Source organism: Mytilus trossulus, chromosome 1 (assembly GCF_036588685.1).
Source record: "Mytilus trossulus isolate FHL-02 chromosome 1, PNRI_Mtr1.1.1.hap1, whole genome shotgun sequence".
Classification (NCBI taxonomy): Eukaryota; Metazoa; Mollusca; class Bivalvia; order Mytilida; family Mytilidae; genus Mytilus; species Mytilus trossulus.
In genome coordinates, this window is record NC_086373.1 from 53,798,799 (window position 1) to 53,870,887 (window position 72,089).

The following is a 72,089-nucleotide window of genomic DNA, read 5'->3' on the forward strand; positions in this document are numbered from 1 at the left end:
TTCCAGGTTATCGTCATTCGTTGTATTTTGTCATATCGCCATGGTATTTTTGCCATTTTGTTAATTGGGTTCTGACCTTTGAAAGTCCTTGTTAGATTACTTTCAATCTTTTCACTCTCGTTGTCTTCAAGAAGTTTTCATATCACAAAGACAATTGTTTACTTATGAAAATGCATGTACCAAGTCAGGAATATGACAGTTTTGTTGTCTTTTCGTTCGACATGTTTGAGCTTTTGATTTTGCCATTTGATGAAGGACTTCCAATTTTAAATCGTCCTCAGACTTGAGCATTTTTTTGTGATTTTACTTTTTTAATTGTGAAAGACCTCTGAGACCTGTATATGTCATTGAGTTAAATATGACTTGTGGTGTATGCCTCTTTGAAGTATTGTGCTATCCCTTTTTAATCATATTATTGGTATATGTAAAAACATAAAATCGACACTTTATAATTAACATACGTCCAAATCACTCTTTGGAATTTAGCTTTGTAAGAAACGCTCATAAGTTGAAATATAAAATTGAGCGACACTGATGTATAGAGCCAAACAGTCAACTTTATTTGAGGAAGATGAAACCTTTTTTTTTAACTTCGCAATATTTCATAGAATAAATTTAGAAAAGTCTGTTATAAATACCACTGCTGTTGGAGTTTCAATTCTCTAAGGGCATCACCAGCCAAGTAGTCAGCTTTTGTGCTGACACGAATTATCATTGATATGGTCATATTTATAAATTAACTGTTTTCAAAACTTTTGAGTTTTGACATACTAAAGCTTTTCTACCTAAGGAATAGAATACTTAAGCTGAATTTGCAAAATTTTATGAATGTTGGTCCTCAATGGTCTTTTTACCTTTTTTGAATTCAAGCGTCACTGATGAGTCTTTTGTAAAAGCGAAACGCGCGTCTGGCGTAAATACAAAATGTTATTCTTGTATCTATAATGAGTTTATATATGTTAATTCGACTTAGAGGCTGATTGTCCACAATCATTGTATCTTTCGTGTAAATAAGAGTAACAAAACTCTATAAATTTGATACGTATAAAGCGCTAAAATTATGTAGTCTTCTTGTATATCCATTTAATTTTGCTACTGGGTGTCGTTAATCAGTAAATTTTAATAAAGTATAAATATTTGCAAAACCTTTATATAACCATCTGAAATTTCAATAATGTTTCATTTCCTATAAAACATGTATCATATCATAAAGAAGGAAATGAAACAATTATGCATCCGAAACTTTAAGTGTAGCGGTAATATAGTTTACTACAATATGTAGAATATAATGATAACGGAAACGTTTTTATGTTACACAATTGTCAAAGGGAATTCCCGTAATTGTGTAATGAAATTTATGAAGGAAGAAAACAAATTAAATACAACGAACATGATTCCCCGCAAATCCTTAGTTTTAAGTAATGACAACGAAGCATTTTTTCTTCAAAGAAATGTCTGATATATTTTGAACGCTTTCAAACTCACTTTACAGATTTCCATGAAAAAGGTCTAAAAAAATAATTAGGGATAATCACCATTTTTTAAATCGACTAATCTATATCTAGAGCCACTGAAATTAAAAGATAAAAAGGCAAACAACAGGTTAAAACTCACTACACATAACATTGCATGTTCATTAATAAGAACTGTTTCAAAAACAATTAGATGACATTAAGTCAATTTTGTTTATGAAAAGAAAAACAAGGTGATGAACGAATTTTGTAATTTGAACAACTGGGCTATGAAAAGTGGTTGCCACTAAGTAAATGTAATATGTGATTTCAACATATCCCTCTTTCTCTCTCTCTCTCTCGCGCGGTGTTCATGATAAGAATTTTGATACGAAGGTTCGTGGTTACCCTGTAACCACGAATTTAAAAGACACACAGACATATAATAGTACACAAAACACAACATAGAATGTCAAAGAGTGAGCAATACGAACCCCACCAAAAACTAGGTGTAATCTCAGGTGCTTCGAGAGGGTAAGCCGATCCTGTCCGACATGTGTGCACTCGGTGTTGCTCATGTCAATACAAACCTGGTAAATAGTCTATTTCGGTAGGTAATGTCTTCAATGTTAATATTACAAATAGAACATCTAGATGGGAAAGACAACCGGACCTATTTGCTAATGGTTTGAATGTCAAATAAGAAAATAGTGGCATCGCCCCAGTGGTTATTAAATGGTATTTCTAGCATAAGGGCATAGATAAAAAAAAAAGAAAAAGAAGAAGATATGGTATGATTGCCAATGAGACAACTCTCCACAAGAGACCAAAATGAAACAGAAATTAACAACTAAAGGCCACCGTACGGTCTTCAACAATAACCAAAGCCCTTACTACATAGTCAGCTGTAAAATGCACTGAAATGACAATGTAAACCAATTCAAACGAGAAAACTAATGGCCCTTATTATGTACACAAAATGAACAAAAAACAAATACGTAACACGCAAACAAATGACAACCACTGCATAATAGGCTTCTGAATTGGAACAGGCACATCCGTAAATAATTTAGAGGGGTTGAACATGTTAGCAGGATCCCAACCCTCCACCTAAACTGGGACAGTGGTATAACAGTACAACATAAGAACGAAAATCAGTTGAAAAAGGCTGTAATCATTAGATGGACATAAAAGAATTGGACGTGTGCGGGTACTTGTGAATCCCAACAACAAAAAGACACAAGGTTCAGATCGAACAGTATTCGCTGTTAACTGACAGTTAGTTCTAAGCCAATAAAAACTAATAACAAAAATTATGCATCAAAGACTAAATAATCAATTCGTACAATCCAACATCCAATGGATTTAGTGTAAAGACGTCATAAAGAGTCAGAGAAAAACATGACATTGAACAATGCCAAGATACAGGTATCGACAGATTAAAGGTCCATGAATGTGTATATGTATATAACATACTAAGAATAATATTTAGTTTGCTTTTAATTTACTGATACCAAAATCAATATTTATAGCAATAAAAACAATATTCAATGATACTTTGACAGTGTTTCATTGGACACCTTTTCGAATAAATATATTGAAAAGGAGCAATAAGTTTGCCAGGATCATTTCTAAATTTCCTGGCACGGTTAACAACAAGCTTCAAAACCAAATCTTTATATCTATGGAAATATTAAGTATAGTTCGTAAGTAGTTTATTGTAACGAAATCCCTGGTTTAATAAATTACCAGTAATACAAAGAAAGTTGATAAAAGATATTTCCTTCGGTATGATTTCTCTTTTATTATGAGGCTGACTTCATACAGGACCTTATTAGGAAGAAGGATAAGAAGTTAGCAATATCCTTTAACTTTACTTTCCGCTATATCGCTATATAGATGATGTTCTCTCACAAAATAATTCAAAATGTGGTGACTATGTTGAACGTATCTATCCCAGCGAACTTGAGATACAGGATACTGCATATACAGTTAAGTCGGCCACATATCTTGACTTACATCTAGAAATTGATCATGAGGGTCGGTTGAAAACAAAACTGAACGACAGAAGAGATGATTTCAGCTTTCCAATTCTGAACTTTCCATTTGTAAGTAGCAATTTTCCAGCATCACCTGCATACGGAATATATATCTCCTAATCGATACTATATTATCGTGCTTGTATTTCCTATTATGATTTTCTTGATAGAGGGTTGCTGCTCACAAGTAAGCTATTAAACCAAGAGTTCCAAATGGTGAAGTTGAAATCATCACTTCGTAAATTTTACGGACGCCATCACGAGGTGGTTCCACGTTATGGAATAACCGTTTCACAGATTATATCGGATATGTGACTTACGTCGTAATTACAATCCCTTCCCTTCTTTGAATGTGACCTACCGAATTAGACTATTTACCGGATTTGTTATAACATGGGCACCACGACGGGTGTCACGTGTGGAGCATTATCTGTTTACCCTACCGGAGCACATGAGATCACCCCGTGTTTATGGTGGGGTTTGTGTTGCTTTTTCTTTCGTTTTCTATGTTGTGTCATGTGAACTATTGTTTGTCTGTTTGTCTTTTTATTTTTAAGCCATGGCGTTGTCAGTTTATTTTCGATTTATGAGTTTGACTGTCTCTCTGGTATCTTTCGTCCCTCTTTTATACTGTGAACAGTAATATGGTCAACAACATACCTTTACAATTAAGATGTTGTAGGACTGTTCAAGAAGATTACTACAACGATTTCATTTAAAGGTATTAAGTATACAATCCGACACCTAAAGACAAATCCCTCAAACGCCTTATCTTAAAATTTTGATTTACACATTGATTTACAAATTGAGAACCATAATAAACTAACTAAAAAAGCGAGAAAATCGTATGCACTTCCGAAACAAACACAATCAGGAGCGCCGATAAAGTTTTTCGCAGTATAATGCATCATCCGCCATACGAATCTATACTCAGACAAATGGTAAATGTATGGTTATTAAAGGTACCAGGTTTATAATTTAATACGGTAGACGCTCGTTTAATCTACATAAGGCTCATTAGTGACACTCAGATCAGAATAGTTATAAAGCTAAAAAGTACAACGTGAAGGAGCATTGATAACAGTCAATTATTCTTGTATCTAAAGATTGAAGTCCACAAAAACATGTTAATGAGTTACGATAATTTTGGTCAACTTTTTTTTATAAAAGCAATTGACATTGTACCATGATATCCTATGCTAGAATTACCTACTGACATTCAAAATGTAATCTTGTCGATGACAAACGCATTAACCACTGTTCAAAAACCGGTGAAAACTTTAGTCTCAAGTATATGGTGTAGGTGTGGAAATTATTTATCTGTCAAAACCATATTTATAGAGCTCGAGGGATAATTATCCCGAATTAAGTAGAATATAAGTTAATTGGAATATGCAAGCACTGAAACATGTAGAATTTAAATTTAATTTTAAATCACCTGCCTATAGCTAGCTACTAAAACCTCAGTACTTGCATGGCAGTACGATATTGTTTAATTGTATTTTGTTGAAATAAAGTAAGGAAAAGAGTATGTCCGGTAAGGGCCGATTTTGGCCTAATATTTTATGTTCATCTAACGAAAGATTTTGGAGACTTTTTAAACACTCAAGTGTCTATTTCAATTGATTCAGTTAATTAATGTGAAAGATTTGAACTGAGTAAGTCATTAAAAACGCTCCAATTCAAGCATACATATGACAAATCTATCAAAAGTGCAAAAAAAGTCACTTTTCAGATGGTTTTTTGTCAAAAATGAAAGTGGCCGCATCTGCGTTCATCCTCAACCTTTATATATGTTATGTATTATCATCAAATACAACTTACATTTTAATATTATGAATGATTACGAATGCTGCCACTTTTATTTAAGACGGAAACTGTCTAAAATTTAACTAAAATGCTTAAATTGTGACGATTGCAGTAATTTAGCATGACTTAATGATGTTAGTAGCAGATATATGTGCATTGTATTGTAAAAAACAGCCCATATTTGTGTAGTTAAAGCATCCTTCTTTACAATAAATAGCCAAAAGATTACATTTTCACAATTTTTTAAAAACTACTATATCTTGGACCAAAACGGGTTTTTACTGAACCTACTCCTTTTCAGAATAAGATTTGAATCATTTGTTTTTTCCCGCTCTCCAACGTGCATTATATGTTTTGCATTTAAAAATAAGTTAGCCGAATGCATCATTGACGAGACACGACACGTCAAAATAGTTAAAACATGTATCTGATGCAGTATTATTGGAAACGACATATTCATGATATAAAAAGAGTGGACAGTATTTCATTAATGTCCATATAAACATATATTGCACAAAACATGATAAAAGCCTGAGGTTCTTGTGTGTCGACACGGTTCTGGTATACATGTAACTCTAGTCTTCCTGATACGCATTTGGTATGGGATATAACACCACTGGTATTGGAACTTGACTGATCACACTTGTTTCATGATATATAGATATAAAAAGTTGTGGTATGAGTGCCAATGACACAACTCTCAATCCAAGTAACAATATGTCAAAGTAAACCATTATAGTTCAATATACGGTTTTCAACACGGAGTCTTGGCTCTTACGGAACAACAGACAATAAAGGACCGCACAAAATGACTAGTGTAAAACCATTTAAACGGGGAAGCCAACGGTTTTATTTATATAAAAAAGAAGGAACGAGAGACACTTATGAAAAAAAGGGAATTATATACACACATACATTATATGTAAACTTTGATTCTAGAATGGTAGATGTATTTTGTACTTTTCTAATTGATTATTATTTTGTCTTGGTATTTGCAACACGAAGCACGCAAAATAATATATCAACAGATAACATAAGCAGATGAAAATTGATATGATATCCTTACAGTTAAGTAAAAGTGAACCGCAATTGAGTTAGCATGAGATGTCCCAGTTTTAATAATGATTCCGATTTTCGGAAATTATATACCTAAGAAAATAATTGTTAACGGATAGTTGTTGTATTTGTTTATACATTGTAGATAGGAAATATATTTTTCTGTGAAATTTAAGGATTGTAAGAAGAAATCTTAATTGTATTTTTTTCCTTTAATTAGCTTCCAATATCATCTTAATAAAAATAAACGAACTTCCTTAAATTTTCCCACATTATTCTTTAATTGGCCAATAAATCAATTGACCTAAGTCATTAATTAGAATAAATTGATTTCAATGAATGTTATTTATGAAATACGTATAAGGGTGTGAAAGGATGGTCATTTGATTATTAAATCTTTAATGAGTATGATAACAATAATGCCTTATCGATGTTTCATCCTGTCGTTAAAATTCTCTTAACAATAATTATTTTCTTCTTCTAGGAATGGTTTAGAATATAAAACATGCAACAATACGTGACCATATGTATATGCGTATAGATTATGTAGATGAAAAAGACATCTTCTCGTTAAAATTATTTTTGATTGAGTTGCACAATGCCTTACAACAAAAATTAAAAGCCAAACGATTTTTGAAATCCTGTAATGTATGAACTACCATGTGTTATTGAATGTAAACCGTATGACGTTGTGGTACTACACCTACGGTTAAAGGCCATGTGGAAAAGAGAAACAATTTGTAAACTTTCAAAACGGTAGACTCAATAGGACCAAAAGGAAAAGAAACACGTTCTGAGGTAAGACCATTATTTGTTATGTAAAATGATGTTTCCATTTTTTGCTGGTTAATCCAATGCAATAAAAAAAATAGTTGTGAACTTTAAATGAAGAGTTAAAAAAAGGTTTGTACGTGCATGGCAAACTAATGAATATACATCTCACCTAAATATTTTGTCCATGACGCAAACAGGGTAAATGAAATAAAGTTATTACATCAGAATATGTCCATTTCTAAGAATTTATGCAAATCAAACCTTGTTTTCGTTAATCAGTAGGAGATGATATTCGTCTTTGTTTTTCTAGCAACCTTATAACAATTTAATTTATATTTGAGTTATAATGATTACTTACTTTTATGAAATGAACAAATTAATAAAATGCGTTCCGAAGTTTTGGTAATTATGAAAGTATTTAAAAATTACTAAATTTAAAATTCATTTAAAAAAAAAATCTGCATGCAAATAATTATCGTTTACTTTATTGATTTTTTTAGATACTAAGGTTTTTTTTACCTCAGGAATAGCTTACCTTAGCTGTATTTGTAAACACGTTTAGGAGTTTTTGGTCCTAATGCTCTTCAACTTCGTACTTTATTTGGCCTTTTTACATTTTTTTATTCGAGCGTCACTGATGGGTCTTTTGTAGACGAAACGCGTTTCTGGCGTAAATATAAAACTTCAATCCTGGTATCTATGATGATTTTATTTAATGTATAAACGAATAGTAGATAAAATATAAATAAACGCTCACCCTCACCCTCAACTCCAATTGAAATAAAGAATTCTGCCCATTAAAATCGTGTAAAAAAACACTTGTCGATCAAACCATGGGTTACAATTTGAGTATATATACCAAAGAATTGGGATATTTATAAAAGGAAAAGCTTTACTGAAATCGTTCAGTTATTAGAATTAAGATTGGTTACTATTTATTGAAAGTAATTTTATGTGGGTAAATTTTTGCAGTAATTTAAGAATTCTTGCCAATCTTTCGAATACATATCATTAAAGGAACGGTTAGTATTTAGGTTGTCCCTTTATGAGATTGGTAATAAACTGTCATTAAAAAAAAAAAAAAAAAAAAAAAAAAAAAAAAAAAACAACTGACATTCATAACAAAACAGCAACGATATAAAGAGACTCTTTGTCTGCCCATAAGGTTACCTTCAACCAGTCAATAAACATGCATAGTGTCAAACACACGACTACAGTTTTTATAATCTTATCAAACTTTTAGTATATCTAGCATATTTTCCTCTTTTTTTTTTACATTTTAGAAGACTTTATATTATCTCTAACAATATTTTTGAAATGACCAATTAATTAAATAGGAAATTAATTGGTCATTTCAAAAATGTCTTTACCGATTAGATAAAGTCTTCTAAAATGTAAAAAAAGAAAATATGCTAGATAAGATTGTGTGTTATATCATTCGGATCAGAATTAAACAAAAACGTGAAAAAGAATTGCATTATATTGAAACTAATTACTTTGAACGGAAAGTTGCTTTTGTATATATCGTTTTCACTCATTGTAAAAAAATATCTATGCTTTGAATGAGGTGTGTGTGAATTTAACCAGATACGTTGAATACCAAATACATAAAAGCAATAACATTTTCGAGTTAAATTTCTACACTTACAACACACCTAAAGCATATATCGTTCGGAAAAGGATGCGTTGTACCCTACTTAAATTAAAAGCAGGTCAGATTTATCAAGCAGTGAGACCAATTGTTATTCACGAGTAGTATGAAAAATGAATTTCTGTTTTTGGACTGACATTGGAAATTTTAAATTCAAATATAACGCCTATTTATGCATGTTAAGTGTTAAAGTGCAATTACTGCAACGGCACGCAATGAAAAAGCTAATTCCGCCAAAGCAAGGTCTCTTGAATCTGGTTGGTGGTCTCATATTAGTTTATCAAGATATTGACGTCAAAAGGACGTTATTAGTTTAAAAATATGTACAATTTGTTTTTAAACAGTTATTTAGTTTCGCATGTCTAATTGAGAAGTTTCAACCACTAAGTAATCTTTAAGTGACATTTATTAAAATACTAGGTTTTCGGCAATACATATCTTTTTTTAAGTATGTTTTAACTGAACAACTAAAAATAACTTGTTGGTTCTTTTGACATTTAAATATCGCATGGATCACACAAGGATGACTATATCTTGCTTAATATGCTCTAAACACTAAGAAATCATTAATTTTCTTTAAAATGATACACACTTTTCAAACTTGTGCTCACTATAAAGCTCTGCCTGGAGACGGGACTTTTAATAGCGTGTATGTAATTCGTTTTGTAACATTTCAAATAAGTTTTGCAAATACCGGAAAAACCAAAGAAAGAAATAGTTGTCGAACATATAATCAAAACTTATGTCATAGAATACTAGACAAAGACCAAAGAATCTTCACATCCCATCCGGTTATTGTCTGATCTGCATGCGTCAAATCTTCAAGCGTCAAGTCTTTTTTTAAGAAAAAATCCCAACTCTCAGTCTTACTTGAATACACAAATTTTGAAACCTTTGATACTGGTGTCATTACAACCATGTTACACGTGTGTTTTAGTTATCTATATGAATGTAAAATTTAAAATGTTGGAGGTTGTCACGACTTAGCTCTGATTATGATATAAATTAACTACTGGAATTACATCAAGACATACAGAATTGATTTAAATCTATATGTGCTATATTGAACAATTATTACATGGCAACTCCCATGGCAGAAATATTTTCCGAATGTCTTTGTATGGGTAATGTTTTCAAATAATCTTAACAATGATGAAGGGTTTGGTCGTTTACTAAAAATGATTTTTCAGTACGGAATACATGTCATAACACTTTTTGTTTTGTATTCTCTTAAAATGTGAAAATGTTTGAAAAAAATCCTATTTGACTAAACGCTCTAGACTAATAGAAAGTGATAATCCTTATTCATTCCATTCAAGTGCTCAAATGTGAAGACACCAGGTGTTAATACTGTTTACCTAGGGATTAAGCAGTGCAATTAATGGACTTTTACACTTACTGCAACTAATGCAAGGATTAAGCGTCTGAAAATAATATTACGTTACGTGTTTTACGCATAGCAAAACAACGACTTTATGAAAATTGATTATCAATTGAAGATTTTGTAACACATAACAGAAAGTGATACACTACTTATAACATTGCAATAAAACAATTGCAACACAATATTCCCTTAGTTGCAAGATGTTACACCTACAATGAAATATAATTGAGAGATGGTAAATAGACAAGTACATTGCAATGATTTAGATGTAAAGCAACAAAAGAAAACAAAAATACTTTAAACAAAAGAGATTCTCAGACGTCATCGTTTGTAAATGTTGACTTACAAATGTAAGCGTACTATTAATTTAATTGTCCTCACTACAAAAACTGGTAAAGATATACACAGACTAAGAATTAACTCCTCGTTTAAAGAAATGAAAGTAGGTGTATGATTCCATTTCACTCATGAGTGTTTGTAGAAGAAACACAAATCTTTAATACTGGTAGATTGGGTGAGTTTATATACGCAATGAGACAGCAGTTGTAAATTGCAAAAGCCAAATAACAACAATGTTCAGTTGCTGCATTGTTTATAGGTATAGACTAACTCATTACAAGGGTTATATATCACTATTGGTCACATTGAAGCTAATTGGTCATGTTTATAAACAAATATAACACGGCGATTATTTGATAAAAGTATTTTACAAATGGTGTGATTAATTTGTTATTTAGACTGACAACGAGTCCGCAGTAAACAGTCATCAAAGGTACCAGGATTATAATTTAATACGCCAGACGCGCGTTTCGTCTACATAAGACTCATCAGTGACGCTCAGATCAAAACAGTTAAAAAGCCAAACAAATACAAAGTTGAAGAGCATTGAGGACCCAAAATTCCAAAACGTTGTGCCAAATACGGCTAAAGTAATCTACTCCTGGGCGTAAAAGAGGGTCTTCAGATATAACTTCAAACTGTTTATTCGCGTAGTCGTATTAAATAAAGGTACCATGTTTAACCTTGGTTGTTTCTAAGAACTAAGAAAGAAGTGCCGTTTAAAGTTAAATCTCGATCTTTCTAAGTAATGAATTCTATCAAAAGTTTAGCAATTTCAATACTGTATACCACCATTCCCAATGTAAAATTGAAATATATAGTCCAATATAATTATAAAACTTCGAGTACCGTTTTGGGTTTTGTCCGCGTATGGAGGGAGCCGAACACATTTTGAAATGTCCTAATCAAACATCAAATTAGGTCGATATAACTTATTTGGTGTCATAAATTATGTCGTGTATGTTGTTAAGAACCCTGTAAAAGCTTAAGTTCACCTTGAGCTGTATTTTGCAAAAAAAAAAACATTTTCGTTTTGAGAGTTTCCGAGGCTATAATGTAACGTTGTTTTGGTGTTTTGCACTGACTGAAAGGTTAGCCGTTATGCGAATATGTGATACAAAGTTAAAAATGTAAGTACTGATGACTAAAAGATTTTCTTAAATCATACACTATTGTAATGAAAATACCTAGCAAATAAAAGCATTTTATATACAAATACTACAACATCTTATTACACGACAATTACGAAAATTATTATATAAAATGAATAAATCAATGTGGTTACAAATAAAACAAAACCAAGCTTAAAACTTTTCTAATTATAATTTTCTGTAATTCGTATTTGTAATTCTTTAAATTAGTGTCGGCCGATAAATTAAATGCAAATAAATAGCACGCAAGTCAATACATTGATGTTCTCTTGTTTGCTGTTAGTCACATAATGATGTTTATTTCATTTATTTATTTTATTGTTTATCTTCGGGAAATTATTAAAAAAAACCAAATGATGACAATAAGAGCTGTAAATTAATCAACTGTATTGATTGTGAAAATCGATTGCTTATGTTATATAGTACTCTATCTAACTAGTGTATTTTTTGCACTAAATGAACTGAAACTTGAATCATTTCATCATAATCTGATTTTGTTAAAATAGTTATGGGTTCAACATCATTAATTGATAAGCAACGTCACAATTCCAAAATGGCCACTCCTAAAGGTTGATTTGTCTTCTTCGAAGTTTGTACTATAATAAGTGTATAAGTGTATAATTAATAACAACATGAACAAATAGAAACTACTTACAGGCAATTACAATAAAAAAAAATCCGATCAAAGCGTATACATTTTCTTTTGTTATTAAAATATATGTTAAGATTTGGTATGAGTGCCACTGAGACAGCTCAAGTTTTGCTTGTGGTGTTTGTTTGTGTTCTTGCTGTGGGTTATCTAATAGTTATCAATTTTGCTGGCTGAGATTAACTATTTATCAAAAGGCAAGCATCCCATTACCTGGGTTGGGTATAGAAAATATAAATAAAATTCAAGGATCTAATATTTTTGACACAACAAAGTCAGGCTTTGGAATTTGTTTTTCTAAAGTCTGTAGGGAAAACTATGTTTGGAAACGTATTATTTTTGCTCGTGGGTACACAAATTTCAGCAAAAATTTAAACCTTTATTTTTTCATTACATTTTTTTATTTTTTTACACTATTAGCAATGATTAGTTATAACCTTATGTTATGGTACAAAAACCAACCCAATAAATCGATTCGGTTTGACCCCAAATGACTTTTAAAATGTTTATATCATTGAAAAAGCTCCAAATTATCTCCCTTTGGTGCAAAAATGGCATTTTTTGGCATTAAATTTGAAATAATTTTTTTTAACTCATCGGTGACCTTTATTTTTTATTACAATTTTTGTTTATTTCGATCTTTCCTCTATTTCTCCAATTAGTTCAACAGAAAAAAGGACATTAACAAAAATGCATGCTTCTTCCGGAGGCAGATTGTGAGCTTAAATGAACGGTGACTCAATTTTTTTATTTCATTTTTCTTTTAAGTATATGATAAAGTTCATTTATAAATAAGTATTGCGAAATCTTATATTAGAAAACAAAATTGATTTATACCCATGAGCCACCTTAAAGGTACACTATACACTTGTTTTAACATTTGCAATTGATTACTTGTACTTTATTTTACCGGTTTTTCTCCGAATCGAAAATATTTAAAACCGCAGTCTTTAACAGTTAGTTAGCTCCTGTAGATCTCTAATTTAAAGCTGCCTAAAACAATATAAACATATGATATTTAAAACTAACTGGTTAAAATATTCGGTACTTGCGAATACTTGTTTTCACTGAAAAAAACGGTTTAATTAATCATAACTAGTTTTTATAACTTTAACAGATAGAGATCGTATTGCATAATGGACGATTGATTTGAGTAATTGTATGTGTAGTCGGTGATGATGATTTATAGCATACTTACAAAAAGTTCCCTGTTACGAAATTATTAAGAAATATAGGTTTCAACCTGCTCATGCAAAGCTGACCTCAGACGAATCTGTCCATTGGTTTTGAGTCATATTTTGTAATTTGTCCATTGTTTTTAAGTCATGTTTTGTAATTTGTCCATTGGTTTTAAGTCATGTTTTGTAATTTGTCCATTGGTTTTAAGTCATGTTTTGTAATTTGTCCATTGGTTTTGAGTCTTGTTTTGTAATTTGTCCATTGGTTTTTAGTCATGTTTTGTAATTTGTCCATTGGTTTTGAGTCTTGTTTTGTAATTTGTCCATTGGTTTTGAGTCATGTTTTGTAATTTGTCCATTGGTTTTGAGTCTTGTTTTGTAATTTGTCCATTGGTTTTGAGTCATGTTTTGTAATTTGTCGATCCTATTGTTATTATTTCTTTCCTTTATAACTGAGGAAGACGATACCAAAGGAACATAGCAATCTAACCGTTTTAATAATTATACGTCCCTGGTTTAAAAAAAAAAAGATTTGAGCGTTCCTGGTGAAGGACGATACATGAAAGTGTTTACACGTATTAGAAACCGTCTATGCACAGATAAGCATAGAAAGTTAAGATACTGTTGTCAGGTCATGAAGGATTGTATATTTTGGCATTAATAATGATTCACTTATAGAGTCTTTGCACCGGAAATAAACTCATTTATTCTAGAACCAGTTGTTGGCATGATACGGTTTATGTTTTTCTCATATATTTTATGGTGGTATAATACAAAACCTCTAACTATTGGGTACTTAACGTACATACGATAAAGACCCAATCTTTCAATTAGTCCAATTGGGGTCTGGAGCTTGCATGTCAGTAATTGCTAGTATATATTTAGTCTTTTGTTGATATATTTATCATTGTCACTTTGTTAAGTTTCTTTTGTTGCATATTCTGACATCGGACTCGGACTTCTTTTCAAATGAGTTTTACAGTGCATATTGTTGTGTGTTATTTTTTCCTTCATTTGCTAGAAGTATAGGGGAGGGTTGAGAATTCAAAAAACATGTTTAACCGCGACGCATTTTTGTGCCTGTTCCAAGTCCGGAGACTCTGACCTTTCTTAGTCTTTCTGATTTTTAATTCTAGTTATTGTGTATATTTTGGAGATTAGTGCGGCGTCCGTTATCACTGAACTAGTATACATTTTTGTTTAGGAACAGCTGAAGCATGTCTTCTGGTGCGGGTGTTTTGCGCTGCATTGAAGACCCGTTGGTGGCCTTCATCTGTTGTCGGCAATTTGGTCGGGTTGTTGTTGGTTAACCATTCGTTGAAAGAATTCCTCAAAATATTGATAATCCTCATGAAAAGAAATATTCCACATATCAGGGTTTTATGCTAATTTCAATATCTACGAATCAATTTTATTTGCAAACTATCTCGAGACACTTTTTCTGAAAATAGACAGCAGACGTCTGGATTAAAAGAAGATTATTATCAAAAGGAGATAACTGGCAACAAGGGTGTAAAATTCTCTCTTGATTACTCATTTTACTGCTGTTATTAAAAAACGTTATTGTATGTCAGGCAAAAAACCCGACTTTTACACACTAATGTTATACAAATATTTCATTTCACTTCTAATTTATGACTTTATTGTTGTTGAGTTTATCTTTTTATCGGTCTGAATTGAGTATACTGACGTGATCTATAATAAAAATTTCTAAAAAAAAGTCTGTTTATAGATTTTGAAATGATAAAAAACCAAGTTTCCAACTCCTTTAGGCATGGTTGACCTCATATGTATTTGGCAAACTAAATTTAAAGTCCTTTTGTAGAAATAGCTTTTAAACTGTTTAGGTTCTTATACATTAAGGCACTGTTATGATAGTGCTGTTGACATCCTTGGTTTTTGAATATTTGTTTGTAGATTAGTGCTTCGAATGCACGAAATTTATGATATAAAATTGAGAATGGAAATGGGGAATATGTCAAAGAGACAACAACCCGACCAAAGAAAAAACAACAGCAGAAGGTCACCAACAGGTCTTCAATGTTGCGAGAAATTCCCGCAGCCGGAGGCGTCCTTCAGCTGGCCCCTAAACAAATATATACTAGTTTAGTGATAATGGACGCCATATTAATTTCAAAATTGTCCACAAGAAACCAAAATTAAAATAAGACAAGACTAACAAAGGCCAGAGGCTCCTGACTTGGGACAGGCGCAAAAATGCGGCGGGGTTAAACATGTATCTGAGATCTCAACCCTCCCACTATACCTCTAGCCAATGTAGAAAAGTAAACGCATAACAATACGCACATTAAAATTCAGTTTAAGAGAAGTCTGAGTCTGATGTCAGAAGATGTAACCAAAGAAAATAAACAAAATGACAATAATACATAAATAACAACAGACTTCTAGCAGTTAACTGACATGCCAGCTCCAAACTTCAATAAAAATGACTGAAAGATTATGATTTCATCATATGAACATCAGGCACAATCCTTCCCGTTAGGGGTTTAGTATGTTGTTTTTGTTTTTAAAACACATGATTGATAGGATAGTAAAACAAGATTGAAATTCAGAAATGTCCTTTTATGGTCGAGAGATCCCAGAGCAACTTAATTAAACTAAGACAAACTCACATGCATCTGTTATAACCAAAATCATACCGTAAAAGAATTAACAGTAAGCAAGGACATTTTTTGATATCTCACAATAAAACTGACAGACTGCTTGAAGCAAGCAATTTATAACGAAAGCTATTAAAAAAGATGTAAACCAACGTTACACCACAAGCCTACAGACTCCTCAGTCATTAGAACAGGCACCCCAAAACCATGTTATGCCTGCCCATGAGACAAGGACCTGTTTTAAAATTACTCTGCGGGTCAAGTGAAATTTGTTAAATGAAAACAAAAATACAATCGTATAAAAAATGATGCAGTCCATAAACATTGCACAAAAAGATAATTGCACTGTTTTAAATACTCGCTCGTGAACTTGATTCGGAAAACTATTTGTGTTAACGAGAAAATAATTTAAATACTTCCCATATTATTTCCCCAGATTTGTGATAATACGTTGTCTGTCGTCACTTTAATGACGACACATTTTCATGTAGTACAAAGTCAAGGTTACATTCTCATTTGTTTTCAAGGAAAAAACTTATACTTCGATATTTTTAATAATGGTATCTTTGCATTCCTTATTTTATCAAATCATTTATACCAGCTCAGTACCAAAATATGATTTTTTTTATTTTGATCAGATCATGGATTATAACTGGATTTTTACTTCTTTTCATTTTAACATGCATATTTTGATTTATAAACATTGATATTCAAATAAATTCTGTGAAAATAATACACTTATCTAGTGTGTTTGTGGCATTAAACTAAGAGCATAAATCTGAGACTTGCTTTGAGAAAATGGCTATTCCCGTCCATTTCTCAATTTTGATATTTATGTTAACCTTTCTTGTTACTTTCAATCATCATTAATCATTCGAGTTCAAAATGCGATTTCTTTGTTTTATCTGGATACAAGAGTCCTCTGATGAAATATGAACACTGGTGACCTTGTTTCTAGTAAATTGACAGACAGTGTGATTTTGACAAGTATAACCAAATGAACAATAAAATATTGAAATGAAAAAAGCTATCATATTCCCGAGATGCTAAGACAGATTCATTTAATAAAGAAAAATAAAACACTTTATATTTTCCAAATGAAGAAACATTGTCCTAGTTAAATTTACTGAACGCACTTTTCATATAAATATTGCTGTGAGGCAGTTTTTATGCATAGTAGACAATTTATAGAAATACAATACATTTTGCAGTCGTGAACGTAATTTACTTATAATTGGTAGATTGTTTTTTTAAGATTTATGTATCCTAAATTACATAACATTTCCCACTTTTTGATTAAAGATACCGGTATTTTGGTAATATGGCTGAGTGAAACTAAAAATTGTTATTAAATCTGAATATCAAATATTGATATTTATGGGAATGATTAAAAACTTATGATTAATTGAAAGTAGCAAACATTATATTTTAATCAATAAATACACAACTAAAAATGTAATGTGATACTCACATACACTCATTATGATCACATATCCAGTCGATCCTTTAAATTCATTCACTGATGAGTCTTATGTAGACGAAACACGCGTCTAGCGTACTAAATAATAATTCTGCTACCTTTGAATTAACTATTATACTGCAAAAGTGTTTTTTTCTTAGAATTTTTATGACGTCTTTACACTAAATGCGTTGGATGTGTACTCTCAATCTGAGAGAAGATGATTTATTACTTGTACTTAGCTTTAACAATTACACAATTAAAGGAGAGCTGAACGCTTAAGACATTTTTGAATAAGCTTGTTCCATAAGTTGATAATTGCTAGTTGCTGTCCCTTTTGTGTTTTCCAACTGGTGTGTTGGAATTACTGTGAATATCTAATCTTGTCTAATTTGTTTTCCATATTTTAAATTTGGCCATTTACTGCTGTCTATACCGTTTGCTCATAGTAAAAGGCCTCATGATGGGTGATTTGTACATGCTATAGTTGCTTATAATCATATTAAATGGACATCTACTCATTTTTATGTGAACGTTTTTGTATATGAGGGGAAAGATATCAGATATTAAGAAGAAATCTTATGTCGAAAACAAACTGACAACACCATTGACAAAAATGGAAAAGACAAACAGACAAACGAACGTACACACACCTCAACCCACAAAACTTAAGTCTAAGCGATACCAACCCACTAAAAACTAAGAGTGATATCAGATGCTCTGGAATTGTTAGCAGATCCTGCTCCACATCTGTCATTCAAGATAAAAACTATAACAGCGTTAGTTGTAATTGTATGTTTTTAAATATTTTTTTATCCATAGCTGATGAACTAAAGAAAATTTATAGTTTGAAAGTCTATACATAGTTATTCAAATCTGCCAAATTATACAGCCGAAATTCTTGAAAGCTTTATATCGAATTATTTATTATTTAGTGTGACAATGTTTTAATCCGTTTTTGTTTCTATTTAAAAAACACTGATTATGAGTGATTTGAAATATACAAATAGATATTTATTTCTACTTAGTCGTATTTTTTGGAAAGATATTATGGAAGATAGAACTGTAAATTTATCATAATATATAACATTAATCATAATTTCAGGGTTCTATATTTCATATAAATCACTTATTTAAACAATCAAACTCATGCTTCAAAATAACGATTGCTTTACAAAGGTCACACATCATTGTAGACCTTTCTAATTCAATGGATTAGTTTCTTTTCGGAATGACATTCCTTTCTAATGATTTATAAGACTAGCTTGTTGAGACCGAAACCACAATTTGCCATTTCAGGGAAAACACCCATGGGTAATCTTTTAAAAGGCGTGTAAGAAAATTCTCTGATTGGCTCAGTAGGTTAAAACAAAGAAAATTTAATCAATGACATTGCATCATTCATTTTGGTGAAGAAAAATGAATCAGAAACAACCGATAGATTCGTATATTTAGTAGTGAACAGTAATCAGCAGCCAGTCGTTTCACATATTTTTCTAATGTAAAGGATATACAAGCATTATGAAATGTTGTTGTAGTTTACTAGTATACATTTAAGGTAAGATCATCTTAGGCAAATAGTCTTTTACGAAAAGTAATGATTTTCGTTTGGCATACAAAAAAAGAAACATAACTAAATGCATATAAAAAAGGGGCGAATGAAACCAGAGAGACATCAAAACTCATAGATCGAAGATAAACAGAGAACACCATGACTTGAAAAATAAAAGACAAGCAGACACATAGTACGTAAGACACAACAAAGAAAACTAAAAACAACTCAATACGAGCCCCACCAAAACAGGGGGTGATATCAGATATAATGGTGGTAGTATGCTACTTACTAATGTGTGTTTTTTTCGATTGTTGATTGGCTATTTTTTATATTCTTTCAAAGTTTAATTCTAAACTTTTCATGATCTTTTTTTTTGCAATTTACATCTATAGTTCAGTACCTATAATGGTATTTGACATCAACTGTATTGTTATAACAGTCATTTTTTCATATGAAATACTGGCATATTTTTTAATGATACTGACTCTACCAGCGAACATGTACTGTGAACATGTGAGGACCTATGCTGGTTTTGATACGAAATATGTTTATTACATTTTTATGTAATCTATATTCACTTTTTAAATTTTACAACCTTAGAACAGTTAGTACTTAATATTTTGATGATAGTAATAAAGACATTGTAACCAGAAATTATAAGACAGGATATGCTAGTATAACTGAAAAAACATTTTTTTAAAACGTTTTTAATCATTTCGTTTCTTTAAATGAATTATTGTTTTGTTATAGATGTTGTCGGTAAACCTTCCCGATGTATTTTCCTTGGATATACAGGTTCCTTAGAAATCATATTAAATACGAAAATCAAGCTCCAAAAATCGCATAAAGTGATTGATTTATATTTACTCAATGTAAAAGTGCTGTTTTATTGGAATTACATAGAACCATTGCATGATAATCTTCAATGTTAAATTGATACATGTTTTAATCCGAAAGATTTGTTCTTAATCGACCGCATATTGTATTTGTCGTTTTGCGCAATGGTCTGATTAAATCTTAACATATCTATACGTATCTTAGTTTTAAATTAGCTGTTATGATAACCATATAGGTACAAACTTACTTCACGAGATAGTTATTCGTTGGATAACAAATTTCGCGGATTACGTTGGTATAGTAGATACATTAAATTAAATTGGCAACAAATGACAAACTTCTATATGCTTATATCCAGACTTTTACAAAACTGCGAATTAAATATCAAAAAACCGGTTTTCCCTAATCCACGAAAACTGGTACCCACGAACAAAAAGTAAATCCACAGTAGTAAAACAATTTGAAATCGCCTTTCTAAACTTTCTAAACCTGATAAAACCACACGAAACAAAAACGATACAGTCGAAATTTAATAGAAAATCTGAACTATGTATAATTGGAATACCTTACATTATTTAAAATGCTATACAAAATTTTACATATTCAGTAAATTACAACAAAGATATTTTGCCTTGCTAGAACTGATGTACTTGTTATAGAGCGGTGATACCCTTTGGTAACAACCCATTATTTAGTTATCGACCAAGTAGTACTAACATCGGCTGCATAGCGGAATATTAAGTTGAAGGATGGGATAAAACATTTCAATTCTTATTGAGAAGCCCCATTATTTGATACATGGTTGCTGCTCACAAGGAAGCTATGATACGAAGGGTTAAGTTCTTCCTTTTGGTGCAGGGTTTTGGTATATGAGTTCAACTATTCATTTCTATAATGTTCATCGGAAAATACAAAAACCTTACTTATGAATAAGCTGTATCAATTTACCAAACAATACATGACGGTTTTGAAGTATAGATTCTAAGTACTGACATTGTTTCTTTTCTAAATGACGTATTAAAATGTTACTTTATTTGGCTTTGTCACGTATTAACAAATAATGTTTTTGTTACCCCGATTTTGTTTTTTCTTGAAGGATTTATGAGTTTTGAACAGCGGTATACTACTGTTGCTGTACTATTTGTCCAATTTGTTAATTTTGTTTTGGCGTAGCTCGATACTTTTACATCCCAACAATATGTTCTAGTGCTATGACCACCTTTGTTCATATTGTTGTATTTATTTAAGGTTACGTCGCTTTGTCGTCATGCCATTTTTTTTTATTTTTCTTTATTGACTTATTTGTTTGTTTTACAGGGATTAAGATTATAACACCATGTGGACTGCTGTACCCTTTTTTTGATACGTTAATCTATGCTATATTTTTGTTTTGTTCGCACATTGTTGTCCATACAATGAAATTATATTCAACTGTCATACAAGTGAGGGGTTAGCTAACTATATAACCAGGTTAAATCTATCATTCGCTACAATGAAGAATTGCCTGTACCAAGTTCGGAACATTACAGTTGTTTTCGATTGATGTGTTTGCGCTATTTTTATATAGTATACAACTATTTTTCTTAAAATGTGAATATTATTTCAAGAACCAGTTAAAATGATGCTACAATTTTTGTGTTAACGATATTACAGCAAACCACATTGACGTAATCGTATTGTACGTTTACCTTTTTAACCAGTCATTGTATAAAATATTTTTTATGCACTATGGCCATGTTCATGTATCCTGCATATACACTTTTGAAATCCAAGAACTTGTCTTCAAATAAACATAGGATACCGTTAAGTATTCGAAAGATATGTGATCTGAACTATCGGTTTCAAATGACGCAAATGAAGGGTTTTGTTTGTAAACGGTAATTTTGACTTGAACAAATTGGCACAAATCCAATAAAAGAAATTCTTAACTCAAAGGAAAATCCAAAACGGAAACTCAAACGTAAGCAAGAATCAAACGCTCAAACACATCAAACTGAAGGATAACTGTTATATTTTGATTACACAAAATGCGTTCTCCTAGTAAAAACGAAATGATATATTCAATTACATCACGCTATAGTTATTATCACCCCGTATAACCCCGATACAAATGAATCCGGACGTTGACGCGTTCGAAGCGATAAGCAGGACAACATTTGGGATGACAATAACTTTGAATGCCTCTCTAGAACTTATTTGAGTATATATAAATATGTCAATGAACATGTTAGTATCTTTATTCAATTATACAGTTGTTGTAAGTTTTAGATATTGTATAAAACGTTTGATTAAACTGCTAGATGCAAAACGCACAGACATGGTGCAATTTCATACGGTTTACGATGTAAACAATGCTGAATATCTTTTCGTGCATACACCTTTGAGTATTAATACCTTAAGCAATACTAAATAACTATACATTGAATTACTACGTGCCTTCAAATGTGCCCTAGAACTTAGAATAAACACAATATCATACAAAATAAATTTTCTCTGACTGTATTGTTCGTTCCACCAAATGTGTCGCGTTCGTTGTGCGTTTTGAAATAATCACTGTACAGTTCGTTGACAAAAACCGTAACAAACACTTTCTTGTCAAGGTTTTCGAGATGGTGTCGGCGACCCTTTTTCTGTATTTTATTGTAAATGTTTATCTGTTAACTTAGTCAAAGTAGTTGAACTTAAAATATCTGTCATACAAAGCCAAAATTGAAATATGTAACTTGCGTACATCTGCATGGAATGTTTCTATTGAAAATTGAGACTTTCAATGTTTTTCCAGATGAAATGAAAAGTTAATAAATATATTCCAGAGGAAAGAAAGTTTCAAAAAGTATAGTACAGTCATTAAAACTTTAATGACTTTCTTTTCACAATTTGAGGCTCTTCCAAATGCCGATGTTGGTCCAAATTCGCCTAGGCGAAAGCAGACATACATGAAGGAGCTCGTTGAACTTAATTTGCCGAATGCCATAGATGGCATTCCAACTGCTTTAATTTTTTTATTACTTTTTTTTACATGCGGAGCTTTGTAGATGTGGTGTGATGGCCAGTGAGACAACTGTCCATCAAAGTTTAAATGAAGTTGGCGTATAAACTATTATAGTCCAATGTACAACATTTAACAATGAGGAAAATCTATACCATACAGTCGCCTAAAAAAGGCCCCGATATGAAAAAAATATATGAAAAAAACGATTAAACTAACGGTTAATAATTTATAATTTATGAAATGAGAGATCTATATAACCAATGCACTGCAAGATTCTGACGTTGGACCGACAAAACAAAGTGCGGCAGGTTTAAACATGTGAGCCCCCAACCCTCTCCTTAACATGGAACACTGGTGTAACAGCACAACATGATAAAAAACTTCAGTTGCAATTGGCTAAACTCAAAATGTCGGTACAAGGCACAAAAACCATATACATAAAATATCGACAAAAGAGTAATTGTAGTAACTGATAGTTATTTCAAAGCGAATTACAACAAAGAAGTAAATCGTGTATCCAAATTGTTTTAATCAGTATATCCTACGCTTTTAGGTAAAGACGTAATAAAACGCACGAACTTGTGCAATGCCAAATATGAGCAGTATCGAAAGGATGTACGGTATTATGAGTTCTCATAAGTGTGCGTAAATTATAATAATGTTAAGTGATGTTTTGATTTAACAGGTAGAGCAAAACTTTCTATATTGTGGCCAATTGTTTTTTTTATTTATGAAAGAATTTGGTGAAGGGTGACTGGGAGATATACTATAAATTATGATCACTTTGGTCTTTTTCCGATCGGCAGTAAAAACTGACTGAAGTTGGCCACCCATTTAGTTGTGTGGGATGTAACAGTATACAGTCACGTCCTGTCCGAATGGGAATATAAAATCCAATGTCTCGTGTAAAGAGAGTACCACGCTAACTACACAGTACGAACCCCTGCAAAAACTTCAAGAGAGGTCTATAAATAGCCTGTTGAAAGGCACCACTTGTGTCTTTATGAAATATACATCATTTTGTCCAGTGGCAATCCAAACGTCCCTGACGTAATTCCGGAGGGTCTCCTCACAGGACTTACATGTATGTGTTGCTTCTTTGTGCTTATCCTGAACATGCATGGCATATTTGCAAGTGATCGTTAAGCAACCAACAATCAGCCATTACGTACGCGTGTCATAAACAAATAAAAGGGTCTATTGTTAAGTACCAACAGTAAAGAAGAAACACAGCAAATGTCTAAGGTTAGGTTGGTGATTGATGCTTTGCTAACCCATAATTTACCAATGACGCCAAGGGTAACTGGGGGATATAAATATGGTCCCTGTGGTCTTCTTTGAAATTAATCAAAATTTGAATGAAATGCATATGGGTGAGTATAGACTTTAAAGGTGTTTATAATAACCAGAATGACCTGACCAATCATTTAGATTTTTGCACCACAGTAGAAAGACTGTAATGTTCGAGGAATTTAAGCATTATCTTTATACCATAAAAATTAAACAAACACAAAAACATAATTAAAGAAAGCAAACCAGTTAATATTGAGTGTTGTCTCTTCATCTTTATATCTTCACATTGAAGTAACTGTATTTTTATTGATGGCTATCAGTTACATGTTCCTTGTATACACCTATTCTTGAGCCTTAATGTAACTCTATGGTAATCTATGACCCCCTTGGACCCGCCTCTGAGATTCAGGCCAAAAGGCTTAACCTATAATCCATTGATTATATTTGATTACTTTCTATATCAAATAGAAGATGCGATATTGAAACAGCTCTTCGCAAGAGACCAAACGAAACAAAAATGAACAACTATAGGTCACCGTACGCCTTTTAAGGTTCATGTGGACCCTATGGCTAAAATGGCCGTATTTTTATCTCAAAATTTTCTCTGAGTACAGGCACCCCTGTGTATCTGGAAAAGTTTTAAGGCATAGCATGCCCTAGATAAATAGAATTCAAATGCATTGTATGATTTAGAAAATTCATAACTTAAATGGATTTTGCAGTACACTTTTTTTCGTATCTGCAGAAGATGATAAAATTAACAAACAGTTGAGTTTACCTTGATATTGTCCACTCAGGTACACAGTTTAAATAACCAATTATTGTCAGGTATCTATTGTCCATCTAATGTCCATGTCAATTAAAAATGTTCACTTTAATTTTTACCTATGGGGAAGTTCTCAAACCTGTTTCCCAACTTAGTTTATTTTGGCACCTTCTGGAGGAATGAAAAAAAGTGAACGGCAAAATCCTGGTAAGTTTTTATTTTTCTAAAACATACTTAGAGTTCATTTATCTAGGGCATGCTATGCCTGAATTTTTTTTTACAGATGTGCAGGTTTGTCTGTACTCAGAGAAAATTTTGAGGTGAAAACACGGCCATTTTAGCCATAGGGTCCACATGAACATTAACAATGAAAAAGCCCACACCGCTATTAAGCACACCGAAATAACAAATGTAGTCAGTGCATACGAGAAAACTAATGGCTCAATTTTTGTACAAAAGTCACACCGTGGAACAAAAAAATATATACAACCACTGAATTACAGGCTCCTGGCTTTGGACAGGCACATACAGAATATGGCGGGATTAAACATGTTAGCGGGCACCCAACCCACCACCTAACCGTTCATTGACTGTTGTATGGTAAACACTTCCAAATATGCTATGAAATTAGAAATCGGACGTGTGTATCTGTATGCTTTGTCATAGTTGCATCTGTTGAGTTATTGTATTTTCCTACCAATTCACACTTTTGTATACATGAGGATTTTTTTAAATATAAAAATTTCCTCCAAGTGTTTTTCGACAATACAACTGACATTATGGGATGCTGTCTGCATGTTATGATGGTAAATTATTATTTTCAAACAAGCATATTGGTTATAATCATCTAATACATGCAAAATTCATTGACATTCGCAATATTTTGTCAACGAAGCGTACAGTATAAAAAGGTGTAATGACAACGAAGCGTACACAACATGAAAATAGAGACATTTTAAAACGTGTATTTTTTTGTTTCTAGATACAACATAAACAAACGATCTTTATAAGTTTGTTAATTTATACTATGAAGTTTTCAAAAATGTAAGTTTTAAAAACTATGAGGTACGAGAAACATTAAGTTTTGAATGTTTAAAAATACCAAGCACGTTTTATCATTGATATCGTCGTGCGTTTTTTTATGTTTGTATAAAAAAAAATGTCACATTTTTGAAAAACCTTTTAGTAACTCATAAGTATTATGGCAAATAATATATTGGCGCAAAATATACGAAGAATAGATATTGGATTGTCTTTAAAAGTATGAATTCCTTACTGTCTGAACTCAGTGCTATACGGTGTGCTCGACTCGAACGCGTCAACGTCCGGTTTCATCTGTATCGGGGTTATACAGGGTGATTATTATGATTCTAAATTAAGAAATTGTTCAAACCTCCGAAGGCTATATGGGTTTCAAAAATTCTGTCCTGTAATATTTTCTGAAGAGAGACACTTACTAACATTATGAATAATGACAATCTAGACCCATTATTTTGACTTTTTACTGAAAGAAAAATGATATTCATTATGGTCATGTGTTTTGCATTCGGAATGACATACGGCGACCACCATTTTGACATACACTTGAATTTATAATCGTCATAATGGTATTACCGTACAAAGAAAACGCGAAGCTCTGGCATAGTACTCTTCATTTAGTTTGATTTCTACCTTTTGTCTACTTGTTTATATTGGATTAATATGAAAAATATAATAGGGTTCCATGACAGAACGATCATAAAACAAAAACGAGTTCAACATTGCCAATAATAACAGTGATACCTTATTCCATCGCTTCCTAAATTTTGCTTTACATTCACTAAATCAGTTTGAAAGTATAAATCAAAGAGATTTTCAGGATAATATTGAAAAAAGCGGAACGAGGAAAAGACTCACATTTTTTCCAAACCATTGACTAAATGTCCTCCCTTACTGCTATCAAAAAACTCGTTATTGACTATTTTATTAAGCTTATGTAAATAATGATATTGATTATTTTTGGAGTGTTAAAATTATTTCGAGGGTTTAGATAAAATACGTGTTTTTGATGGTCCTTTTAATTTCACAAAAGAACCTTCTCTGAGTACCATTATGACACACTAGTCAAAATAACAATTTCATTGCAGTACTAGTAACTCTTATGCTTTGAGTCATGCACTCATATATATAGATTTATTTGAACATTTCAGATATTGTTTAAACATCAGGCTAATTCATTATTACCGCCTACAATTGATAATATTTCACATCTGGCGTAAAAACATCTATCTTACTTTTATTACGCTGAACTCGGTTTTATAGTTGTTTGTTTGAGAATTCGGTCGCTTTATTTTCCATTTGTACTTCTTTTTAGCTAAACAAACAAACATTACTACTTAATAAAAGAAAGATAAAAATGATGTTATTGTAATTTTGTTTGGTAGTTAAAAGGATATTAATTAACCGAAAATAAAAATGAAAACTCTAAATTTGGCGGTTTAAACTGAGAATGCTTTTAACGGTTCTAGTACTAAGTACGTGGGATAGTCTACGTCATACGTGTGTTCATTTGTATAATAGTCTTGATACAAAAAAAAAATATAATCAGTCGTTTTTCGATCGTCAATTTTTCCTTTGCAACACCTTTGAAACTAATTATTTACTAAAAACCTTTTTTTGGGAATATATTATTCCGATACAATTAAAGTCGCAATTTAACTGCGGCAATTCTTCACCCTGAGTTTATACTATATAAATACTTTCTATCACATTGCATTTCTGGTAATGGAAGTTTCTATAAAAAACTGAATCGGTTTAGGTGTTATACCCCAACTTATATACTGCTCGTAGTCCAATCATTAAAACTAAGACAGATTTGCAGAATTAGTAACGTTAACTAAAGCGTACAGTATAAAAAGGTGTAATGACAACGAAGCGTACACAACATGAAAATAGAGACATTTTAAAACGTGTATTTTTTTGTTTCTAGATACAACATAAACAAACGATCTTTATAAGTTTGTTAATTTATACTATGAAGTTTTCAAAAATGTAAGTTTTAAAAACTATGAGGTACGAGAAACATTAAGTTTTGAATGTTTAAAAATACCAAGCACGTTTTATCATTGATATCGTCGTGCGTTTTTTTATGTTTGTATAAAAAAAAATGTCACATTTTTGAAAAACCTTTTAGTAACTCATAAGTATTATGGCAAATAATATATTGGTTCTAGTACTAAGTACGTGGGATAGTCTACGTCATACGTGTGTTCATTTGTATAATAGTCTTGATACAAAAAAAAAAATATAATCAGTCGTTTTTCCATCGTCAATTTTTCCTTTGCAACACCTTTGAAACTAATTATTTACTAAAAACCTTTTTTTGGGAATATATTATTCCGATACAATTAAAGTCGCAATTTAACTGCGACAATTCTTCACCCTGAGTTTATACTATATAAATACTTTCTATCACATTGCATTTCTGGTAATGGAAGTTTCTATAAAAAACTGAATCGGTTTAGGTGTTATACCCCAACTTATATACTGCTCGTAGTCCAATCATTAAAACTAAGACAGATTTGCAGAATTAGTAACGTTAACTAATTTAAACGTTTACTTATGATATAACCTAAAGTAAATATAATATTCATATATCTGAAGTTTACAAATGATTGCACTTTTGAAATCAGCTTTCAAGATTAACATGACTGTGTTATTTTTTTTTTCAACCTCGTTCTTTCTATCGTCCACTTTCCTTTGCACCACCTTGAAAACTAATTATTCACTTAACACAATCTTTATGAATATATTATTTATTTACTAAACATTACACATTTAAACTGCGATAATTCCTTTCCTTGAGTTTATACTTTTCAAATACTTTTTTCACTTTGAATTTCTACCAATTGGAGTTTGAATCGTTTGAGGTGTAATACTACCAACTCAAATTATATCACATCCAGTTGTCCATGAAAAAGGGATAGAAAAATATTCCCTTTAAATCAACAGTGGTGGGAAATTAGTCCCACATTTCTTTGAAGTTATAATTTATCTTAGGTTTTTCAAAGCACCATTATTTTATTTGTTTTGTGTTTTTATACAATACTTTGAAAATCTGATGTTTTATGGTTACTAAAGCTTGTACACAGGAAATAAAAAAGGGTGACCATTTGATTGGTTTAGCTGCAGTGATGGTTATTGTCTTATATATAATCAAATAGTTCAGAAAATGTTGTCTGTAATACTAGACAGGTTCAACTTTACTCACACGTCAAGAATTTCTTTGTTTCAAATCAAAATACATTCTACACAATTTATTTAAAAGTGCAAATATAACAAAGACTAATAAAGGTAAAATCATGGTGGTATTATACCTTAAACAATAATCGATATGTTGGTTTGCACATTGAATGTAGGGAAATACTCTACTAAAATCCAAAACAAATCATTTTTTCTATTGATGGTAACACATTGCTTTTCCGTACTAATTACACCTTATGTAAGAATTCTGGATTTTGATTGGTTGATAGCCCGCGTACTTTCATCAATTTGATGTTATCAAATGAATATCGTTAATTTGTTAACGCCGCCGGGGTATTTGCCGAAAGGATATGCCTTTTGCACCCTCTCTGCCGTGGTGTTTTCCAAAAAATACTCTATTCGACTGGACGCTTGTAACGTCACGATCATCAATGCGTTTTTGAACATTAACATTCTGTGTAATTAAACAGATATATCATGTTCTTGAGGGGTATTTGCAAAAAATACCCCTGTTTAACATGATATACATATTTAGAAACTTAATCAAACATGTCAACAATAATAACTAACGATGTTGTTAATAAGCAGAGATTGGACTATTTACGAGAAGCAACGTATTCAATCACGAATAAAGAATGGTATATAAACCTCGGAAATTATGCAAACTGGTATTGTTTTTTGTTAATTAAGATTTGATTTAGGTACTTAATTTCATCTACATTTCTCCGTTACTAATGCTTTTATGGATAATAAAACGAAATTGATTTTTTTACCACTATAAGCAACATTTTTTGCTGGTTTTATATTTTGTTGTAGTTTAATCTAAATAAAAATAGTTCTTTTTTCTACTAATCTGTCCATTAAATCTTGTGCTGATTAAAGAGTTGTGGGAGAAGTAATAATTGACACTGTTAATCGCCAGAGGAATTGGTATAGACAGACATGTACAAGATTACAATTATTAATTTACAATTTCTCAAGGCAGTCTAACGTTTTTCATCCCTAGTGCCTTGTTTCAAATACCAGGTAGGCTTAATTTGGAGAAGCACAGGCAGTTTCTGTAAAAAGTTCAAACGCAGATATGAAATTAAAGATAGTTACTTGGGTAAAAAAGGTCCGAAGTCTAGTAATCAATAAAATTTCAAAATAAATAAAGGAGTAGGTTCAGTAAAACTCCTTTTTGGCCCCAAAATATGGCAGTTTTTGAAAATTGTTAAACTGTAATCTTTAAGCTATATTTTTAAAAGTAAAATGCTTCTGCTGCATAACTATGAGCTGTTTTTGACAATATAATGCACACATATCGCGTTCTAGCTTCAATCAGTCATGCTAAATTACTAAAATCTTCAAATTGTTTGCATTTTGGTTAATTTTTGGACCGTTTCCGTCTAAAATGAAAGTGGCCGCTTTCGTGTTCATTGATAATATTGAAACGTAAGTTGTATTTGATGAAAATACAAAACATATATAAAGATTGAGAATGTACACGGATGTGGCCACTTTGATTTTTTGAGAAAAACCATCTGAAAAGTGACGTTTTTGGCGTATTTGATAGATTTTTCATATTTAAGCTTGAATCAGAGCATTTTTATTGACGTAATAAGTTAAAATATTTCACATAAACTAATTGAATCAATTGAAATAGACACTTAAGGGTTTAAAAAGTGTCCAAAATCTTTTGTTAGATGAACTTGAAATTTCAGGCCAATATCGGACCTTTTCAGATAAAGAAAGGCAACAGTAGGGAAACGCATTAAATATAAGAGGAGAACAACGACATAACACCGAAACGTAACACACACAGAAACGGACCAAGCATCAGACAAAACACAACGAGAATAACAAATATGACATGAAAACCAAATACATGAATTTGGGATAGACAAGTACCGTGCCACGTCTTATCTCAATATCTCAAAAATTAGAGAAAACACAAACGACTCAACGTTAAAATGCAACACACACATAAACGAACAATAATATAACAATGGGCATCTTCCTGACTTAGTACAGGACACTTTTAAAGGGGAATAAAAGTGGTTGGTTGAACCTGGTTTTGTGGCATGCCAAGCCTCGCACTTTAATGGCAAAGTTAAATATAACATTGAGATGACAACATAATATTACAGGACTACAATACTACAATACAAATAAATAGGAGAACATATAAGACAAAGAAAAACATGATTAATAGATAACAAAAAGCATCAGGTTTAAAATTCAATACGCCAAAAACGCGCCTTGTACACACAAAAATCAACAGTGACGCCCAGATATAAAAGATTGAATGTGAAAAAAGTACAAAGTTGTACAGCACTGAAGATCAAAAGTTGAAAAGGTTTCGCCAAATACGGCATTGTTTTATGCCCGGGATAAGAACATTCTTATTTTATAGAACAATTCATGATATTGCAAACAGTAAATTTTATCAAATGTATATGAAAGAGTTAACATAAAGAAACTGAAGTATTAACTAATTACAGAAAACTAAACCCGAATACATAACGCCAAGATATAAAAGACCTACTCCTTTGAAAATATTATCGGAATTAACGCTCTTTTTTTATTTTTATTTTCTACGTATTAGACATACTTTTTTTCATACTACAAGGCTCGGTTTCCTAATTGTAGTAAATTCTTCATCGTCTCGTATTTGTTTTTAATTTCTGCTTACTATTGCCTTATATTGCCCTAATTTCATGTGTTAAATAACTGTTGTTATTATATTTTAGGCCTTAGGACCAGATATTATATACCGTCTTGATGAATCTGTCTCCGGTAATTATATCAGCGCTGGTTCAATTCTGCCTGGGATTAGGGTGGTATGATGGATCTGGTTACCATATATTCACCACTAAATACCTGAAGAAACACATACCAAGGACATATCACTCATCAACTTTTCCATTATGGAAAAAACATTTTTTCTGGAGAAAAAGGCGGATGGCTGAGACGGGAAGTAATTATAAACAAAATGATGTTTTTCTTTTCAACAGAATACCAGCCAGGAAAAGATTTTTTCAATTTTCACCTTATTTTCCAAGTCATTCTGAAAAATTAAGAAGCAAATCAAATTCTGAAGTTCGCAAAGATAAATCTAGAGTGAGATTTAATGACTTAACATTCTATAGCAATGACTATGCTAGTAATGCATTTGTTCGTCGTAACTTTATTCGTCCACCGTATTACATGTTTCATTTAAAGTCTCCCCTTATGTATTTAACACATCTAAATGACGTAGGTCATATGCATTCAGGCACGTCCGAAAATCAACCAACAAATGTTAACAAAGCAAGAGAGTTATCCAGAAAGCCTCTTTTAGAAGATAGCTTACGTTTACTTAGAAGTAGAGGTAGTACTAGCTTAGATAAAAACTATGAGTATACTGATCCTATGTTAGTTCTTGAAAACAGTAATACAAATATTTTAAATACGGTAGCTAATTTTAGAGGGAAACAACATTCACAAATTATTAATCCTGTATCGAAACTATCGACAAATGAAGAGAACTTTGAAGATAGACCGAACAATGTTCCACAGCAACAATTTCAAGCTTCACGATCCGTATTTGAGAATTTACATGAAACTATAAATGACAGGATATTGAGACCGTATCTGAAAAGCACAGATGTCCAACAATTAAAAGAACATGGCTTTGGATATTTCGACCAACAAAAACCAGACAACTCTAATAAAAATGCTGAAACTTCACATCATTCCAACACTGATTTGATAAAAGCACTTAATAATGGTAACGATATTGAAAGTTCTGTTTCCAATAATAATGGTTTTCTAAGTAAAAATGATAACCAACTTGACACCTTTATTTTAAAAAATCAAGATTTGTACTTTGAAAATGAACATAGTAAACATTCTGGTGTTTTGAAAATGGATATACATGATGGTAAGGATAAAGATTATCCACAAGAGCCGACTATTGAAACATTTCTTCCGTCGAGTAATTCAGGCTTTTTTAAAATGGATGCAGAATCTGAAACTTTTCCCGAAAAACATCCAGGTTTTTCGGATAAGGATATCTTATTAAAACCAACTTTAAAAGAAAATGCAGGAACGCTAACAGAATCAAGTTTTGGTAAATTAAAGGATTATCCATATTTTCCAATAACTTTTCACTCGTCTAACCTGGCAAAACCGACAGCGCAGTATGAAAACCAACACTCTAAACACATGTTGAACAGTTTTGGAGATTTTGACACAGAACAAGAATTACCTAGTATAAATGAAAAATCCTTCTTGAAACCATTATATAATAATAATCATCCCAAATCCAGATCAAACCAATTAGGTTTTCAATCTTCTATACCAACAGAAAGAACGTTATTTAATCCAAGCAACATACATTTCCACAATAAGCCTTTAGAATTTCCAAATCAAGGATCAAGATCATCTCATCTGATGGACGGATCTGATACTGGTAGCGGATTTCAAGATAGTACAGGTGGAATGTTCGTAAACATGGCAGAAGAAGGGTCCTTTAATAATGAAGATGTAAGTATAATTCGTGTAACCTCATTGACTGTTTTGAACTTAACGACAAGCAACAAAATGGCTTCAGTGCCAACGTTGGCTAAATAGGCCAATCATTGCATCAGTAGCCAGTCAACGGTAAAGTATTGAGTTCGAAAACCAAACACCTCAGGTGCACTCCATTCCAATAGGATTAACAAAGAATTGTCTGATTATTTGCCAAAGTTCGCTGGTATCTCCGGTCAATTCGACCCCAAACAATAAAGATTAACCACCACGAAATAGCACAAAAGTGCTAAAAGTATGGTAAAGCATTCTGTCAATTAAGAAACAAGACTGCTTATATCAACCTTCTACCCTATTTTGCCTTTGAATATTTTATATCACAACTCAAAGATTGTATTTGTTGATTTAATATTTTCCATTTATAATTACGGATATACCAAAATATGTATTCAAATCTGAACTTAATCTAGTTTTTTTCACAGACAATGTGATTTTAAAAGATAGAATTATTCCTGTTATTAAAGCGGGAGGTTTGGCATGCCACACAACCAGGTTCAACCAACCAATTTTATCCTAAAATTCCCTGTACCAAGTCGGTGAAATGGTCATTGTTATATTATCGTTCGTGTCCGTGTGTGTTACATTTTGGCGTTGTGTTTCTGTTGTGTTGTGGTTCTCTTGTATTTTTTGCGTTTCCCTCGGTTTCAGTTTGTAACTCGGATTTGTTTTTTATCCATCGATTTATGAATTTTGAACAGCAGTATACTACTGTTGCCTTTATTTATTTACCTTGTGAAATGCTATTATACTTTATCAATATCAATTAATATGGTTACTATAAAATAACCCATTATAACGGCTACTGATGAACAATTATACTAGTATAATAACAAAGCTGAATACATTGACAAATAATATTTCAAAACACGGAAAATAATATGAACTTTTTCATAGGTTATTTCATGATGAATAATATGTTAAATATGAATCTTATACACAATGAAATCAGGAGCAAGAAAATCAAACCGGACTTCATCTAGTATTTCATTTTCATTAATTGTTTTTAAAGTAATTTAAAATTTGATAACAACTGTAGTATGAAATGTAAAATTATTTAATAAATTATGTGAGAACCAATGTTTTTTTTTATGGTATAACGAAAATTAAATGATATTTGATTATAAATCTCAGCAACTATTAAACATATAAACCGTTTCCCCGAGGCAGCCGATTTCTTCAATAAAAATCCACAATTTATGTTACCTTTAAAACGATTGTAGGATTGAATGTCATCAATTTTGTATTAGTTCGCTAAATCCGTATAATACTATTAAGTAAACGAATGAGGATGGCACAAGGCGGCCATATAGTTATCTTTAAACTGTTGGTTTGTTGTATTTTTACATTGATTCTTTTTCTCCGAAATGAAAAGATAAAAATAATTTGTTACGAAAAATGTTACCTAATATTAGACTTTCTAACTTACTCAAATTATTTCATGGTGTCAGCTCTGCAAGAGCAATCTCTACAATGTTTTGTCATCTTTTTCTGACTTTATTAATTCTTATTTAGGACAGGAAATTAACGACGTACACAACTTTTTTTCAGAGTGGATGTAAAGGTATAACCACACAGACATGCAATGATGACAAGGAGTGTAACTGTTATGGAAGCTTCTTTTGCATTGAAGGAAAATGCTCAATGATGACAGCATCAAATAGCGGTATAAATTTAGCACATAAGTAATTTTAGGTTTGAACTATTAGAAAATACTAGAAAACATCCGCGAAATTGCGGGCATATACAGCTTGTAAACTGTTGTAGGATGAATTTTGGTAAAAGATATTATGACTGGAGAATTCTATATAAGGTATCAAAAACCCTCTTTTTTTTCCAAAGTCCGTTATGCGTTTCCTTTCTGTTAAATTAAATTATTTTTCATGTGTCTAGCCTTATACCACAATTATTCTTCCCCTTTGCTACAATGCATTTTTTTGTAAAAGTCAAATTAAATTAAAAATTTGCACTGCTTCAAACATGAAATAAATAAAAACTGCTTACAGCATGTATAGACTATCATTATTATAATAACATGTGCTTCCAGGATAACCCATCAGTGCTTTCTTTTTGAGAGTCCTATTAACATGCCAAATGGTAGGATTTGAATCTCGTATACATGACTAATGCTCATTTGAGGGGTGGTATTAGGTCCTAGTTTAAAAAATATTTAAAAATAAATAAAAATATAGAAATATATTGACTAGTTAATCAAAAACTTTCAATTTATGTTTACTGTCTTTCGCATTTGGTTTTAAATTTATAGTTACCTTTACTAGCATAAAAGTGTATAAGATTTCGGCATCTTATTTAATCATGAAGAAACAAAACATTCCTTTCAATTGTGTTAACATTGAAAATGGAAATGATGGCATTTTTTTTAATCTGTACAATAAGAGATCTAGACGTACTCTCTGTACGTTTCCCTTGTTCAAGTTACAGAAATTATTATCTGTAAATTAGATTGTGGTTTACAATTTGTCAAAACAGGTTAATTATTGTCCTGATTTCAATTATGAGTAGGATGTCCATATATATTTAAAAAAAAGGGAATCACATCAGAAATGCACAATATTTGATTATATTTAAAAGATAATGGTATATAAAAAATATCATTTTGCGATAGTTTTGATTTTTTGTGCAAAATGAAAGATGCGTTTTTAAAAACACATTTTTTATTTCAACATCGTCTTTTTTAAATTATACACCTACCAAGTGTTAAATGTCTTTTCTATCTTGTATAAACAAAATTACGTCACAGAAATTAGAGAAAAATGAATACAACTCTCAATCCAAGTCACAATTTTAAAAAGTTAACAAAAGAGGGGCGAACGATATCAGATGGACAGTCAAACTCATAGATCGAACACAAACCGACAACGCAATGTACTACAATTGTAGGTCAAAATACGTCCTGCAACATGGAACATTAGATCACCCAAAACAGCAATGTATTACAGACCCAAAAATGATAAGGGTAAAACAATACTGACAGAAAAACAAACGGTCCCATCTATGTAAATAAAAGAAGAAAGGAGGATCAGTTATGCACCCCACAAACAAATGACAACTCCTGAAGATTCGTTATTTTCTTAATACCGGTGAATAAACTACAGGGTGTAAACGTTGTAAACTTTTTTAAACAAACGTAACCTCAAAGTGGAATAATAACTTGTCTTTATGGTTGGTCCCGATTAAAAAAAATAGGTGGCATAATTATCTAATGGCTGAAGTTTATGACATGGGTATCAGAATACACCATTTACACTCAATGTTTTACTTGCAGATGATACAGCAAAAAGTGGACAGTTCTGGGAGTGACAACGTACAGCACAGAAAACATTTGTTATTAAATTGTTTAAAATTGTTTACTGTTTGAAATTTAAAAAAAATATCTGTTAACTTGTAACGAGAATGTCAAAAGTATACAAACACGTGTTTATGAATTTTAATAAATCTTTTCCGACGGTATTTGTATATTATTGCAATTACATGTAGCTACAAAGGGGTCGATGCAACGAGGATGTAACATTCACAAGGCTAATTATATAAGATTCAAGTACAAGTTCATAACACTACAATATAAAGTAAAATTAGATAACGATGCTAAAATGTGTCAATCAATTATTAATCTACATGTTCAGATACAAATTATACACAGCTGTAAATTTCTGTGACTTTGAGCATATAGTCAAGCAGCAAGATGGACATTGTAAACATATAGTTTACATTATGTATAGGATATACCTAAAAGACCTATATACTGTGTTATTTTCATACTTTGAACGACAACATTATTGTATATCTCTACATGTGTGACTTTTACATTCTGACGTCAAATGTGTGATTGTTCGACAGTGTTTTTTTTTTATCTAATCATTCGATCCCAGTACTTTAATCTTTCAATCCTTTATGGGCGTATTTAACATACATACATAAAATGCAAATATAAAAAAAGCAATGAATGAGGTTGTTAAATTTGATTTGTGCCTATTTGTGTTCCTTTGTTATATTTTGGGTTGTTATTATGGTTAACACAATGTTGACTGCTGTACCACTAATTTTGATATTTTTACCCATTATGTCTGTTTTGTTTTGTTCACGCATCGTTGTCAATATTATAAAACTTGATACGACTGTCGTACAAGTAAGAGGTTTAGCGCTATAAAATAAGTTCAATCCACCATTTTCTACATAAGAAAATGCCTGTACCAAGACAGGATTTCAACATGACGTGCTTAGTCTCTTGTGAAGAGTTGTCTCATTGACAATAATACCGCATCTCCTATTTAATACTAACGGAATAACATGAAAACTTTACTGAACGCGCCCTAGTGCGTTGAAAGTATAATGCCTTCTTCTACATGTGCATCAAAAGCATTGTGATTAACCTATCAGTCAACAAATTTATAAAATCAACCGTTGTCAATCAACAAGTCGAGTGAAAAACAACTGCCATATTCCTGACTTGGTACAGGTATTTGTTGAAAGTTGTTGGTTCAATTGGTTATCTAGGAGAAAAAACACCAACTAGTATGACAGAATGTAGTAATAGTTCATCAGAAGAATTAAGACTGCTTGTCATGCCACTTGTAAAGTAAAATTAAGACATATCATCCGGACAACCAATCTATACTGTGACTGACCATTAAACTTATTTAGTGTCGATTTCTGTTAATATATAAATATAGACCCAGCGGTGCATGTATTTTTGTCAGGACGCCACTGTGGTTTAAAAATTCCATAATATTTGAACATGCAGCTACGCGACTAATCAATTAAGATAACCATATAAATGGATAGAAAATATCCATTTTACTTACAAGATTGAGAATGGAAAAAGAGGTGAAGAACGTAAAAAATATTTTAATATCATCTGCTTGTTACCGCTGAATGAGCATACCTCATCACAATACTTTACTCATACAAGTGAAAGGTTTATGTATCTTTAAAAAAAAATTCAATCGACGATTTTCTTCATAAGAAAATGCCTGTACCAAGTATGAAATATGAAAGCTGTTCCCCATTCGTTTGCTGTGTTTGAGCTTTGATTTTTTGCCAGTTGATTAGGGACTTTCCTTTTTGAATTTTCCTCAAAGTGCAGTTTTTCTATAATTTTACTTTTTAAATGCTAAAGTTAAATCTAGCTTTAAAAAAAATTACAACTTACTTATATATACTATCTATACATACGACCATTTAGTAAGTGATTTATAGAATTCAGTGTACATAAATGATATTTTAGAATGTTTTACGTTAGTACCTGGGACTATTTATTTATATGTATGTTAGTATAATAGTCCCAGTTAGTACCAAAGAATCTATTATTTTCTATAATCTCTGATGATAGTCAATCTCTTTGAACTACTGAAAGTATAAAAATCAATATAAAATGAAATTCATAACAGTGTGGTCGACGGTAAAACGTTTATAAGTAATTGTACTGAAAAATATACCTATAACTTATTTGTCGTTGGCGATGATTTTATGCTCACTCAGTCTATCGGAAGCCTTCAAGTGGGGATTTAAATAATCACTTGTTACAAATTTTGATACATAACATGAAACTTTCTTTTCACAAATCATTTAAGGAATTTGTTTTAAATAATTTTTATTCAATCACTTACAACAGTTTCACTTTTAAGAATATTAATGTCCACAGCTGATATCAATAAATAATAATAAAAAAAAAAGTTTATTCATGGTAAAAAAAAAAAAAAAAAAATTTAAGTTAATGGGGACCCGCTTTATTTCAGAAAATATCTTACTGATTTAGAGAACAAAAACTTCTACGTTGTGATCATTTAAGAGGGCCTACTATTTATTCAATGCTAACCATGTGGGATTTTTTTTAATACCATAAATCGATTCGTTCATTCATATATTTGTTTATTTGCCTTGGCTCTTTAAGTCCAACACACAACTTCTCACGAAATTGGTATTTTTTTTACATACATTACATCCATGTGATGTATTCTTTTCATGGAGAATGAATGTTGCACCTTATTTAATTTGTTGTCGTTTTTTTTTTTTTGTGTGTATCATTGACGTATAAGACAAGCTGACACTTCTTTATTCAAATTTAAAAACATACGAGATGGCAATTATGACACAAATAACTTTATTAAGCTTACAGCAGAAGAAAGATAATGGACATTGCTTTTATAGTCTACTAAATATCGAAGTCACAAAGTGGTCTTTTTAAAAATGATGTAAATTTATAAAGGAAACAACAAACAAAATAGTTCGAATATTTATATTGGAAAAAGTAACGGTGTGTAAATCATAACAATTATTTTATTTCAATGAAAATGAAACTGTTGATTTTTTTCCGCTGCGAGCAAATTTTTAATTTTGGTCGCATTTTTAAAATCAATAAATCTTGTATTCTTGTTGGAAGTTGAACTGTGTAGTTTATACTCTTTTTTTTAATGCCACACAAATCCAACACAGACAAAACAAATGGTAGGTTCAGGAAATATTTGATGCAAACTATACTTTATTGTAGTTTTAACATGGGTAGGCATTATATTCGTGATTATTTTTGCCCGAGCGATATCGAAAAACTATTATAAAAAGTGTACTAGTTCAGTGAAAATGTACGTCGTACTTAACTCCTAAACAAATAAATAAACAAAAATTAATAAACATACAAGACTTCCAAAGGCCATAGACTCCTTACTTGTATGATTTTGTAAAAAAATGCATCTTTTTAAAAATAGTCGAAAACAAAATTGTCTGTCCAATGGAAAAGTCGAAGGCCAACAAAGATGAACGGTGCGTTATAGAAACATAGAAGCGCTAGCTGGTTGCAACGCTTGACGACAAGATATATTTTATAACTTGAGTACGGCCTAATACTATTAACCTGAAACAAATATATTTATAGCAATTCCCTTGACACGAAAGATCTACATGTTGCCTTGGTTATTTTGGTTTTTTTTGCTCTTTGGTTGGGTTTTTGTATCAATGACAATTCAATTATTATTGTTATCATAGATATAACTGCATGTTAAAATAAGAATATGTAGTGTGATAGACAATCAGACAAATCCTTTCCAGGGACCAACAAGCGTGAGCAAACTATAGCTCCCCGTATGGCCTTCGACCATTAGCAAAATACACACTATATAGAATGAAAGCTCCAAGAGGTCTTGACATTAAAAAAAACCCACAAAAGTTGAGCGAGAGAAAAAAATAGGGATACCGCATGAAAATTGGAAAATGGTCCGCAACATTACTTTAGTCAACTCACTTAGTTGAAATTAAAGACCTGGCGAATTTTACGCGTATTCTCATATGGTCCGACCGTCCAAATACTCATAAGGTCCGGAACATATTTTATTTGCGTTCATAAAATGCACGAAGATGTCCATTTCTATGTAAATTGGGTCAATTTAAAAAAAAAATATGAATGCGTTTCTGTTGCCAGGTGTTTTTCACAAGTGTAGTAGCAGTATAGCAGAACAGTTTTAAGTTTCCTATATACACCAAATGATACATTTTGCCAATAAAATAACGTAAATGCATGCAAATTTCACAAGGTTTAATCCAAATAGCTTTCTTACTATCAAATAACTTTCAAGTACGAAAAATACAGGGCAGAAGTATATTTTGTCTATATGTTTCGTATTTGCACAACTTGTGAAAGTGGATAATGCATTCATTCTAAAATAAAATTAGAGCAGATAAAAGTTAAAAGATGAAATAATTCGAATTGTTAAATCGCTTTGACATCCGAAAAAGATAATCAATCAATACATGCATTGCAACTTTAAAAGCCAGTAAGTCATTCTTCTTTTCTGAAAGAACATGGCTTTGTGATATCATATTATGAAAATTGATTGTCGAAACATAACAAAAACACAAGTAACGGACGTTGAATTATTCAATATAAATCAAAACACAAATTCCTGATTAGTATTTCGAATTATTTTATATAGGCGTTGAGAACCTTTGGTGACCCCACGGTTTAAATGTCTATATTAAGGACGTCGTGAGCAATGGGCGTTATAGACGAACGTTTACCTAATCCGTCCCAGTCAATAAGATATTAAAGTACGCCAATCAATGTCCACAGCCACACTGTTATGAATTCGATTCTAAACAAAATCATAAACTTAGAATGAGACTATTCATTTGCAAAAAACTGATTTTAATGAAAAATAGGAGAATGTTCAGTAAGTAATTTCAAGACAGTATGTACAAAATGAACGCATTGTGACGTTTAACTCAAAATACACCCGTTCTACGGCGGTGAATAAAAAGTAAAATCACAAAAGTATTGAGCTCAATTCAAAAATGAAAGTCACTCATCTAATGCGAAAATCAAAAGTTCAAACACATCGAACGAATGGATAACAACTGTCATATTCCTGACTTGGTACATCGTACATGTGGGTGTACGACAATAAGACAGTAATTTGTCAACAGACACAAAGCTAATTATATGGACACGAAAAGGTCAACAGATGATCTTAAAAAAAAAACAGATGCGGAGACAAATTGTGATTAATTAATTGACCTAATGATCGTTCTGCCAAGAACATTAAAGAAAGTCGGAGGACACTTAGGGATAATAATGCGTCCCCAATGATATCATCAACCCAGTCGTCAGCACCTTGATGTTGACACGAAAATCTGAACGTCACTGGTGAGTCCTATTTAGACGAAAGGCGCGTTTTGCGTATAAAATTATAAGCCTGCTGCTACCTGTGATAAATTTTAGACACAAAATTAAAGTTTTGATAACTTCTACAAATATTCTTTAAAGAAAGGGGGAGAAATATAAAATACCAGATTCACAGTGATGTACAGTCGATAACGCAAATATAGAGTACAAGATGATTAAATGTAGAACTCATTCCATGTGTTCCCTGTTGAAATATAACCTTCAACACAAAAACCATGTAGGTTCACTTAAGTTTGCTAGTAAATCTATAAATATAGAGATTGGTCAATCCAAAACTCGATTTAAAATCGTTGTAGTTTTGTTTTTAATTATAGATCTTGTTGTGTTTCGTTGGGACTCCAGTAATGAACTGTGATTCATACCAGAACATGCGTAAAGGAGATTGATCTTTAATTAAATTGGTAAAGTTTTTGCACCATCGTAAAACCAATCAGTTGATACATTCAGCCCTAAATGACACCAATATTGCATGTTGCAAGCACACAATTAATTAATTGCTAAAGAGTTTATTACCCCTTCTGCAAGGCAGTTTTTTTGCGAAATTATTCAATTGCAATGATATCAAAACCGAAAAGATACTGAACAAAATATGTGCATTTTTGCAGATTAGACAAAAGGAATGTTTCATTTGATGAAATTGAAAATTTTGATGTTGTGTCAAATTAAACTTACATTTTGAACAATTCCACGGATTGTGTTACACATATCTCGTTATGAGTTTTAAGACATACTACTATACAACTCCCGTGTTTTCCAAGTCATGCTGTAGTATATTGTTAATCAAACCTGGTTAATAAATTTAGCATTCCTAAGCATCTCGTAAACGATTCCGAGCGCATTCTCTAAGATGTTCTTTATTAACCCGATAGAATTTGTACATATATATAGCCAACAGTAGTATACCGCTCTTCAAAGGTTGTAAATCGAATGAGATAAAACAAATCTGGGTTACACATTAAAACCAAGTGAGATACTTCTTCTATAAAAGGAAAACAAAGGAACATCAAGAACACTGAAGTGCAACAAAAAAACGAACACCAACATACATAGAAACCATCCGTTTTATAACAAATGTCATATTCCTGATTTGGAACAAGTCAATATATATAATTGTGTAAATAATACCTACCTTTATTCACTTCTTTCATTCATTTTTTTGAATGAATGAAATGAATGTACGTTTGCGGTTTTATTTAATAAAAGTACATTATAACAAATACCGAACTGCAAGGTAGGGCCGTAACTACATTGAGGCAAATGAGGCAAATGTCTCATGTTGAAAATTTCAAAAAATTAAAAAAAACTGAAAAAAAGATTGTCTTCATATCAACTTGTTTTCACGGAATGTGTCTTGCAAGAAGCAACTTCTCTTCACTCTCTGATGTCGCCACTGCATGTTTTTCGTGATCCATGTTTCTATTTTACTTTTAGTATTCAGAGGTGATGGTCTATTATTTGTACTTTTGTGTCCCGGGTTTGTCTTTTGTTAATTTATTATCCTACTTTATGACTTTAGTCGTCGTGTTGATTTTCATTTGTAAACATGTGGTTTTGCAATGTTGCATGTCTATCGATGTCCAGACATTGTACGAGAAAATTTTAAGAAACGCGCGTCTGGCGAACAAAATTATAATCCTGGTACCTTTGATAACTATTAAGAAAATACGATGCTACTGGACACAGACAAAAATGGTAATTTCTGCATGGAGTATTTAACTTGATATCAAGGAATATAAAACTGGTTCTTTTTTATTGTAGGCAAAACTAGATTGCTGGCATGGTTGAAATTAAAGTAAGACCACCAATTTCAAGATAGCAAATCATGTCTAAAAAAACATGGAATAAACTTGCACGGGACCTAATCTCACACAAAGTCAATGCAAAGAAAAAATACAAATGATCAATGGTCAAAGTTTTTATTTCTGTTCTTCATCTTGATAGTTGCTGGAGGGTCTTCAACAATAAAAGAATCATTAATATCACCAAAGTCTAAGCACAATATAAGTAAAGAACAGGCAGCAGATCTGGTTTCAATATTTATAACAATAACGAATTTTGCTTTATCCTACATATCGGCCTAATTTTAGTGTTGTCAACGTAAAACCAAAAAGACTTAAACAACAATTAATCTACGTTATTTCTTTGAGACCAGAATATTGTCGAAAAAAATAGCTAAAAATTAATTGTAAATCAATGTAAAAAAAAAGCCCTGGAAACTCTCCGATTGCACAATTTTGCGTAATTTTTCCGAGGCCCCTCGACAATTATTTTTTTGTTTTGACTCACTTTTAATAGAGGTTAGTTAAGGGCCATGCAATGTAAATTTTTCTATGCGGCCTATTACTGGAAATTGTTTTATTGCAGTATTAATTATACATTTGCAGTCACAACCTATGTATCTTATTATCTTCAATTTCGCAGACTTTTATACAAAATCGTAAATAATACAACATGTGCATATCGAATTCTTTTTCTGGGCGGCTAACCATCTTGTTTCTATATTTGTTAAAAAGTGAATCTGTTGGCTCTGTGTACATTTTAAGTTTGAAGAAACCGCATTAGGCTGTTGATTTTTCAGATTTTATTTAATTTGTAGTTATAGCTATTCGTTCTTTTATAAATGGAACGACACCTTTCATTACTACTTTTATTAAATTCAGCAAACTTTCAAATGGCGCTTTAACTGCACCTTCGATCGGTGATGAATTAAATTGCACGTTCATTGAAAATTCGCTACAAATTTCATTCTAATTAACCGGTTTTTTTTCAAATTCTTACTACCAAGTTACGAGCTTTACTACAAATTAACCTTATATAAAAAAAGAAATTGTGAATGAAATCCGATAATTAGTACGACATTGCTGTCATTTGATATAACATTATTTCCATTCCAGTTTAACAGCTGTTAATTTGAAATTATTAGTTCACAATACAATTAAATACCTATAATATCAGCAGATGCAAGTATCCGGTAAACGTCACTGTACACATTCACAGCTATAAATTACAATATAAAACATTAATTAGAAATCGTTTTAACGTCAAAGATATTTTGCACTTTGCAATTTGTTGATAGTATTCAGATACTTGTTCTGCTCTTTCATCGGTTTGAAACTCATTTAGTGAAACATCTACTGGCAATTGCAACTGACAATACCTTTCAATGTAGCACAAGCAGTTTATATGACATTTTTGGTTTTGCAGAATTAGAATTAGAATAACAAATTCATTTCATCATGTGCATATTTTTGGTAATATACAGGCAAACAACATTTGATTAAGTTTTTAAAAATCCTGCAATGAATTATACTACTGTTAATCAAGAAATTCTTGTGTGTATTTATAAATGCGATTATTCCAGTATAGAAAGAAATGCGATGTTTATGATTGTGTTTCAAAAAAAAATTCATAAAGGTATATGTTGCAGTTATCAGAATACAAGTTCCTATTACTTTGATACTCACCCAGTTGCATTATTAAGATAAATAAAAACCTCGCGATATCATTCTGAATTTACAGTGTCAACTCAACAAAATGATGTTGTTTTAATTCTTTGAAGTGTACATGTGTTCTCTTGACTCATTCGTACCTTATCGGCCAAAGATGAAATTACATGTATCTGCACTTTGTAGAATTATATTTAAACAGTTGTAACCACTATAAATAAATCAGAACCCTACTGGTTCCCAGATTATAAACAACGTTCTGAGAATGTCTCAGATGAATCGATTGTGGTTATTTGTAACCATTAAAGGTGCACTCATTGTTGAAGGCCGTACGGTGACTTATAGTTGCTAATTTCTTTGTCATTTTGGTCTCTTGTGGAAATTTGTCGCATTGGCAATCATACCACATCTTCTTTTTATATTATAAATTTACATGTATCTAGGTACGAGATATATATATATATCTTAACGAAAAAGACGAGAAAAGATACAGGAAAGATAAAGAATAATTTAAAAACAAAGCATCGTCCTTTTTATCCCGTAATATCGGCCAATGGACGTTGCTAATTTCAACTTCCTATTATGTATTTTTAAGGCAGCTAAATCCAAGAGCAACATATACATGGAGCTGCACATTTTTATTTTTTTTATTTTTAAGGCAGCTCAATCCAAATTCAACATAGACATTGAGCTGCAAAATTTTCTTATTTTCAAGGCAGCTAAGTTCAACATATACATTGAGCTGCAAAAGTTTCTTATCATCTACATCCGATTTCACCTGGATAGATGCACGCTTGATAAAGCTAGTTGATCTAGCGAAATATTGCGTTTATTTTCATCATTTTGTAAATATTTTAAACATTCTTATATTTACATACTAAATAGTGTGTTAAAATTACATTGTTAGGCAATCTATAATTTTATTTGTGTAATTGAATTAATCTCTGTACTGATTAATCCACACTCCCATAGATTTGTATGTCATGTGCTGCTATTTATAGGCACTTATATATATATATATATATATATATAAGTACGTCTGAGTCAGTGACAACCCTACAATAGATGTATCCATCGGATCGCCATCAATGATGTAGGGTTGTCACTGACTCAGACGTACTTATGAATATAATTATTTTCTGTGACTGTATCTTACATTAATTTGTAGGATCCTTTACTATAGATAATTTAGCTGATCTGTAACAATTACATCTTCATGCCTTATATATCATGTACTGTAGTACGCCGCTAGATTAAAACTGACGTGGAAAGGTAACACATGGCTAGCGAAAGCTCTTTTTTTGAGAGCCCAGGTGGTCGTGTGGTCTAGCGGGACGGCTGCAGTGCAGGCGATTTGGTGTCACGATATCACAGTAGCATGGGTTCGAATCCCGGCGAGGGAAGAACCAACAATTTGCGAAAGCAAATTTACCGATTTAACATTGTTGGGTTGATGTTTAGACGAGTTATATATATATTATATGATTTTTTGTTCAATCATTAATGATAGTGAAATAATTATTTGCTTTTAGCGGCCAGTATGGTTCAATTTTTTTTTAAATATGCTAAGAATTATTGATAAGGAATTATTCACTTGCAAGTTAATAATTCAACCTCATTAAATACGTCTTCATGCGAACTTTAATCTAACCCCTAAGCTAGAGAATGATAACACGAAAATTGTATTTGTAAAGTTATTAAAAGGAAAAGAATGTCAACATTGAAAGTGAAACAAAGGTAAACCATTTGATTGACTGATTCGATCCACAAAAAAATATTCTTTTAAAGATAAAAACGATGATAAACTAATATTTTTAATCTATTATTTGAGATTAAACAGACCTAGAAAAATTCAAGAATTCGAGGTCGCTTGATCTTTTTATATCTATATTTATGTTCAAATCGATTAAATGGTCTTCGACTGACTTTAGAGATCAACTCTATAGTTGATTAGACGACGCCTAAACTAAAATTCACACAAAACGAAACTACGTGTTAACATGCACATGTCCTGTTTATTGTTTATTTTAGACTTATAACAGTTTGGATATTTTTTTTAATTGTTATTAATCAACTATGAAAATTAGAGTCAAATCGGTGATCATAAATTGTTCAGCCATTGCCCCTTTAATTATCCATGCACAAGTAACAAAACATATACTGAACCTTAAGTAAATCAAAGTTGTGATACCTGAGAATATTTATGTCTTATTATGACAATACATAAGTTTACAGATGTAACTTATTTGTCTTTAGCTCTGGTTCCTTGTTAAGGATTTAAAAAAAATGTATTATATTTCAGATTTGTATTATAAAATTGAGATCGAAAAAGGGGAATATGTCAAAAAGGCAACAACCCTACCAAAGAGCAGACAACAGGCGAAGGCTATTAATGATTCCTGGATGCAGCTAGAAAACCTGCAACCGGAAGTGGTCCTTATTTCCCCTAAATAAAATTGTGTACTAGTTCAGTGAAGATGAAAGTCACACTAAACTTCAAAACCTATAAATGAACTAAAATTAAGACAAAGGACAGAGGCTTCTGACTTGGTACAGGCGCAATAGCATCGATTTAGAGACAGTGATTGTCGAAGTTCTAATCTTGTTGCAGTTAAGATGTTATATTATCCTTTAATTGGCTGTATTATGTTATTAATATTACTTTCACTGTTTGACCTGTTTTTATTGTGATATCCATTTGACGGGACTCTGTACTTATACATCCCATCAATGTGTTTATATTATCTTTAATTTCTGCTGGTGTGTTCTGTAGGTGTCACTTTTTGTGTTTCATGGTAAATATGACGTGGCTCTGTGCTTTTAAAGATCCCGTCATTATGTTATTGGCATTATGTTATTGTTCGATTATAATTTCTAAATACTTTCAACAACTAAATTAGTTTTCTCGCGTAGTGGTATTAACCATACATGGATTCTTAAAAAATTCTAAAGAACTTCTTGATAATCTTAAATCTTGGTCTTTTCTAAAATAGTTCTCACAAAAACTGTTTATTTTTCAACCCTGTATACCATCATTCTCCAAGTGAAATTATAATTTTGAAAATACTTTGAACGACTAAATTATTTAATAATTCTACCTGTGTGACGTATACATTTTCTGACGTTGATTTGAATGCAGTCACAGGACTTCAAATATTTGAATCCTTAATGGGTTGATTTAGAATACATATATGAGTAAGCAATGAATGTGATTGTTAAATTTGATAGATGCTTTTTGTGCTTCTTTGTTAAATATTTGTTTGTTTTGAGATAGTGACACAGTGATAATTGCTGTACTCATATTTGAACAATATTACCTTTTATGTCTGATTTGTTTACGCACCGTTGTAAACATAATGGAATTTGATGCGACTGTCATACAAGGGAGAGGTTTAGCGCTTTAAAACCAGGATCAATACACTATTTTTTACATTTGAAAATGCATGTGCATTCGTTTGATGTGTTATATCTTTTGATTTTGTTATTTGATTAGCATGATTAGGGACTTTCCGTTTTAAATTTTCCTCGAAGTTCAGTATTTTTGCGATTTTACTTTAAACTGTTCACAATGTGTGGGCAGTCGGTTTGCTTTCCATTCTTTTTATGTGTTTGAACGTTTGAAATTTGCCATTCGATTGTAAATATACTTTTTTGTTGTTGTTTTTTTACTTTTTATAGTTATCTCGCCATGTTGCATGCATAAAAAAATAGTTTTTTTTCGGTGAGAATTAGAGAAGAATGTAAGAACCACAACAACCAAGATAGTCATCCAACCTTTTTATAGAAATATTAATGTAATTCAATGTACCGAATTGTACTAGCCATATCAACCGACAGTAATAAATTGTTTAACAAAACGCATGAAATTCCCGAAGGTTGAAAGAAATATCAATGTTAAAATGATGTCATCGCATATTGTTTTGGGATTAAATTAATCCTAATTAAAATCCGAAAACATCATACAGTAGACGATAAGGTATTGCTATTCTGTGACATATGTGATTGGAAGATTTAAAATAAAACTGTCGAATTCTTATGACAAATCTATATTTTCTTTACCGTTTATACAGTTATTAAATTTTGTATTAGACAGATGATATTTTAAACGTCTATAAAATGTAAAGGTCACTGTAATATAAGTAAAAAATAAAACATATATTTGATCCATTTTTTGAAAGGATTACGTTTTGATTATAAATACATTTGAAAGTAAACAAAATGTTTACCGAATTTAGAAAACTGGTAACTTCATTCGTGATATACATTTGAATATCCAGCTGTTGTATTAATCCTTCGATAACGAAAGATATATAGCAGGAGTCATCACATTTGTATGCCCCACCTACGATAGTAGAGGGGCATCATGTTTTCTGGTATGTGCGTCCGTTCGTCCGTCTGTCCATAGAAAATGAATGTGCATGTTTCAGGTTAAAGTTTTTGGTCAAGGTAGTTTTTGATGAAGTTGAAGTCCAATCAACTTGAAACTTAGTACACGTGTTCCTTATGATATTATCTTTCTAATTTTAATGACGTATTATAATTTTTATCCAACTTCATGGTCCATTGAACATGGTAAATGATAGTGCGAGTCGGGCATTCGTGTAATTTGGACACATTCTTGTTTAACTGTAAGAAAAGAAGTCATCAGTGATATTACTATGAAGCAATCTCAACAATGGTGCCAATCACTGAATACTACTGTAAGTTGTGCAAGTGATACATTAAACTATATAGTGCGTTCATCTTTTCTTTTATCTAAATAGGAAGAAACGATAGAGTGCATAAACTCATCATACCAGGATTAAATTTTGTATTTATCACAGCCAAAAGAAAACTAAAATCATTGTTTTCGGTATTATTTTATTTGAGCAACATCATGTAAACAACAACCTTCAGGATTGTGTAAAAATCATCGGTAATGATTAAATGTGACCTTCGTGTGAAAAAATATTTTACAAATGTCGATGTAATTATTGGTCTGTCCTTTAGATTGCATCTAATTGTATTCTGGTTAACGCAGCAGTACACTGTAAAATTAGTAGTTAAATATAAAGTCAAATAATTTAGAAAATAAATATTTTTAATTTTTTACTCAGATTTTTTTTTAAACTTGAAAGAACAATAAAATGTATTTTCATGCACATTCGCGTTTGTTAAATTATTAGCACAACGCATCAGTTGGTGATATTATAATATCATCTCTGTAATGATTAAATGATCTTGTAAAAAGATACAGGAAAACAAATTTATAACTAACGTATTCTTTTTCGAATAGTAATAATAATTATTATTATTACAAAAATTATAATTATCATTACAATAATATAATTATCATTACAATAATCATAATTATCAGTACAATAAATATAATTATCATTAAAATTATTATAATTATCATTAAAATTATTATAATTATCGTTAAAATTATTATAATTATCATTACAATCATTACCAATTTCATTAATATTATTATCAATATTGTCATTATAAAACAACAGCACCAAAATCAACGACAACAACCACAACAACAATATATACTTCTACTTTGTAAAATTTTCAATCCATGAGATATTCACTTGCGTATCAAATAGAAGACTAAGATGCAAAACGTTGATTTATTGATTTATTGCTGTTGGCTTTAAATTTACACCGCATCAGCACCAAAATAATCTTATATTTTGCTATTTATATAAACTCATCATAGATACCAGGATTTCATTTTTTTTATTAGATGATTATTGACAAACAAGTCTCCGAATATGTATTCTATGTGTGACTGAATCCATAACTGTACGCAAATCAAATACTCACACCAAATTTGTTGCTTTGAATTTTTCATTTTAATGTTCTTTGCTTTGTATTTTTAACTTTGAGGTTCTTTGCTATCAATTTTTACGTAAGATCACTTCGAAATGATTTGATAGAAGAGTTTACTTGGTTGAACATTATGATAGAAATAAGAAGATGAGTGCATATGATGCAAGATTTCATCCAAGTCACAATGTGTAAAAAGTTCAAAATTATGAAAATGTTATATGTAATGTATCAAAGTTCGACCGTAAGGCATTTCAAAGTTTAAGATAAACTATATACCGGTGTGGCTTCGTGAAACGTAATAAGAACATGCATGCCATTTCCAAGATATTAACGCAAGTTTGGTTTTTTTCATCTTTAGCCATGGCGTTGTCAGTTTTTTTTTCGATTTTTGATTTTTTATGTTCCTCTGTTATCTTATTCCCTCTTTTTAGGCCAAGTTATTAATTCACAACCTAATATTCATAATTACTCTTAGCATCAACATATTTATATGTAATATGGACAATTTTAAAGGTTGAACAACAATAATAAGAAATAATTTATCCTCCATCTAAAAGCATGTCCCGGTTTACGTTTCTTTCACCTTTAACTCAATAAATTAAATAAGAAGCAGTCAAATATGGTACTGTATTTGTCTATGGCTTCTTTTTTTCACAATAATTCATCAGGGCTTTTCATTATATTCTTAAAAATTTCTTCTATTACATTACGAAACATCTTTTCAAGCTTTGTATTTTCATGCATGCTTGTCATGCGCTTTATGAAATGAATTATAAAATGAATCAACGAAACTTTCCTATTTTGATCAAGACTTAATATATATCAATCAAACTTCTATATTCAATGTTTGTAATTGTTCAAGACGTGTCGGTAAATAAATCTGATATGCGTATAAAGAAACAGATTTTTTTCCTAAACAGCTAAAAAAGGAAGTTTTACAACCATCCGCTACATTAATAAATGTTATTGGAAAGAATTTCGGTATGATATCCGTAGCTGTCTTACCTTAGCAAAAATGGAATACTTAAAAAGGTGTTATGTATCAAATATTTTGTAAGTAAATTCATAAAATCCTTTGATTAAATCAAAGTAAGGAATAAAAACTATAAACTTCGAGAAAGCTTTTTTCAGTGCTGTTATTAGCTTAAGCTAGGTTCACACTGCCGATCAGATCAACTCGATCAAGCCCGATCAAGACAAATAACGTGATCGAGGGACTGGTCAGATTCAATCGACAAGGATGTTCGGGATAGTCTCCCTTACTCGTCATTGATCTGACTTTAAAGTGACCTCTTGTATAAAACATGAAAACGTTTGTATTGGAACCAAATAAATGTCCGTTTTAAAGATAAGTGTATTTTTCACATTTAAATTGCCAAATAAGATAATTTACATGTATCTAGTATGTATTTTTGTTGTTGCTGATGTCTTAAAGTAAGACCATAGATATTTATCAACCCGTCTATGAACATTGCTGAATTTGACTCATAATTATATATAAACAAAAGTTACATGCAGATTCTCATTAGTAGAGCAGGGTGTGCCTCGATTACCTACATATTTTGTGGGGTCCGTTTAGCGCAGTTTTTGTTGTTTTTGAAGTGATTTTTAATTTGTTTCTCTCTCCGTCGTCCTTCGTGTTTTGCCATAGCGTGGTTAGTTTCTTTCGTTTTATGAATTTTGAATATGCTTTTTTGTTATCTTCGCCTGTAAAGGTGAAGACTATATATTGTCGTAAGGGTAAACACACAAACAATATCATTATTTTAATATTAAAATAAGTAATGTAAGCATTTGTGTTCTTTTTTGTTACATATATTATTAATTTTAGTCCTTTTTCACATTTGATGGATGATGTCATTATCAATCGAACAATATAATGCAATCAAACTGTTAAAGATCTGAAGTTTATTTTTTTTTTGTTTTTTAATATAAACCGTGTATGCTTATGGAGATTGCGTTATACTGAAAACGCTAAACAAAAAAAAATCAAAAAAAAATCCAATCAATTAAAGGTTGAAAGAAAAATGTGTTTTTGGAAGAAAACAACTAGAAAAACTTATTTATCTACAATGTAACTTGTACTTTATTATCTTTGTTGTGACAGACGTCTTTTAGCCAATAAATAGTAATTTGGTTATGTTTCTTAATGATTTTGAATAGAAGTAAACTTTTCACACCTTATCAATTAGTTTAATTCAGCTAAATCAATGTAATTTTGTTTGAACAGTCATATTTGTCATTATTGTAATTATTTGTCTCTTCCAGTCATTGAGTATACTAACCTTATATGTTGTCTGTTAAGCTGATACAAAATACAATGTACGAGCTGATTGAAAAAGTACAAAATAAAAACAATACGTCGATGTACTTCTATTTTTTTTATCACATTTTTTCAGCTTTTAATTGTACGTATCAATGTTTAATATGCGTATATTATGCATTGCTCGTATTTCTTGTGCACTCCATGACGTATCTAAAAGCCTTGTATGCAACGTCTAGTATGATGCCATTAGCCTTGTATGAAACTTTCTGCTAATGTGCATGTACTGTGCGTGCAACATCATGACTGAGTTTATTTGTGTAACTTGAGATCCTAGTTCTGTCGTTGTGCGAAACGATTCTCTTTCACTTTGCATGGTTCATTAGGGTATTACAAGTATAGGATTGCATGATATAGCTATTATAAGTGAAAAGTTTAAATTCTTGTTACTTGTCCAAGGTTGTTGTTCATATTTCTTAGATTAAAGCATTAATTAAAACAAATTCTGAAAGGCGAAATGTTTCTATATATAACAAAATAAGAAAATCATAAATGACAGAGAGATTAAACAAAGGGACCAGCTGCACAGTACTCTGTGTACCTTATCTTTTTTCATGTTTTCTGTCTGCGAAATATGATTGCAACATAAAGGCACAAAACTAAATGAACTTTGAAAACCTAAATGAGACTGCATATAACTGAAATTTCTTGTTAACGGCTTATGTGCAGTCTTTCCTTGCAGATATTAGAGCAAAATGTTATTTTATCATTAGGTCTATGTGTTGTGATTCAAGCCTACGTTTTATCTCAAGCTTCAGAAAACACTAGCGTAAATTTTGAAATGAGGTCTGCGTCTATAAGAATACATCTGCGAACTGAATCACATATATTCAGATGACCAATATCAACAATGTATAAAGAGTAACGGGCAAAGTAATCATACGAATATCAATATTTGCTACAATCGTCCAAATAATAAAAATTCAATATTGTGTTAAACAGTATGTTACATGTTTTTGGTACAGCAGAAAAAAATATGAAAACAGCTAATTAATGTGGTGTGAGTAAACTTGTTTTGTGTGTCATTTTACTAGGTTTCGATTCCAAAAAGTCTATCGAATCTATCCGTGTATTGTCTGTCTGGAAAAGGTTTATAAATTCGTCTTTACGTATGGTAATTTAATAAATCTTAGTATGTATCATTGGTTTATTAAAGTCATGTATGTTTATCTATAATTTCATTTATTTGTTTTGAAACGTTTAGAATTATTATAAAGCAATATAAAGAACCTTTTATAAATTTATAAATAATTTTAGTGACATATTTTAAAAGTAACTTTAGTAATAGAAGCCAATCTACGTATTATGGTAAAACATTTACAAAAAATATGTTGTCTATTTTTGATTTCAGATAAAAAAAAAATCAGGTGAATAACACGTATTTCATTATGCTGTCAACAAAACACTGAGTTAAGTTAATGTGTACAACACCCTAAATACTTATTTTAAGAAAACTGAACAGTAGCATTGTTACGCACACAAATGCACTTATCATTAGTCAGAATTTAAGCAAAATATGTTTTAATGAATTAAATTTGTTATAATTGGGTTTAAGTAATGCGTATTACTTCACCTATTTATTTGTACCTACAAGTGGTAAAATAGTAGATCCACATGTGCCTATTTGAAATAATAGGAAACATTGAAGTGTGAGATGCACCTACTATTTCCATAAAAAAAAAGGTTGATTGATATTTAAAAAAAATATAAAGTCAATATTTCTACTTAGTATCAAAATATGTAAAGTCATTATTTACATTTTGTATTCGAAATTGTAATTATATAATTTTGACGTCAAATGAAATTGCCGAGTGTCGTTATATGTACCATATATATTGCATAATATGACGAAACCTTACGTAAATAACGAATCAAATAGGCACTAGCGCAGTAAATCAACAAATTCCGTGAAATTATTACAACTATGCTTTAATGCAGATATATGAAGTTATTTTTAGCAACATATAATACCTACAAAATTATAATAATAAAACTTATAGGATAGGTCTTTAGATAATCACATCACAATTAACACTTGCTTTTATACTACAGAGTGAACGCATTCACAAATTCATATAAACAGGATAAATACAATCACATGAAAAGGAAAATATCGTGTAGAATAAGATAGAAGGTGATGTGGAATATCAATGGTAATACAATCACATTATGATGAGTTTATCATACAACATATTTTAATTTGTTAATAGAAAACAAAAGAATAAAACATGATACACAGAGGAAAAAGTGATAATTATGCTGGAGTGTTTTTTGGCAATGAATTGGTTGAAAAAGAAGGCAGACTATTTCAACAAAGACAGTTTTTTGACAGTTATATGGAGACGAACTGTGATTCTTCCCTTGTCTACCTTTGCTTAATTCATATGAATCGGAGTTCCTCCAGACTCTTGTCAAAACAAGAAGATCAAAGAAGCCAGATAATTAATGTCTCATTCGAAAATAAATTGATGATGTTCTTTTCATTAAAAATCCTAACTGTTTTGATTGGATTCATTCACTCCAGAACTAGAAATTAAAAATACAACAGACGCATCTTTCCCCGCTTCCTCATATTTAGACTCTGACATACGCAGTCATCTCAGTTCCTGCACCTTTGAAAACTGAGTCAATTTTGTTTTTAAAATCATTGATTTCCCCCACCTTTGTATCAATATCCCAAACCGCATATTGGATAAACATATATAATTAATTCTGTATTGTAGATATTTCAGCTGCTACTCAGACTCTTGAAAATTGATGAACCATAGTTGTGTCAAAGTTCATCTCCTCCCGTTTTTAATATACCAAAACCTTGTTCATATTATTACGTAGTATCCTATAAAATTACGTTTGGTTGTCTTAAACGATTTGTAATGGCGTTGTTTATCATGTTAATTACATGCTATACCATTTTTTATTGGTATTTGTATATTTGTGTAAATGCTTCTTTTGGTATTATTCTTTTGGTGTTGATCGATATTTATACATCCCGACAGTATGATATCGTGATATGTGTTTTTTTAATTTTTGGCTTCAATGTTTGCTAAAGTACTTTATCTATATGTTTATGTTATTATTGTTTTCTTTGTTGAAACAGTTATTTGTTTTATAGTGATTATGATTATAACACAATGTTAGCTGCTGAACGTTATTATTCGAGGTTTTACCAAATTTAATGACTATTTGTAATACACACACATTGTTGTCAATACAAGGGAATTTTTTCTATGTTTTAAAAACAGGTTTAAATAGTTATCAAAGGTTCCAGAGTTGAGTTCAATACCGTAGCAGCTACGTAGCGGCTACATAGCTGCTATCAATATTTATGTAACAACTAGTAAGTAGATACGCTTTCAACAGTCACTATTTACGTAGCACTACGTAGCCGCTACGATATTGAACCTAAATCGAAAATAAACTGACAACGCCATGGCTAAAAATGAAAAAGACAAACAGACAAACAATAGTACACATGACATAACATAGAAAACTAAAGAATTAACAACACAAACCCCACGAAAAACTAGGGGTGATGTCAGGGGCTCCGAAAGGGTAAGCAGATCCTGCTCCACATGTGTAACCCGTCGTGTTGCTAATGTGATAGCAAATCCGGTAAATAGTCTAATTCGGTAGGTCACATTCATGAAAGGGAAGGGGGTTGCAGCTACGACGTAAGGAACATATCCGATGTCATTTATGAAACGGTTATTCCAAAACGGTCAACCAACTCGTGATGGCGTCCGTCAAATTTACGAAGGGATGATTTCAACTTCACCATTTGAAACTCTTGGAAAGCTGAAATTATCTCTTTTGTCATCAAGTTTTGTTTTCAACCGACCCTCATTGTCAATTTCTAGATGTAAGTCAAGATAAATATTCCATTGTAATAATTTTCAAAATTATGAAAAAAAAATGTTGGATGGAATATTTATATTTAAATGCATCCTGAAGGTTAAAAACTTCAGTAGTGATTTATTTATACGGGGTCTTTCGGATTTAGCAGAATTTAATAGACACTGCGAGATCCACTAGAGAAGTCAATGTTATCAAGCCTGGTATCTATGATACCATAAACCCGAGCTATTCTTGTTTTACTGTATTATTGAGGGTATCCACATAATGAGTTTATCAATACAGCCAAATGGTTGCCAATGGTCGCAATACCTGACATTTCTGTTTTTAAGTAATCTATTCTGGTGAAAAATGCAAAACTCTGCATATATTCTGCCTATATCAATGTGTTTGTTGTTGTTTTAGAATGGATCAGTTCGTAGTTTATCAACTTGAGTTCCAATTGGTGTGACAAATTTGTGATATTCAGTCTGTATGTTTGTATTATTTACGACTGACATTTTGATAGGTGCTATCAAAGCAACCTTTTCGAAATGGTTCGTGAAAATAAATTCATGCTAATGTTATGCATATCCATTAATTGCTGTCATCATAATAGAATACATTGATATGCTTGTACCAGGCAGCTCCAAGGATATGACAGTTTTTGTCCATTTGTTTGATGTGTTTTATTATTTGATTTTGCCATTTAATTAGGATTCTTCCATTCTGAATTTTCCTCAGAGTTCAGTATTTTTGTTATTTGACTTTTTTTTAAAAGAGGAATTACGACGAAGAGTTGATGTATGAAGAGTAAAATCATAAAAGTACTGGACTCCGTGGAACATTCCAAACGGAATTTCCCTGAAGACGATGGCTGTGTCTGCACCGAAACGAAACTCATTAGATAATTTATCAAATGCAGCGTGGAATAGAAAGAGCACCAAGACAGAAATTTGTCATTACATCCATAGCTTGTCACTGTTTCCAAATTCCAAATTCAGTTAACATCTTATTTATCTATGGCAACATGTTGCAAAATAGGATTGTTAGTAGTAGCTAACATTATTTTAGGATAACAATTTGTACAGAAAGAATTGAATAGTCAGACAGATTGAAATGTTTATAAACAATACACTCTGTATTGTTGTTCATATTTGTCTATGGCATTCCTTTCTATTCACCGCCATATACCAGCCACGCAAATAAGTCGTGATAGAATGTTAAGCATATTAGTATTTCAAACATCAAGCCAATAATTTTTTTTTTACTCGGGAATGAGATTTACCTTAATCAGTCCTTGTTTGTGAACAACCCAAATGATAAATTACAAGTAAGTCACGTATGAAAAGAAAAAAGTAACAAACAAAGAAAGGCTTAAAACATAACTCTTGAACAACGTGGCGAACGAAAAACGAAGAAAAGACTAACCGCCATTTCAAATCATTAAAAATAATAAAGATTGGCGACAAAATGTACGTCAAACATCAGTAAAGTTTTAACATTTAGTAATGTTTTTTGTAATTCAGACATAGGATGATTATTAATATAAAAACATTGTTCTTTTTTTAAATACGGGAGGCAAAGAGTGACAACAATATATGCTCTCACCAGACTCCTATCGCTCTTAATGATATATATATTTTTCTGTGACTGTATCTTACATTAATTTGTAGGATCCTTTACTATAGATAATTTAGCTGATCTGTAACAATAACATCTTCATGCCTTATATATCATGTACTGTAGTACGCCGCTAGATTAAAACTGACGTGGAAAGGTAACACATGGCCAGCGAAAGCTCTTTTTTTGAGAGCCCAGGTGGTCGTGTGGTCTAGCGGGACGACTGCAGTGCAGGCGATTTGGTGTCACGATATCACAGTAGCATGGGTTCGAATCCCGGCGAGGGAAGAACCAAAAATTTGCTGATCTAACATTGTTGGGTTGATGTTTAGACGAGTTGTATATATATATATATATATATATATATATATATATAAACGAGTCTAAATTGAAAACTACGTTCAAACCTATGATTGCGTTGGATAAAAACCGCAATTTTTATACGTGTGCATGTCAAACAAATTTCGTTGTAGAAGGGTCTAAAAACAGCACAAACAACATTTTCCAAAAGACCAAAAAGGTGAAAAAGTATATTTAAACAAAACGCATTTGACTAACAGGTCGAACAACTGATGTTCTTTAACCCTGCTGACTGCCATTGGCGATTGCCAAATAAAATTGATCACAGGTTGTAACAAAATGGATCTTATTATAAATTTAATACGTCACAGAAAGAAAAAAAATTGTTAACTTGTGGACAGGATGTTGTGCCACAAACATTCGGTGTCAATATTTCTTTAGTACACCATATCCGGATTTCGACAATAAATGTCTCTTCAGTGATGTTAGGGATCGAAACGGTATTTGGAAGGCCATTTAAAAAGCACCCTCATTTTTAGAGAAAGTACCCTCATTTTTAGATTAACTCTTGAATTTTAAGAGTCAATATATAGGATGAACGGATCATATAAACCGGAGGGAAAATATGATACATGCCCAAACAAAAATATATAAACGAGTCTAAATTGAAAACTACGTTCAAACCTATGATTGCGTTGGATAAAAACCGCAATTTTTATACGTGTGCATGTCAAACAAATTTCGTTGTAGAAGGGTCTAAAAACAGCACAAACAACATTTTCCAAAAGACCAAAAAGGTGAAAAAGTATATTTAAACAAAACGCATTTGACTAACAGGTCGAACAACTGATGTTCTTTAACCCTGCTGACTGCCATTGGCGATTGCCAAATAAAATTGATCACAGGTTGTAACAAAATGGATCTTATTATAAATTTAATACGTCACAGAAAGAAAAAAAATTGTTAACTTGTGGACAGGATGTTGTGCCACAAACATTCGGTGTCAATATTTCTTTAGTACACCATATCCGGATTTCGACAATAAATGTCTCTTCAGTGATGTTAGGGATCGAAACGGTATTTGGAAGGCCATTTAAAAAGCACCCTCATTTTTAGAGAAAGTACCCTCATTTTTAGATTAACTCTTGAATTTTAAGAGTCAATATATAGGATGAACGGATCATATAAACCGGAGGGAAAATATGATACATGCCCAAACAAAAATATATAAACGAGTCTAAATTGAAAACTACGTTCAAACCTATGATTGCGTTGGATAAAAACCGCAATTTTTATACGTGTGCATGTCAAACAAATTTCGTTGTAGAAGGGTCTACAAACAGCACAAACAACATTTTCCAAAAGACCAAAAAGGTGAAAAAGTATATTTAAACAAAACGCATTTGACTAACAGGTCGAACAACTGATGTTCTTTAACCCTGCTGACTGCCATTGGCGATTGCCAAATAAAATTGATCACAGGTTGTAACAAAATGGATCTTATTATAAATTTAATACGTCACAGAAAGAAAAAAAATTGTTAACTTGTGGACAGGATGTTGTGCCACAAACATTCGGTGTCAATATTTCTTTAGTACACCATATCCGGATTTCGACAATAAATGTCTCTTCAGTGATGTTAGGGATCGAAACGGTATTTGGAAGGCCATTTAAAAAGCACCCTCATTTTTAGAGAAAGTACCCTCATTTTTAGATTAACTATATATATATATACTTTGAAACCAGTTGGTTGTATTTTTGGAATTGGCATAAATACAATTATGCATATTGACTACAAAAACTCAGATTGTGGAACACCAGGCGCGCGTTTCGTCTACATGACCCGTCCTCACAAAAAGAAGAATACATTTTAATTACTTTTATTGAATTTGAGATTCTTTACCTTGATATTCAATTCAATAAATGGTCATCTAATGAATTACAAAATCTAGATTATAGCTTGATAAAATATATTAAAACACCTTTAGACTTGTTTGTTTTACTCTAAAGACCGCTAAAAAATCAAGAATCGATACTTTCTGATGAAAAGAAGCGGTAAAGTTATAATTTTGTATCAATTTTTATCGATATTTCTGCCTTTTTTGCAAGAGTTTTCTCCCTTTTCAATGCAAATCTCCAAAGGAATAATTTTAAAATGGTGATTTTTTAAGTCTTCCTCAAGTATGATTTTATGGGACTTTTTTCTATGTATATTTGGGATATAATGCTAAAGATTCAAACTTTAAAATCTTCTGTTGCAATTGCTTTCAAGTTAGGGTCAAATTTATGCCAGATTGACATCGATCTGATGGTAATTATAATGTAGATAAAATATTTTTTTGAATTTTTCTTATCGTGTCTCAAATAAAACTTAACCAATGATCAGTTTCAACATTTAAGAGATAACTTAATGTCGAGCATATTCAGATTGGTAATTTTTTCAGAACAATCGAAATTGTTGTGATTTTGTATCCTGTTTATGAACGAAAAACCCTACTGCTTACAGTTCAATGTCAGACTCTATAATAGAGGCAGTTGACCAAGACCACATCAAATAATTGTCCTATGTAATAAGCATGTTATATAAAATAGGATTAAGTATGGCATGGCCTTTCTTGTTACATGTTCTAGGGGCTGTAAAAAGTACTGTTCTATCTCTGGCTGACAAAGGTCGTCTAGTATCTCTTTTATTTTTAGTCTGGCTCAAATAAAACTTAGTGTCGACATACATTTTCATTTACGCTATCATAGTAATACAACATACATTGTCTGCACGTTAAGTAAAATTATATGATCTTATTCATCATCTTTAAAATTATAAAAGATAAGAAATTGTTCAATAATTTCACTTATAGCAAGCGAACTGGTAATGACTACATCCTATTTTTGCTTTTTGCAATTTTCAGAATATATTATAATAGAAAGGATATGTATGCCGATTAAAAAGAGAAAAAAGTTATAAAATTTATGACGTTTGTATTGCATTCGTGTCATTTTGTTTAAGGAGTAATTCAAATGGGAAAATTGGTATTTAATTTATATTTTTAAGGGGAATATTTATGAAATTATCGTCTATTTAGAGTAAAACTTGATTGATTTCGTGACTAACCTCAATCTATTTTGATTTTCGTCAGACAATACTATTGCCCAAGACACATTTAGACCATATTCACGCCTTCTTGACCAATAGAAAATAGACATTTGCATACTACATGTCATACTGTGCACTTCACATATGGTAAATGTTTCAGACTTATTATTGCAGATAGTCAATAAAAGAGCAATTAACATGAACAAAGGTAGAAGTCGAAGCAATAAGCATTGGAAACGTAGTCATAAGAAAAGTCTTACGCGGTGAGAACATACCACAGTATTGTCTGGGAACATAGACAGCAAAAATTAGCTTTTTCTAAAAGTGTATATTTCAGTTTGAAATGGAAACTCTATAAAAAAAAGAAATACAACAAAAGAGACGAATTTTCCTGTCCAATTGTTAAAGTTAACACTTTAAGAACGGTGATGTTTCTTTGGTGATCGTTGGTCCCTTCTTACGATTTGTATATTTCACCTCTTTTTCGCTCTGTCCGTGTAGTTGCTCTTTATATTGCAACGAACATAATTTGTGTATAACTGATGAATCATCTAGTCAACGATTTTGTTCCCACACAATAATAAAAATCTTTCCCAAATTCATTCAAAGATACAAATATTGAGTAAGGGATTATTTTACTTGCAAACATGCGTTTCTTAGACTGTCTATGCTGCCTTTATATAAGATACTCCGGATATGTAATGATTGATAAATCTTGATATTGTTGTCTGAGAGAACACGCTATGTTTATTAGTTGTAATTGGCTTATAACTAGCTTGCAGTAGCTGCTGAATTGCAAGTATTCTTATGCATGTACTTTGTGCCTTTTGTTTTGTTTTGTTTTATTTATTTTTTTGTCCTGTGCCAATTTGGTTTGGGGAAGTACATTTAAGCTGGCTTTTAAAGAATGTTCTTATCTTTCTATTTAAAAACAACTGAAATAGTTTAAGGAGGGATTGGGCGCTCCATGGTTAATCCCTACATATAATGTATGCGCCTGTGTCTGAAGCATGTAGTTCAGTGGTTATCGTTGGGTTTACGTCTTTCGTATTCGATTTTCATAAATTGTTAAAAACAAGGCAGTTGTTTTTCTAAATTAAATAATTTCACATTTTACATGGCGATGCCTTTTATAACTGCATATCCGGTTATGGGGTTTCTTATTGTTTGAGGGAGTACAATTACCTACAATTGCTTGCATCCAATTGATTTTAACTAAAGTTGATACTTGTTTCTTTGGCAATCATATACAATCTCTCAATAATTGATTAAAAGGTTACATTTAAGAATAATATACAGTTTTGTCTGCAGTTATGAGCATTCACCTTCATCTACACACAATATGAATGAAACAAAAACAGAAAAAAACACATGAGAAACCTGTATTTGAAGAGGTGATAAACTAATTATATATGCAACCAGTAAACATTCATCTCTATATTAATTTTAATTTCTTAAATATATGTCGGATGAAGATATAAAATACAAAGAGCACATGAGTTGTATCTATAAATTAAGTAAAGAGCACGATGATTCAAATTGTCTACTGTTGTATCTTTTTTTCTTCCATTTGATTTTAATATGTGGTCTACCACTTAATTTCAATTGCTACTTTAGTTTGTAAATAATAACGAAACGTTTAAAGTTTGTACTTACGAAACTCGATTCATGAATTTTCTTCATAACCCCATGATAAAAGGTTTGGAAAGCAAAACAATATAAAGCATGAAAGCAAGAAGCTCTAGCGAAAATAAACAAAACGCAAAAAAATGAGTCCCAAAATTAAATTGGCTTAATAACTATAAAATGCATATATTTTGCCTTTTTTTCATTACGTTTTTTTTATAATAAATTTTCAAAAGAAACGCTAAAAATCAACAACTTCTTAATGCCAACAATTTTATAAAGGATATAAATAGTTATCAAAAGTACCAGGATTATAATTTAGTACGCCAGATGCGAGTTTCGTCTACATAACACTCATCAGTGACGATCAAAATAGTTATAAAGCCAAACAAGTACAAAGTTGCAGAGCATTGATAATCCAAAATTCCAAAAAGTTGTGCCTATTACGGCTAAGGTAATCTATTCTTGGGACAAGAAAATCCTTAGTTTTTCGAAAAATTCATATTTTGTGAACAGGAAATTTACAAAACTGACCACAAAATTGATATTCATGTCAACACCGAAGTGCTAACTACTGGGCTTGTGAAAATTTGGATTCTAAGTGACGTATTAAGAAGACTGATATAAACATCTTGAAACAAATGAGCTGTTTTGATTTCCATACAGCTTACAGAACAATAACACGGAATTTACATTTAAAATTGTGTCACAGACATAATAGATTATCAGACAACCTTAACCATCTACCGTTACGTTTGCCCGAGAATCATCTTGTAACCATTCTCTTTTAAAACATCATATAGGGAAAACGGTACAATTAATTCTGCCATAGGCAACACAACTTACATTTTCTTAATTTACCACTTTTTATAATAAACATCTGGATAAAACATTTAAGTGTGGTATTAGTACTTTATTATTCTGTTCTACAACTTGAAACCAAATAGTATCATGACCAACTTCCAACGGAGCTTGTTCATGTAATCCATGCTATTAACCGTCATTTTACACAAACATTTTGAAGTCTTTTCGAATAGTTCTCTAGAAAATATTTCAATGGGTTTCAAAATTTATATTGTATATGTACACACTGACGAGATTTAAAGATACATGTAAAAAAACAACTATTTAACCCGTACATCCACAGCGCTCCTAATTTGACTTTGGGTACACAAAATGCCAACCAAATGTTGGAAAGAAAATGTAACACTACTGTTTTCACGTATACACGGAGGATGTATAAAAATGTACCAATGATGCAAATTGACTAAAGTTATGACATCAGTTTCCGTGTTTGATTACCTTGGCATTTTCATATAGTCATAACCAATTAACACTGATCAATCAATTTACTATGGTTACATCTATCGTCAGTAGGCACTAGTACTATACAAAGACATTTATTAACAGGTCATTTACATGCCAAGACAATCCATCAACATGATCAATTATAACACTCATAATAAGATTACCTTCCAGTTCATTTTTCAAGCATAACAGCTGTGGTATCATTTACATAAAGTACCGTGTCACGCCTACCGTTTTTTTATCTTGTTTTTGCAAATTGGCGTTGATAATTATTTTGTAAGGTTCTCACAATATACCTCCCTCACACTAATAACATCATTGTTTATGACTACAATAAATAATGTATTTCTGGTTTTGAAATAATCTTAAAATATGTCTATTGTACTTGCATCGTGATGAATTTTGATTATATTCATCTTGACGTAAGTGAACTTACATTTTTCATTTTATGATCTTTCCTTAAAATGAATAACCTTCTCACATTTGTGTACTCAGATAAAAGATTGATGAGGCTACATTTGATTATCAGGGGTGGGGGATATGAAAACCCAGTTCTCCTTGGAATGGCTCAACTGACTAGCGATATGTTCGGAAGTTTTAGATCGTAGATACCTAAACAAAATCATCGTATTTGTAAATTTATTTAAATATTTTTTATAATGTTTCACCGAATACAACTCTATAAATAAGTGTGTATTCTAAGGGTTGGTAATGCATAATTCATATATAGAATGAGGAATTTTTCTTTTCTAATCAAAACAGCCCAGATTCTTTTGGACATTCTCTGATTCTGCCATTCTATTTGGTTAATTTTAATTTATATTTTCTTTATTGTTTATAAGATTCGAATAACGAAAAAAAATAAAATCACAAAAATACTGAACTTAGAGGAAAATCAATTCGGAAAGTCCATAATCACATGGCAAAATCAAATAACAAAACGCATCAAAAACCAATGGACAAGAACTGTCATATTCCTGACTTGGTACAGGCATTTTCAAATGTAGAAAATGGTGGATTAAACCTGGTTCTATAGCGCTAACCCTCTCTCTTTAATGACAGTCTCATCAAATTCCGTTATATTTACATTGATGCATTAATTAAACAGACACAATAAATAAAATAGTCTAAATATGGGTACATCAGTCATCATCGTACATCAATTTTAAAAGGGACAATTTAACAGAACAAAAACACATCTACTATCTACGAATACATTGATTGATTTGAGTGTCTGACGTCAGAATTATTTTTAAACGTCACATAAATTTGTCGTTCAATGTGCATACAAACAATTCTGAAATTTACATGCTAGGCAATGTTAGCATACATGGTTAAAAAATCAAAAGTCTGTAAGAATAAATTTCAGAAATAGACCGAGATTTAAACTAGTCCAAAAGTTATATATAGAATTTATAAGAATCCCAAAACAGTTGATTCCACTACTCGATTGAATGATTTTGACGTTTGTGGTTCAACGTATATAGTACTTCATAATAGGAATATATCATAATGACATATAATAGAACAATATCATACTGACGGGATCTTTTAAAGTACAGAGTCACGTTATAAGAACAAAAGAATACAAAAAGTCGCATATACAAAACAAACCACTAAAAAATGAAAGCCAATAAAACACGTTGACGAGATGTATAAGTACCGAGCCACGTCAAACGGATATCACGTAAAACCAAACAGTAAAAGTAATATAAATAATAGAACAAAGACAAATGAAAGAACAACAAAACACGTTGTTAAGATGATAAACAACATCAGTACGCAGAATCTATACATCAAGACCATCGTGTATTATTTGAGAAGTTGATACGGAATATTTATCAGCAAGGTCTTGGAACCTTCCGATGAAATTTTTTAGAAAAAGGACGAGACGTTCTTTGACATACCCCTGGTTCATCAACTTTCTAAAATACTAATGCATTAAACTATACGCAATAAATCAAAATATCACTTTAGGATCCAAAATCATCTACTAGTATCCTATTGAACTGGAGATAAAGGATACAACGAATACTGTTAAGTCGGCCTCATATCTTGACTTACATCTAGAAATCGACAATGAGGGTCGATTGAAAACAAAACTTTACGACAAAAGAGATAGTTTCAGCTTTCCAATTGTATACTTTCCATTTCTAAGTAGCAACATTCCAGCAGCACCTGTATACGGTGTATATATGCAGATACGATATTCCCATGCTGGCATTTCCTATCATGATTTTCAAGATAAAGGGTTGTTGCTCACAAGGAAGTTATTAAATCAAGAATTCCAAATGGTGAAGTTGAAATCATCTCTTCGTAGATTTCACTAGTTGGTTGACCGTTATGACATAACCGTTTGACAAATGATATCGGATATGTTCCTCACGTCGTAACTACAATCCCCTTCCCTTTCATGAATGTGACCTACCGAATTATACTATTTTCCGATTTTTTTTTATCTCATAAACAACACGACAGGTGTCACATGTAGAGCATGATCTGCTTATCCTTCCGGAGCACCTGAAATAACCCCTTGTTTTGTTGGGGTTCGTGTTGTTTACTCTTTGTGTCATGTGTACTATTGTTTGTCTGTTTGTCCTTTTCATTTTTAGCAATGACGTTGTCAGTTCATTTTCGATTTATGAGTTTGACTGTCTCTCTGGTATCTTTCGTCCCTTTTTTACCTGGAACAGTTGTGTAACAGAGAATTATTAGGACGTATTACTGTGAAAGTACTTTAATTGATGGGTATCAATTTTCGTTGTTTGAGAATTATTTACATGTTTGTGGATTTTTAAATTCGTGGATTTTAGTTTTCTAAAAAAAATTAAATTGAGAAATTAAACCCTTTAGAAACGAAGGTTACAAATAGTCCAGATTGAAGGAAATTGCAAAGTAAACATTAACCCGTTTGTTTAAATCGTAGTGATAACACTAATAAACCCAAGATAAAGTGATCAACAGATTAAGGACCATCAAAGGTGTTTATTATGCCATAAACATGTCACCTAAAGAAATCAGTATCATAAACAAATGCTCTAAACGTATCTTAAACATGTTGAATTATCAAATAATTCTTATCAAAATCAAGCCTTGCATAAATTTATTGTTTCCCATATGTACGAGAACTATGAGGATATAAAATGAACACTTTATCATACTAGCATATCGATACCGGAAATCTGACTTTCATCGAAAAATAATATTTTTATGAGAATTAAAAGATCAAAAGTTGTACAGTTTAGGTTATTAAAGATTAAATGGATTTAATAATCCTGCATGCAGTTGTAGTTCTGTGACTGCTATGAAAGTATTCTCAGACTCGAGGTTATTCAAGATATTCTCTAGATCATATCAGTAGTCAAACCTTCATGGGGATCTTTCGATGTCTTGATTTGGACAATCATATGGTTGTTTTATTTCGTTGGACACTTAAATTCGTGGATAAAGTCATCCACGAAAACAACGAAAATTGGTACCTCACGAATTAAAGTACTTTCACAGTATGTGATTTATGTTTAGTAGTTGCGACTTTTGATCATTTGTAGTGAAGGTAAAGAATTTGTCTGTTGTCCCTTTCTAGCAACGATAACATTACAAAAGGTTTTCTCAATGGCATTTGTGAATGAAAAAGTTGGAGGAAAGCTGTTGTTTTCTCGAGCTGGTGATATTTATGACGCGGCATCACAATAAAGCGATTCTTAAATTTGTTATATCTACTTTTCGGTTTCTTTAAGACTACAATTAGGATATCGAAATAGAATCAACATATTTAGAAATATACTATTGCATGAATTATATGTATCGGATCTCAATGCACTTGTTTTATTGTCATAAAATCGGATGTTACTTAGTATTCAAAGAAAGATAATTCTGAAAACCAAGTTATTTTTCCTGATGAAGTGGTTATGGTTTATATTATAAGTAACCGATAAACGCGAAAGACCTACGTTTGAAAGACAGTGGATCTTGAGAACCACAAGAGTAATTAAAAGGTCATAACATATTTTCGTAGTAAAATAATCGACATATTTCTATCTAATAGTCACCATGTTCACGAATACCTGGTTTACTCATATGCAGCAAAAAATATTTACAAAACCTTTTTAAAAGACATAACGAAACTTCACCTTGCCAATATGACGTGTATAATTTCACCTATGGCCAAATTGATGATACCTGGTCAAAAGTTTTGTCTCAGAGGGTATTATTAGTCTTATACTGACGTGAATATTTTTGTTGTAAATTAACTGTTCACAAGCAATTACAATTATTCAAAATGATAATATCTGTTTTATTCCTCGTGTTAATGTATTAGCAAAATTTAGCACAACCTTTCAGTTATTAACACTCTTCAAATTCTAATTTGGTATTAGGCCGTGTTCACATTGACCTAAACTCGGTGTTGTGTTAGTGTAACTCACACATAAACTAAACATAATTACGTTCCCATTGATAAAACTCAATGTTTACATGTAGTTTAAATCATGTTTTGTCTACATGCAGTCGATAGTCGATGTAGGCCTTGTGTATGTTCAGTGTACACAAAACTAGACATTCCGAACTGTAATTCTTCGATTTATATGTTAAAAAAAAAAGTTTTTATATAAAATTGATACTTATAACACTTGCCACTGGTCTTTACTCAAACAACGATTTACTCATAAATACATAACTGAAAAAGGGTGAGGTTAATTGTTTGTTTGTGTTGAATCTCAGATCCGTTGAAATACAATTAGAAATTTAAAAAAAATATCACCCTCTCCTTTTGCCAAAAAAAACAACAATTTTTAGAAACAATACCATTTGAAACAAACAGAAAAGATAGAAATTTTGTGATCCTTAACATCGCAATTCTTTTTCTTTGTCTATAAGCACGCTGATGCAGCCTAAACTTTTAATGCGTAGTCGAGACATCTTTAAACTACGGCAAATCATCCAAAATTACTTTCTTAACGGAGCAACCACTTTACTTTAAAAAAAAAAAAAAAAAAGGGGGGGGGGACTGGTGAGTCCGAATTTTTTTCTCGCGCGAAAGTTAAAATTCAATTTTTTTCGATGGTACCAATTCAATATTTAACTATAATGTATGGGGAAACTTTCGATTCAGACTATTTTTTCATTCTAATCATCTGAATGACCCGATTTGTTTTCAATACAATTGTGGAAAAGTCTATCCCTCCTTTTTTTTTAAAGTCAAATGATCGTTCCCTTACTGCTGGAAAAGTTGTTCGAAAATTTGAGTTCGGTTCTACGTAATGAACTTTTAAATGACATATAGTTTACAAGTGTGAACACATCTATGTACTGGTAACTAAACACGGTGTATAGATGTGGACAAATCTAATGTGAAACTTGTGTAGATTACATTAAACCAAATGTAAACATGTTTACTGTACACGGAGTTTGGTGTGAACACAGCCTTAGTTCCCAACTGTATGATTTCTTTCCCACTTATTGTTCTGTCGACTAAGCACGTGTTCTTTATTTAATAAGACTGGTATCTTAAATGATATTTAAAATCATTTTGTCAATGATTGCAGTGAAACCGAGAGATATCAGAAGCCAGGTAATCAGCACTTCTGTACTTTCATGAATCATAGTTGTGTGCAGTCAATTATTTGTTTATTTTGTTTTTTTTTATTTTTGGAAATATTCAGCGTTTTTTCTACCGATTGCCACCTTTCCATGGCGTATATTGCTTTTAACAGTTTTGCGTCAACTTTTGTTTTCAATGGTTATTAATCATGTTGATAAACACTAAATTCAAGTTAACTTCCTGCGTATGTGGCGTTCAAAATATATAAGCATGGCACCATGGATAATTTTTGTTTTGTTATAAGCATTAAGATCCTTCTATCAGCATGGAACTATCATCTGTTTCAATGTAACGATTTCCTCTTTTTCATATTTAACCATCCGGTTTTCGAAAATACAAAACTCCCGCTTGTTCCTATGGGGTCTTCAAATCTCAACTGGTAAATTATGCAAGGGCAATCCATGCTCACATTATACTGACTTCAATTACAGGGGTATGCTCCATTGAAGGAAATCCCCTAGCAGGGTTATTTTCATGAATAACTGAAAATGACACCACATAAGTTTGACGGTCATTAAATACTTCACTGATACAATATAGCAGTGTTTCATTTAGCAAAACTTTATACCACAAAAAACATAACTCCGAGGGAAATTTAAAACGGAAAGACCTTAATCAAATGGCAAAACTAAAAGC

General features: G+C 31.4%; 1 protein-coding gene across 1 annotated transcript; it reads left to right on the plus strand.

The window, feature by feature from the left end:
- Window positions 1–6,817: 6,817 nt before the first annotated feature.
- LOC134708629 (uncharacterized) lies at window positions 6,818–37,268 on the plus strand. Its single transcript, XM_063569279.1, has 4 exons — window positions 6,818–7,153; window positions 31,979–33,755; window positions 35,349–35,463; window positions 37,084–37,268. Exons 2-4 carry the CDS (start codon window positions 32,010–32,012, stop codon window positions 37,116–37,118), a joined length of 1,896 nt encoding a protein of 631 aa, XP_063425349.1. The 5' UTR covers window positions 6,818–7,153; window positions 31,979–32,009; the 3' UTR covers window positions 37,119–37,268.
- The last annotated feature ends 34,821 nt before the right edge of the window (window positions 37,269–72,089 follow it).

What these genes read in the sequence shown, in the direction of transcription:
- LOC134708629 (XM_063569279.1), top strand. Translation starts at nt 32,010, where the DNA reads ATGAATCTGTCTCCGGTAATTATATCAGCGCTGGTTCAATTCTGCCTG. An exon ending in GGTCCTTTAATAATGAAGAT is followed by an intron (nt 33,756 to 35,348) that starts GTAAGTATAATT and finishes ACTTTTTTTCAG; the next exon opens with AGTGGATGTAAAGGTATAAC. An exon ending in GATGACAGCATCAAATAGCG is followed by an intron (nt 35,464 to 37,083) that starts GTATAAATTTAG and finishes TTTTACTTGCAG; the next exon opens with ATGATACAGCAAAAAGTGGA.